The 72,089-nt window shown below is 42.9% G+C and overlaps 2 protein-coding genes, 2 long non-coding RNA genes and 1 pseudogene across 6 annotated transcripts in view; 2 read left to right on the forward strand and 3 right to left on the reverse strand.

Annotated features, from left to right (window-relative positions):
• Syde1 (synapse defective 1, Rho GTPase, homolog 1 (C. elegans)) overlaps positions 1–3,905 on the reverse strand; it is a 7,463-nt gene extending 3,558 nt beyond the window's left edge. The window contains exons 1-4 of one of the 3 annotated variants that reach the window (NM_027875.1): positions 3,743–3,905; positions 1,843–2,184; positions 1,042–1,686; positions 648–862 (exon numbers count right to left, since the gene is read on the reverse strand). In NM_027875.1, coding sequence (NP_082151.1) covers positions 648–862; positions 1,042–1,686; positions 1,843–2,184; positions 3,743–3,830 — 1,290 coding nt within the window. In that variant the 5' untranslated portion in view covers positions 3,831–3,905. The remainder of the gene's footprint in view (positions 1–647; positions 863–1,041; positions 1,687–1,842; positions 2,185–3,742) is intronic. The other 2 variants (XM_006514148.1, XR_001779604.2) reach the window with 2 other exon arrangements.
• Positions 3,906–3,981: 76 nt separating this feature from the next.
• Positions 3,982–9,223, forward strand: Gm30346. The gene is made up of 3 exons (XR_380602.2): positions 3,982–4,421; positions 6,179–6,382; positions 8,365–9,223. It is a non-coding gene; the product is annotated as a predicted gene, 30346 (long non-coding RNA).
• Positions 9,224–23,609: 14,386 nt separating this feature from the next.
• Positions 23,610–30,015, reverse strand: Olfr1357 (olfactory receptor 1357). Its single transcript, NM_001011737.2, has 2 exons — positions 29,841–30,015; positions 23,610–24,594 (listed from the first exon to the last, which is right to left on the reverse strand). Exon 2 carries the CDS (start codon positions 24,578–24,580, stop codon positions 23,639–23,641), a length of 942 nt encoding a protein of 313 aa, NP_001011737.1. The 5' UTR covers positions 24,581–24,594; positions 29,841–30,015; the 3' UTR covers positions 23,610–23,638.
• On the reverse strand, positions 40,860–42,169 carry Gm7842 (predicted gene 7842; annotated as a pseudogene).
• Gm47459 lies at positions 42,279–44,944 on the forward strand. The gene is made up of 2 exons (XR_003948917.1): positions 42,279–42,547; positions 44,366–44,944. It is a non-coding gene; the product is annotated as a predicted gene, 47459 (long non-coding RNA).
• Positions 44,945–72,089: the final 27,145 nt, after the last annotated feature.

Consider the following 72,089-nt stretch of genomic DNA (forward strand, 5'->3'; position numbering starts at 1 on the left):
TTCCTTTCCTTTCCTTTCCTTTCCTTTCCTTTCCTTTCCTTCTCTCTCTCTCTCCCCTTCCTTCCTTCCTTCCTTCCTTCCTTCCTTCCTTCCTTCCTTCCTTCCTTTCTTTTTTTCGACAGGTGCCACCACACTAGGCTACCTCCTTTCTTTCTTTCTTTCTTTCTTTCTTTCTTTCTTTCTTTCTTTCTTTCTTTCTTTCTTTCTTTCTTTTTTTAGAGGCTAAGGGCATTTTTGCCACTAGCTGGACAACCTGAGTTTGATCCTTAGGACCCACATGATGGAAGGAGAGAACCAACTATTTTATCTCCATATCTGCACTGTGGTGTGGTACACACAGATGCACACATATTCCATACCAAGCAAATAATATGTTTTTAAAAACTAAAGAGAGTTAGTGATAGGCTACCTCCTTTCTTAACTCCCCCTGGCTACCTCCTTTCTTAACCCCCCCTGCCAGCTAGTTTGACATTTATGAAAGTCCAATCATCTTTCTCACTCCAAAGACTGAGCTCCATGAGGGCTAAGCTCTTGTAATAAAAAGGACAGATGATCCGTGGGTCCTGATGCTGGGGAGGGAGTGTTGTTTAAGGGGTTCCAAGGAGTATGTATGTCTAAGGCAGCAGGAGTGGGGGCAGCCAGCTCACCCGCAGCCCTCGGCATTCGATCTGCCCCACACACTTTCGGATGATGAGAGGCACCTGGCCTGGGGACTGCTCACGTTCTACCAGAAGCTGCAGAGGGAGCCCGAAAACACGGGGCTCTGCTGTGGCAGGGGCTTCTTGCTGTTCCGACAATGTTAGCTTGGCGTAAAGAAGTCCCTGGGGTTCAAGTCGAACGGCCAGTTGTTGCGCTTGGCACCCTAAAGATGCAAGGAGGACTGAGGCAATTTTATCCTAAAAGTTTCTGTGTCCTGACTCCCCTCATCTAGAACACCCCTCAATCATGAAGCCCAGCCACCATGGGCACCATGGGAGAACAGGAGGCCCTTAGGTGGGTCTTTGTTTCTTGCTCTTACTTCCTGGAAGTCCCACGTCTTACCTCGAAAGATGGTTGGCAATAGCACAGTGCCCTGGGCACAGGGCCGGTGCCGCCTCACACCAGGGTCCCATGCAAGTACCAAGGCCCGCAGCAGACGAGCAGCCTCCAGCTCTAGGTGGAAGGTGTGGTCCAGCCTCAGGAAGTCTGGTCCGCTTCGAAGTGGCCCTGTGCGGGCCCGAGCTACCCCATCCACTTGGAGAAGGCAGCAGAGATCTCGTGGAGTAGCCCCGGGACTTGGTCGCAGACCCCCTAGCCCATACAGGTGCAGGCTGAGACGCCCCCAGAGGGCAGCTGGAGGAGTCCGGGCCGATGGACCCACTTCATAGGGCCGGAAGGCAGTGGGTGATGGTGGTCCTCCAGGACGCTCAGGCGAATCACCATCGCTGAGGTACCCACCCCTTGGGCTCCTAGACCCTCCAGCCACTGATGCCTGCCCAGGAGTCCCCACACTGCTGTCCAGGTGATAGCGGCTGATGACAGAGCCTGCTGGGGCGGTCCTCTCTCTATCCCGGCCTGTGCGAGTACTTCTTAGGCTTAGGCGGCGCCGGAGCTCTGGCAGCTTTTTCATCTTCATTGAGAGGCGCCTGGCAGGGCCTGGGGACTTGGTACGGGAGGTTTTGGTAGGGGGGCTGGTAGGGGCTGCACCTGTAGGGAGAGCAAACTTCAGAGTCCAGGGCCTGGGATTGGAGTATGAATCTTATGGTCCTTGCGGGGCTGAGGATAATAAGGCTTAGGAACACCTGGAGTATAGGGTTTGAGGCTTGTGCATGCTTGTAGGTGAATATAACACTTTGTGCTTACCTTGGATGTTGGGGCCTTCTGGCTCAGAGGAAGCTAGCTGTGATCCCAAGGGCTCAGGTGCGGGTGGTCTGGGGTCTTCTTCAGGGATGGGGTTGTACCAAATCTCACCAGCAGGCTCCCCACTGCTAGGTGTCCTAGGCCCCAAAGAGATCTCCTCTGGTGGTTTAGCCCCTCCTAGCACCCATCGGCGGCTACTGGGCTCCAGGCTTTGCAGGTAGGCCCCCCGAGTGGGGCTTCGAGGTGTCTCGGGGCTGGGTGGTACCTCTGCTCCAGCCTGAGACCCTTCAAGGACACGAGGTTCTGGTTCTGGGGGTTTGGGCTCTGAGCGCTGGGCTGGGTGGCCTGGTGGAGAATGAAGATGGTAAGACCCAACTCTCAAGTTCCCAGAGGTCCAGGGAGGCAGTCTAGCTAATTGGCTTCAGCCCTCACTTCACATAACCAATCGACAGCAAGGAAGCTCTTTGCTAGCCTGGAGCCACTGCCTCCTTTGGAACCAGCTGTTTTGTTTGGTCCTAGCAGCTAGCTAATACTTTTGCAGTCCTAGCTTCAAGGTCCCCTGCCCTAGCCCCTAGTAATGCAAAAGGGACTGTGAATCAGCCTCAAGAGTCCAGGTCAAATGTCCTTGGAACCTCAGGACATTTCGGCTCTGTCACCCCTCTCCCAGACATTCCATTAATCCTAGAATCTTACGCCTGCCCCTTCTCATTGAGTGGCCTTGAGCAAGGCATTTTTCCTGATGCTCCATGTCTTGTTTATGAGGAGATTCAGTATTATCATATTCTCTTCTCGACCCCCTTCCAGCTTGGAGCTCAGTGTGAGAAGCAACTTTAGACAATAGGATCTGTAGCCCTGCTCAAGGCCCTAGTAGCTGCTGCTGGGAAGGCAGGGCAGGGAACGCTGGTTTCTTTTTCATTCAGCACCCTTTTCCCATTTCCCAAATCCTGCCCACAAGTTCTCTTGGATCTTGCCCCTCAGCCCAAGCCAGATTTCTACAGTCAGTGCCCCGTTACCCCGCCCCCCTTATCTTGGCTCTACTTTCTCTGACATCATGGTCGATTTCCTGTGTGTGTTTATGTGTGGGCACCCGGATCCCTTCTCTGGCCCTGGGACCCTTGGGATGCCCTGGGAACGGCCCGGGAGGAAGAGTCAGGTCCTTGGTATAGTGGCCTCCCTCCTTTAACTGCTTCCTTCCGAAGCCCCCTACCCATACAGCTTTCGTTCCTTTCCATTTCATTCTTGCTGTCTGTGGACCCCCAGATTTAAGGATCTTCTATTTCCACCCTTTGGCCCTCTGTTTCAGGTCTCTGTCATCAGTAGCATAGTCCAGAGGATTGTTTAAAGTCAGTTCACAGGCCCGGGACAAATCACCCAACAACCACGTGCCTCAGTTTCTCTGTCTTAATAAACAGGACGGTTTCTTGGGGCTGGCCACAGTAGGTGCGGCTGCAGCCTCTGGAGCGATGGTGGCATGGAATTGGGGAAAAGACTGCAATAATAAATATAACCCCGCACGACCTCTCTTTAGTACAGGAGTGTGTACCCAGGAGAGGTGCCCACCACCCAGCCATGTCGATGCCACACAGCTGTCCTCACCTCCCGCCCCTGCCCCGCCACTCTCTGGGCGCCCCTTCGAGGCCCCATTTCCTGTCAGGGGTGAGGCCCCCCTGCGGGGCCTTGCAAGGATCCCTGGGGCTGGCATCTCAGGCCAGCTGCACATAACGGTCCGTGCCCCCCGCCCCAGCCCCCCAGCCTTACAAAGATCCGGTGCATATTCCTCTCTTGCATCAGGGCTCGCTCCCGGCTTACCCACTAGGTCCCGCTGCGTACCCTACCGGGGACCTGGGGATCTGAGGCTGAGTGGGGCTCCCTTCTCTTACTTTCCGAGAGTCCCCGCACTCACCGCGGTCCTTGGCTTCTGACTTTTTTCGAGGAAGTTTCTCACGACCCCGCAGGCGGGAGAAGGTCTTCCTGAGCAGCGGCTCGGCCATGCTTGGGCCGCGGCCGGCCGAGTGCGCGCCCCGGGGCTGCGGCCGCCCGCCCCGCCCGCCTACCCCCCCCCCCCCACCGGCCCGCTCCAGCAGGAAGCGCATTCCGGGAATGCTTGGCCTTAACTTTTTTTTTTTTTTTTTCTTTTCCTTTCCCGCGGCCCGAGCAGGCGATGCTGGGAGATGTAGTCGCCTGGGGCCGGGAGGGGACATGATGGGGTGCTGGGCTGATCTAACTCTTCAACTATGAATGTCATGGCATAGGCTGGGCCCCCCATAACCATCCTCCTTGTGTGATGGCATGCAGCACATTCTGTCGGCTCCCCCAAACCGCATCCAAGGCACACATCAGCTCATGTCTTTCCTCCTGTCCGTCCATCCATCCCCACATCACCCAGTACCTCGACCACGATCTTTCCTTGGGAACCCCAAATGCCCCCAACTCAAGTTACTATTGCTGCTTATTGACCCTCAAGCTTAGTGGTTTCAGACAGCCGGGATGCTCACTGTCAGGAACATGGACGCGATATAGACGATGCAGTCTGCTGATCTCTACTCAGTCGAGAACACAGCAAGGATAGGTGTATCTCGAAAGTAAGTGGTGAAATCGGAGGTTGTATTATTATTTTTTATTTAGTACTGAAATACCGGAGGCTGGACAACTTTCTAAAGTAGACTGAGTTCATGTTGATGTCCTAGCAGCACTCCTTAAGACAGGAAGAGAAAAAAAAATCTTAGGTTTGGGCTGATTCTTACAACTTAAGTTTACTTTTTATTATGAATATGTGTGTGCTTCTGTGTGTATGGCACATGGATCGGGGTGTGTGTGTGGGTGCCCAGAAACGGCTGGGAAACAAGCACTTTTAACTGCTAATTTGGTCTCACAGAACCGTCTTCTGAAGGCCAACTCCCGCCGATAGGCTCCTTTCACCATGACTAGCCTATTAACAGGGCCACATAGAGGACTAAACTTTCAACACATGAACTGTGGCACAACTAAAGTTCAGGTCTCTTAACTGGTGCCAGACACAGGCTGGACCTCCACTGGGATAGTGGACTAAGCACCTATGTGGACACCTCTGTGTCCTTGGCTTCCTCCCAGTTCAGTAGTTTTGTGGTAATTGGTGGGTATGCAGGCGTCTAAAAGTTAAGAGTGCAGATGAGTAGAAGGAAGACCTGCCCAGCTTTGCTTATCCAGGCACATGTGGGAGGAGAAACTGTGGTGCTGCAATAGTTTGAAAAGATCTAGTACATTCTAAGAGACTGGAACTTTTGCTAGACCTTACAGCCAGAGATAATACCACACCTGGAAGTCACCCACGACTGCTAGCCTCCTATGTACTCATTGAGTAAGAGAACAATGTAGCAATCAACTCTACTTGTTTTGGATTTCCCATGCAATCAACTTCTTACAACCTATAATGTAATGCATACCTGGACTCTTAGATTAGGTACTCTTCCCGGCCCCTCACTCAGATAATGCACACGAAAGCAACACTTGCAGAAGCAGAAGCAACTTTCTACCAAAAAAACGTCGAAAGTATCCATTTACAGAAATTAGTTGATAAACAGTGATGCTTGTTATCTGTGTCAATTAGAGACAGATGGAGCTAGCAATTTAATCCCTTGTAAAACTCTGTTAAAGACTTCTGTAAAGTATCCCATTATGTGCTGTTCAATCCATATAGAGTAAAACACTTCCCCCCCCCTCTCTCTCCCCCCCCCCACACACATACAGAGCTCATACCAAACAGGTGGACAGACAGGAACAGATACAGATGCAGGCATACATTTAGACTCATGCAACAGATAGAGGACAGAAACAAAGGAAGTATGAAGTAAAGAATTCAAATCTGTATTCTTGGTTAAATGACTCCAAGAAGAGCATTTGTTTTTAATGTAACGTGGATGCATCATTGGTAACTCAGAGTTAATCACTGATTAACCCAGGCAGGATATAGTGTTGTGTCCTCCTTAAGAAATAAAACCTGCTTCACACTTGCGTTCGATGCTACATTCAGTGCCCAGGGTGGACTTGGAACTAAGATCACATTCCTGAACAAAGTCTTTTCACCACCGTTCACCCCACCCACCCGGAAGGTGTAGATCATCACCACAACCTGCATGAATTCTTGGGTCCCATTGAAGTGTTGGCAGAGACTTTTCCTCATTTCCAGTGAAGTTCTTGTCCCACACACCACTAAGAGTACAGGTGGGAGGAGGTACTTTATTGTCCATTTGGGATTACCAACTTCAATGAGGTTAAACTTTAAGCACTCGGGATTTGAATGAAACAGGGTTGAACTCTCAGTAGCACCAATGAAGAGCAGCCTTTTTTTTTTTTTTTTGAGATAATCTGGAGTCATGGATCTCAGGTCTTGAGGCTGGAAGCAGCTGCAGGAAAGAATTCCCTTCTGCCGCCTATGAGTGAGCCGTCTTGACGTCTTGACAGCTGAGTCAGGAACAAATCTCCCTGCAGCTGGCACTGGTTGAGTCATTGAGGTTGGCTTGGGGCAGAAGCCTCAGGCATTAGAGTTGCTGACTAGTCTGTCCAGGTAAGTCTAACCTTGAAGTCTTCAGGCTTCTTCCTCTGCAAAGAGCCAGAATATCTGGGGCTGGGTTCCCAGCTCAAGCTAGGAGCTGGGCGCGAAGTCTTTCTTCTTTCCTGTCTCTACTGGATTCTGCAGCTGCTCTGGCTTTGCAATTCCAAATATCCAAATTTCTAGAGATGTCAGCTAGGTACAAATGTGGGTATACAAATAAGATGAAAGAAATGGGACTAATCTATCCTGGTTGGTGAGGGGAGGAACCCTGAACTAGCTAAAAGTTGTCAGAAGTTCATGATCACATCTGCAGATCTTTATCTCTGCAGAGGCAGAGAAACTACAAAGAAAGTTTCTGCCCATCCCTGGTTAGTACTTTGATCTCTGAAGGCAGCCTACAGCTTCCTTTAGCCAGATATTTCCTTCTATAAGGTTAGGTGTGTGTGTGTGTGTGTGTGTGTGTGTGTGTGTGTGTGTGTGTGAGTGTGTGTTAGAATGGGGGGGTGTTGGGGTAGTGTTACTGCAGATAGCAGCTCCTCAGCTCTATATCAGGGAACCCTACCTATCTCTCTGGCCATGGGATTTACTTACTATGGTTTTAGTTTGGGTCTTCCTGTTGTGTCCCTGTTTTTTTTTGTTCCAAATTAAAGTTTTCCTGGAGTCAGGCTAGATAAGATTTAGGAGGTAAACACACGTCTCAGGAAGTTCTTGAAATTTACAAAATTCACCAGGCCTCCTCAGGATTATATAAGTAGTGGCAATCACTAGAAAGGGGCTTCACTAGCAAGTTTTTCACTGGAGTTTTTCCTCCAGGGTACAACAGATGTAGCTCAATGGCAGAGTGCTTGCCTAGTATAGACAGGACCCTTGGTTTGATCCTTGCACTGTGAAAAAAATAAATTGTGACTCCCTCTATTGTGTCATCAAATAAGTCTTGTGGGACTTCTAAATACAGGTTCACATAGATGAAAATATTTGTCCCATTCTGTGGAGTTCACAGAGAAGCGGACATTTGGCAGTTAGAACTTCCGTCCGTGAGACCCTCCACCCCCTCCAGATGAAGCTTTAGTTCTCAGAGTGTGCCGGAAGTGACTTTCTGCCCACTCTCATCAGGTTAGGTCTCTCCCTCCACGGGACAGCCCTGAGCTATCAGGTAGAGATGTAGCCCACATAAATGGCTACCAACTTCATGATGAATAGGGTGTTGTGTGTGTGTTCACAGCAACTTGAATTGGAATCCTTCATGTCTTTGTTCTGGCACACAGTCTTGGGACAGTAAGTATATTTGAGTTCACAGTTTTGGGTTTTGTTTGTTTGTTGTTTCATTTGGCTGAAAGCTCATGTTTGAGTGATCTTGCTGTTCAGGCTATCTATGGTTAAGGCTTACTTGGCTGGGTCACAGTCATGATGTGTGTGTGTGTGTGTGTGTGTGTGTGTGTGTACGTGAGATGGGGGAGGTAGAAAGAGAGAGGGAGGGAGGGAGGGAGGAAAAAAGGGAGAGGGAGAGAGAGAGAGAGAGAGAGAGAGAGAGAGAGAGAGAGAGAGAGAGAGAGAAAGCCAGAGACTGCCAAGGATCCAGACTCCTTTGTCTGTAACAACTGTGAAGTAATTTTCTCTAGTAGGCTAGCATTACTTACAAGAGTGTTGTCTCTGCAACTTAATTCTCTCCTAATAGGCTATGCCTCTTAAAGATCTCACTATATCCCAACACAGCCTGAAGTGGAAACTTATGGTTTCTTTGGAAAGTCAGTGTGCTGGATGGTATTTTGCTGGGGCAAACACATGAAGGAGTGTTTTCCTGAAGCAGACACAGGTGAAAGAATGTTTTGCTAAAGCAGGCATGTGAGCATGATAAAGGATTCTTTGCTACTGACACACATGTATTGGCTCACTTTATATTGCATAATGGAGCTCTGTTTGACATGACTCCATAGAGAGAAACACACCAAAAAAACTTCTGGTGGTGAGGTGGCGGCTTCTTGCTGTTTCTGCAGACTCCAGCCAATCGGCAGAATGATGTCAGCTGATACAGACTCACATGGAGTTTTGCTAAGGCAGTCATGTGCTGAGTCAAGACCTGTGGAGGACACATGGTGTTTGGAGGGAGTATAAATAGGACTCAAATGGACAGTGATGGAGACTTGCGTGCATAGCTAGTTTTGCAAGGCTTCTTGGTCTTGAGTCTTCGCTGATCTTCACTTTGTTGAGAGAGGCATGGCAGAGAACTTCTCCTGGTGTCCCTGGTGGTCCTGGTTCCTTCTGCTGACTTGTGTTGAGCTGATTCGGCTGAGGTCTGGCTGTTTCTGCTAGGTTGTACCACTGCTGCTGATTCCTGTTTGCTATCCCAACACTACTGAAGTTGACTGCTGATAGATTCTCACAGTGTTTGTGAGCAGACTGGGCAGCCACTGCTGATTTCTGTGAACTGAACTGCTGATTTTCTGACAGTACAGATGTGATTTGCTCCAAAGAACAATTTCTAAACAGGTCCACACCCTACGTGCCCTGTAGCCTAATAACCTTTCTTTTTCACTACCTCTGGAGGGTGGGTGGTACGCTAGAAGGCTGGTTAAAGTATCTAAAAACCCATATTAAAAGTAGGGTTGAGAAAAAAATCAAAGCTACAATGGCCACACTAGGATCAAGCTTTGTAGCACATAAGCAGATGATGGACATAGTCGATCCATATCCAAACCATACCCACCACAGACATCTCTGTTCCAAAGTAGCCTATGTGGCATCTGGGGCTTATTGTTATCACATTGCTTCATTCCTTCAATCCATCACCACACACACAGGCACGCAGACTCTGTCTCTGTCTCTGCCTCTGTCTTTGTCTCTGTCTCTGCCTCTGTCTCTCGCGCTGTCTCTCTCTGTCTCTCTGTCTCTCTCTCTCTGGGTTCAGGGTCTCACTGTGTAATCTAAGCTGGCCATAAACTCACAGAGATCCACCTCCTCTGTCTTCTGAGTGCTGGGATTAAAGGTGTGAACCACCATGCCCAGCATTCTACACCTATATTTCGAGTGAGTAGCTATTGTACTAAGCATAGAGGTACTGGTTTGGACCTGATAAGATAACACATAAGGGCATTCACCTCAGCTACATTGGTCTGGAGAGAAAGAGAGATACCCTCTTGCCTATTGCTGCCTGTGGCAGGTAGGAGAGCTGGCCCTTGTGGCAAATGTATAGTTGAACTGTCTCAAGGACAGGAGAAAAGGAGAGATGATTCTGACCCTTGCTGGCTGCAGCATTGGGTGAATTAGCTGGGGTAGTGCGGGAGAGCTTGCCCTGGTATAGAAGTTTGGCCTGATTCTACCTCTAAGCCCCATGTTCCCAAACTAAGACTCAGACTGAAAATATATTTACAAGTACCTTGGCCATATTGCTAGGCTCTTCTCTGACTAGAATCATAGCTTAAGATAACTCACTTATTTTAATCTATGTTTTGCCATGTGGCTGGTTACTTGTGCTCAGGTACCATGTGTATATCTTTCTGGTAAATCTCCTGCCTGGCTATTTCCAGAATCCTTTCTCTCTCCAGAATGTCCCACCTTTATTTCCTTCCTAAGCCATAGGTCATAGGCCATAGGCTTTTTTCTTGACAGGTGATATATCCATACAATACACAAGATATTCTCTCTATACCCTGGTGGTGTGGGCACAGGAGAGTTGGTGGGCTGACCAAGTCAGCTACCTCCCAGTCCCAGATCTAGGGCTTTGAGTTGTCCCACCCCAACATCTACCCCCATCTGTGATCTGCTGGAACTTGTGAAATGACCAGTCCTTCAGATGCAACTCAGACTGATGTGACCGGAGTACTAGATGCAGGTTACAGGAAGCAGTATCTGTGCTAAGATCTTAAATTCAAGAGGGTATTAAATCTGGCAAGCAGTGGGAGGTGGAAACAGCACATATAGATGTCCTTGCATGTCCTGTGTTTGTTCCTGCCTGCTGTACTGCTGGTCTTTCCTCTACAGGTTTCTCATCTTTGGTCCTCTTTGATTTCTGCTTCTTGTCACTTCTTTCTGTTTCTTATGTACCTATTCCTCTGAATAGAAACATTTATAGAGCCCAGGAAGTAACTGAAACATACAGGCCCAGGAGGTAAACACAGGACTCTGGAAGCTCGATAGTTAGAAGGTTTAGGGAACCATGCCTCTTGGTGCAACAGAGGCACTTGTTGCAGGTAGAGGGATTCTGATCAGCATTGGCACAGTTTCCTGCAACCTGTGCTGGGAGCAGTAACAGGGATACCAATTTTGTGAGCTGTCACCAAGTTAGAATGGGTTTTTGAGTGATGTAACTGCCTTTGAGTCACCATGCTTTTGTGAGTAACCCTCAGGAACTTATTGGTTCACTAAGCTAGACTTAGGTAGAATTGTTTCTTTGGTCTGTGGTTATGCCCTGTCTATGGTGAAGAGATGCTTATGTCTCTCCGAGAGAAGTCATACATCTACCCCATGACTGACAAATGGTAGCTTTCCAGATTGTCACAGCTGTTACGTTGACAGCTAACTTTATGTTAAAAATTATAAAAATTACCGTTGCTTGAGAGAAATGCAAGGCAAAATCGGACCTCCACATGTTAAAGGTTATTGTAATTGGTGTTGTATAATTTGAGCAATACTGTGGTTTGTACAAGATAATAGGTCACAAGGTTAACTGCTGTTACTGCTTCTGTAAACAAAAGCTTGTTTTACTAGAAATAACCAGGACCTGCAAGACATCTCTGTGCAAAAAAGAACGCAGCCTTCAGATTGCAGGATGTGTGTTTGCAAGTAAACAGGTTTTAATGCTGTCCTTTGCTTATATAAACTCCTGACGGATGTGACTTGGCATTACATTTGGGAATCCGGAGTTTGGGGTGTAGCCCTAGTGCCAACACGTGAATAACAGCCTCTTCTTTGTTGAAATACATTCATGATCAGATTGGTGAATCTCTGAATGACCCAAGACCCTTTACAAGATAAATCCAGCCCTTGAGTTAGAACAGCTTAATTAAAAAACAAACAACCCACAAACGTTTTTGGACAGGTGGTGGCGGCACATGCCTTTAATCCTAGCACTTGGGAGGCAGAGGAAGGTTGACCTACGACCTTGAGGCCAGCCTTGTCTACAGAGCAAGTTCTAGGACATCCAAGGCTACACAGGAAAACTTGGTCTCCAAAACCAAAGCCAAAACCAAAACCAAAACTAAAAAACAAATAAAAGTTTGTAACCAGATGATTACATTGTTGTGACTACAATTGAATAAGTTGAATAAGTCACATTTTCCTGTTGCTGTGATAAAGTACCTGGCAAGAAGCAACTTAAAAAAAGGAAGGAAGCCTTCTTTTGGATCACAGTTCAAGGGTACGGCCCATCATGGTGAGAAAGTCATGACCACAGGAGCTACTGGGAGGCAGCTGGTCACAGTGCATCTGCAATCAGGAAGCAAAACGTAATGAACTGGTACTCAGCTTGCTTGCTCCTTTTGTTGGAGATTGGTTGCAAAATCTGCGTGTCCAGATGCTGAAGGTCCTTGTACCAGTTGGTTTTTCATCAATTAATAAAGATGTCAACGGCCAATGGCTGGGCATGGGGTGGGACGCTTAAGAGTTACATAGGCAAGAATGTAGAGAGGAACCAGACAGAATCACAATGACTCAGGGAAGTAGCGGCAGGACTTAAAACCAACCAGCCATGTGAGATTTCAGGAACTGGCCACTCACCACTTTCCCAATTGGGCTTGGGGTAGCAGGGGAAGGTTTAGGAGTGACCAGCCTTTGAGGTAGCCAAGGCATTAAAAAAAAACAAAACAAAAACAAAAACACCCCACAAAAACCTAATGTGTGTGTGTCTTTCATTCGAAGATCCAAAGATAGTTCTGGGCAGGTACACACGTGTGATCTACTGGTAGCCAAAGTGGTGTAGCCAAAATGCACCACTACATCTTTTTTGTTCAGTCCGGGACCCCAGTCCATGGAATGCATTTACCCACACTTAGTGTGAATCTCCCCACTTTGATTAATCTAATCAAGAAAATCAGTCGCTCACAGGCCTTGGCAATATCTCCTCTTTATCTAGATAGTCTCTCGTGGGCGTGCCCAGAGACTCTTTTTCCTAGGTGATTCTAGATCCTATCAAATTGGCAATTAATATAATCCATCCCAAGTGATACGAAATTCAGGTTTCAGTGTCCATAATTCTCACTAACCAATTCCCGGATGTATGGTTTATTCCTGCCTTAATGGTTCAGTTGCAGGGCAGGATCATTGTACCAGGAACCGTGTGGTCTGTAAGGAGACTATAATGGCCATTTAGTTTTTGGCAGAGAAATCTGCTGAGGTCTAAGCTATGATGTGGCTCACCAGTGGGTTTGTTCTGAAGCCTAAGACTGCCTGTGAGTGCTGAAATCTTGTTACAATCCTCTCTGCTCTGGAGCAATCTCAGGGACAAGGGATACTACATTACAGTGCCCAGCAAACCCAGCGCCCATGTCATGTGCCACCCAATTCTCTATTACTTCTCTGCATACCTTACACTCTTTATCTACAAGGTAATGTTACTTGTGTCCCCTCCCAAAGATACATTGCAGCCAGGCAAATCAGGATTGGCCAGTGTCACTTCAAATATGGTTTGTAAATTACATCACTGCTACCTGGTAGCCACTCTGTCCAACTGCAGCTTCAGATGAACCTAGTCTGATGAGATCAGTGGTTCTCAGCCCATGGGTCAACTAGTTTGAAGGTAGTGGGGTTGGACAACCCTTTCACAGGGGTCACCTAACTTCATTAGAAAATACAGATATTTACAGTACAATTCATAATAGTATCAAGATTGCAGTTATGAAGTAGTAACAAAAATACTTTTTAGGTTGGGGGGGGGCAAAGTTACCACAACACGAGGAGCTGTATTAAAGAGTCGAAACGTTAGGAAGGTTGAGAACCACTGTACTAGGTGGCTCTGTGGCAGAGGGTGCTTGCTGCCAACTCTGAGGATCTGAACTTGATACCTGAGAACCACACGGTGGAAGGAGAGAACAGCTTCCTACAAGTGGTCCTCTGACTTCCACATCAGTTCCTGCTCCTGTAAACACAGAGTCATGAGTGCAAGCACACATACATAATAAATAAATGGAATTTTAAGGTGTAAAAAATGCCTTGAAACAAACAAACAAACAAACAAACAAACACTATTCCTGAATAGGACACAATGGTGGCTTTGTATCCCTATTACCTAGGAGTCAGAGATAAGGTTGAGCCATGGAGTTCCAGGTTATTTTGGGCAACATAGTGATATCTTGTCTCAAAACAAAAATAAAATCAGAAAACAAAATCAAAACCTAAGTGAGGCTTGGTAGTACATTAGCATTTGGGAGGGCAAGGTAGGAGGGCCTGGAGTTTCAGGTCAGCCTGTGCTATATAGCTGGGTCCTAATTCAAAGAAAAAAAGAACCTCAAACCAAAAAAGCAATGAACCAACCAACCAAAAGAGCAACAAACCAACCAACCAATCCCAATCCATATCCCCACTCACAAAATATGCTTTCCAATTTTCTACAGGAACCTCAGCAAGTCCAGTGGTACCCAAACTGTCAGGATTATTTGAATCCCTCACGGGATGTTGAAATTACGATCCAGGGGTCTGGGCTGGAGGCTGAGCCTTTCGTCTTGACAAGCTGCCTTGATGATGCCTAGCTTGATGGACACTTTGGATTCAGGCGCTACTTTTTCTGTTACTTTCTTTTTTCTTTCAGCATTGGGATTAAGCCCAGGGGTTTGTGTGTGCTAAGAGGGGTGTTGTAGAAACAGTAATCTCAGTGTCAAACAAAGGATGATTTCTTTTTGCAAAAAAGAGTTCACTAGAACACAAACTGGGCTGAAATGGCTCTTTTATCACTGGTGTAGATGGTGACTGCATCCCATTGTCCTGATTGGAGCTCAGTTTCACAAGCTGATGAGATTGGCTAAATGATAAAGGGGAAAAGTTAAGAAATACGGGCTCTTATTGGGTTTAATATTTCTAAGAGGAAAAAAGAACTTTCTTATAGGAAAGTGCTTTATTTCTGAACTGTATCCAAATTCTCTACTTTTTTGTAGAATTGGCAGACTGTTCTGTGAGGCATTTCCTGGGGAGAAACACCAACACACACCAACACACCAACATACACACACACACACCAAAACACACACACCAACACACACACCAACACACACACCAACACACACACCAAAACACACACACACACACACACACACACACACACACACACACACACACACACACTCAACAAAGATAGAGAACCCACAATAGACCAAAGTAATATTGCAGCAACTTGGAGAGCTGAAGAGTTTGTTAACAGGAATATAGGTGAGGAGTTACTAAGATGAGCAGGGATGACTTAAAAGCAGCTGCATTACTGAAAAGTCCACCACTTAATGAAACCACAACCCTGGGGCTTTCTGCATGATTTGCAGGCAGCTGGAGAAGGTTCCAGGCCTTCCTTGAGCAGCTCTTCTGGTAAGCATCTCCTCCCCCAGCAGCTGTCCATAACCTGGGTGGAGGAGTCCTGGTAAATCTTGTAAACTTCAGCTTTTTAGTTCTGTGAGGTTTGTTTACTTCCAGAGTTTCAGGAGTTGAAGGCAATGTTTCAGTGCCAAGGAAACTGCTGTACAACACAGAGTCCTAGGTAATCCCCAAATCATCATAACCAATTTAATTAAAGCAAGGTTTTAAATTTGTGTATATGGGCTGCCTCCCTCTAAGGTGGAGTTTGAGAGGCAGCATTGGCTATGGGGAAGACAGCACTTTTGTAGGTCAGGAGTATGGAATTTTCAAGTGGGGCATTTAGTAGGCAAAACAGGCAGTTTTACTGGAGCATAACAAGTTAGTTCTAATGACCTTCTAAGACAAAGACATGGTTACAAGATGGACCTAACAAGGTGTCATAGGTCATCAGATAACCTTTTGAAACAAAGGTAGGGTTGCAAGATAGTTATAAGCAACTTTTTAAAACAAAGACATGATTGCCATTTGTGTTAGTTAGGGTTCTCTAGAGTCACAGAACTTCTGGAACGTATCTCTTTCCCTTTTAGTATATGAATATTATACATAGAAAGGATATATAGAACATATCGAATATATATAGAATATATACATATATGGAATACTGGAATGACTTACAGACTACAGTCCAAATAATCTAACAATGACTAGTTGTGAATGAAAGCCCGAGAATCTAGTAGTTGCTCAGTCCCACAAGGTTGGGTGTCTCAGCTGCTCTTCTGTATAAGCTGGAATCCTGAAGAAATAGGCTCCAATGCCAGTGAAGGAATGGATGTACTGGCAAAGTGAGGGCAAGGAGGTGTAGAATGGAGGAATCCTTATATAGACTTCCAGCAGAAGGTATGGCCCAAATTAAAGGTGTGCCTCAAGCTCGGTATTAAGGGCACGTGCCATCCCACTTCAAGATCCAAATCAAAATCCTGAGTCTTCCAGCCTCAAGATCCAGATCAAAGGCATGTTGTTCACTTGCCTCAACATCCTGATCATGGTGTGCCCTCCATTTCTAGATTAGTTCATTCCAGATGCAGGCAAGTTGACAACTGAGAATGGCCAATCCTTGAGAAACAGAGGTTTAATCATAAGCAGGAATGAACCTAACTTGTCTTTACTATAAGTAAGATGGAGGAAGGCTCATTCTTCAGTCACTAGCAAACATTTCAGACTTTGTATTTAAGATCTCTGAGACCGCTCAGTTTTGTGCTAGAAGGCTGAAGGAGGGCATGTGTAAACAAGCGGGTATGGTTGTATTTGGGTGAAACTCTGTGGGCTTCAGATTTAGACTTTTATATAATTAGAGCAAAAAATTCTTGTTTTGATTTTTTCCTCATGATTAAAACAAAGCAAAGCAGAGAAAATCAAAATATAAGAACCAGGACACAAGGCAGTGGAACACACCTGTTACCATAGCCCTTAAAAGGCAGAAGCAGGAAGATTGCAAATTTGAGAACTGCCTAGTCTATATAGTGAGAGGTTTTTTTTTTTTTAAAGTCAGTCTTAAGTTTAATTCAAAGAAAATTACATGTGATCTGTTCTTAATCATTACAAATTCCACATGATTTATGATTCAATTCTTAAAAAGTTATTTCTTTGGAGCAACATACAGTTCTAATGCTAATCTCTGGGAACACGGAATAAGTATTGATGAGCTATCCAGGCCGTGCATCCAGGTCATCATAAGAGAAATGGTGTACAGTTGGGTTGTATCCATGGATTTCTGCATTAGCGAAGTTAACCCTCCAACGGGAGATGAGAGTAAAGCTGCATCTGTATTGAACACAAGCAGAACGAATCTTGTCTTTAGTCTTTAACAGTAGAATATAGAAATTGTGCACGTAACACTTTAATTGTGTTAGGCATTGTTTTTAAATTAGATCTATTTTATTGATTATTTGAGAAATCGGAACATGCATTCAGTGTGTTTTGAGCAATCACACCTCCCCACACCCATGCTATTCCTTATCTTTGCTCAGATCCAATTCACACCTTTCTATTTCTATTCTAAATCCATGGCTTCTTTCTTTCTTATTTTATCTCTTTTCTCTCCTCCTCCTCCTCCTCCTCCTCCTCCTCCTCTTCCTCTTCCTCTTCCTCCTCCTCCTCCTCCTCCTCCTCCTCCTCCTCCTCCTCCTTCTTCTTCTTCTTTTTTCTTCTATTGGATATTTTCTTTAAAACAAAACAAAACAAAACAAAACAAAACAAAACAAAACAAAACTCAGAGGTTAAATGTACGCTTGAGGCTCTTGCAAAGGCCCAGGTTCCCTGTCATCTTCTACATGGTGATTTATAACTCCAGGTCTGGGATTGGAGCACCCTCTTTGGGCTGCTGTAGATACTGCATGCATCCTGGCAAAACATTCGTACAAATAAAAATCTAAAAAAAAAAAAAAAAAAGAAGAAGAAAGAAAGAAAGAAAGAAAGAAAGAAAGAAAGAAAGAAAGAAAAAATCCCACTCAGGCTTTTAATCTCAGCACTCGGGAGGCAGAGGCAAGCAGATCTCTGTGAGTTCAAATTCAGCCTGGCCTACATAGCAAGTTCCAGGGTGACCAGGGCTATATAGTGAGACCCTGTCTTTAAAAGAAAATAAATAAGTAAACAAACACATAAATACTAAAAAGTATTTTTATGAGAGAAGAATAAAGTTTAAAAACAAACAAACACCCCCTGGCAATGGGCGAAGAGACACTGTGGTGGTGGTGTTCTTAGTTAAGGGCAGAGCAGATGTCAGTCAAGAGCCAGAACTCGATGCCTGGTTTGATGTCTAAAGCTGTCTCATGCCTAGGAGTCATAAAGATCAAATAAAATCAAATCATGTCTAGCATAGGAGGAGGAAGACAGAGAGAGACCTGCAGGCTGCCAAGCCACTCATAGACCTGCTCTCTGGACATAGCACAGGTGGGCCATAGATACCTGCTTGCTGCCACACAGCATGAATGGAGGATGCCACCCAGGGGCCTGCTAGCCTTGTGACCAGCCTGCAGAAGGAGTGACCAAAATTTGTGAGTATATAGTGGTCAGATGGGAGAGAAACAGAAATGGGATAGCTTGAGCATTATGAAGAGAGATAGAACTGGAGATTCTAGTATGGAGAGGAGTAGCCTGCTGTGAGTGGCCAGGCCCCCTACCAGGGACCATGGTGAGGTCCCAGACCAAGCTGCCATTGAGGGCCATGTCTGAGTTGCAGCTACACAGTGGCAGGAGTTGGTGTCGATATCCACGGCTCATACAACCACTAGAGAACATGTGAATGTCCCTGGTCAGAGAAGCTACCAGGGACCATATGGATGACCAGGGGCTGTGTATATTGTCCCTGCTGGGGACACTGGTGAGCAGGCCCTGCGCCTTACCTGAGCAGCAGAGTAGAACTGGCCCTTGTAATGGAGGCAAGGGTGAGCCATCCCTGAAGGGTAAGAGCACTTGAGAGCTGACCCTGCCACTCATGTGCAACCAATGCAAAGCACAGGCAGGTCAAAGCAGGTTAGTGGGCCAGTGAAAAGGCAGATATACCCAGGACAGTGTGGGGTTAGCAGTCAACACCTTGTGTGCCTTTTTATATGTGCCTCTTTATAAGTGGCCAGAACTTCAGCCCAATTTTAGTTTGGATAGAGATGGGGTGTAAGTACTGGCCGAGTGCCTTGAGGCATACATATGAAAACCAGGTTTTCATGGTAGGCAAGGCAGTGTTTATATATCAAGGGGGTAGGAATAGGTCTGTGTCCTGCATAATGAGTCTCTGGGAAATAGAGCAAGGCTTCTGAGAAGACAAGGGATGGAGCCTGGCTGAGTGTGTCTCCTGTTGTATCAAAAGAGGGAGGACCCAAATGCTAGCTCCTGATGAGAGTGAAAGTAGAACTTAAAATCCATCCAAACCCTGGGAGTGTGGCACCTAAGTAGTAGAGATAGGAGAATTTGGAGTTCAAAGCAGGTCTTGTGTACAGCAAGTGTGAGACCAGCCTGAACTACAGGAAGCAGTGTCTCAAAAATTTTATGTCGTCATCCAAAGAGCTAACTTTGGACCCTGCTGGGGAAGCCTGGAGTGCTCCGGCAGACCTTCTGAGACTTCCCCTTAGCAAATCCTGTCCTGGGGCCCAAGTGGAGTGCTTTTGATCCCACCTAGTATGCACTTTCTAGGGCAATGCTTATTAAAGTTTTGCTGTCTTTGAAGTCTGAGACATTGCTCTCTGACACACTGATCCACGGCCCTGGTCAGTGCGTGTCGGTGTGACTGGAGATTTTAAGCACCTCTAGCTCCAGGGGATCCAGCACCCTCTTCTGGATTGCAGGCACCCGCACACACTTACATTCCTGCCATCGTACACACAATTAAAAACAAATCGTTGTTCTTGTTTGAGGTAGGGTCTGAATATGTAGCTCTGGACATCCTGGAGCTCACTATGTAAAACAAGCTGAATTTGCACTATCAGAAATCTGCATGCCTCTGCCGTCTGAATGTTAGTACTAAAGGTGTGTGCACCACCAGTGCCTGGCAAAAAAATAAAATAAATCTTAAATAAAACAAAACCTGAAATAACAAAACATAAAACCAAACTAAGCACAGAGAAATGGAAAAGTCAGCCCCAGCTTGCCAGTTATACAAAACCAGGATGTGGACTGGATTTACCCTGTAAGCTGCGGCTTGTAGCCCCTGCTCTATAATACATTTAGAGCAAAAACGTGTCCTTGTCAAGACTAGGGGTCCAGCGTTTTGATCTCAGCTGCCCTAATAGTAGCTTCAACTTTCAATTCCCACTTTCCCCAGCACAAGGGCAACATTATTTATCTTGTAGGATGATGTGGTAACTTTCCTGGCATGGTGGTTTGTACCTTTAACCTTAGCACTTGGCAGGCAGAGGCAGCTAGATTTCTATGACTCAAGGCTAGCCTACTCAGCATACTGTGTTTAAATCCAGCCAGTGCTACATAGAAAGACACTGTCTCAAAACAAGCAAACAATAAATGTAATGGCTGCCAGATACAGTGGGCTTCATACTTAGCTGATGCTAAATCCTAGCTTCTACCATAGTGTTTTCTTTTCTTTTCTTTCTTCTTCTTTTTTTAATTAGGTATTTTCTTTATTTACATTTCAAATGTTATCCCCTTTCCGGGTTTTCCCCTCTGAAAACCCTCTATCCTCTCCCCTCTCCTTCTGCTCACCAACCCACCCACTCCTGCTTCCTGGCCCTGGCATTCTACACTGGGGTGTAGAACCTTCACAGGACCAAGGGCCTCACCTCCCATTGATGACCTACAAGGCCATCCTCCACTACATATGTGGCTAGAGCCATGGGTCCCTCCATGTGTGCTCTTTCGTTGGTGGTTTAGTCCCTGGGAGCTCTGGGGGTACTGGTTGGTTCATATTATTGTTCCTTTTATGGGGCTGCAAACCCCTTCAGCTCCTTAGGACCTTTCTCTAGTTCCTCTATTTGGGACCCTGTGCTAAATGTAATGTTTGGCTGAGAGCCTCCACCTCTGTATTTGTCAGGTACTGATAGAGTCTCTCAGGTTCCTGTCATCAAGCACTTGTTGGCATCCATAATAGTGTCTGGGTTTGGTGACTATATGTGGGATTGATCCCCTGGTGGGGCAGTCTCTGGATGGCTTTTCCTTCAGTCTCTGCTCCACATATTGTCTCTGTAACTAATCTCATGGGCATTTTGATCCATCTTCTAAGGAGGACCAAAGTATCCACACTTTGGTCTTCCTTCTTCTTGAGCTTCATGTGGTCTGTGAATTGTATCTTGGTTATTCTGAGCTTCTGGGCTAATATCTACTTATCAGTGAGTGAATACCATGTGTGTTCTTTTATGACTGGGTTTCCTCACTCAGGATGATATTTTCTAGTTCTATCCATTTGCCTAAGAATTTCATGTATTCATTGTTTTTAATAGCTGAGTAAAGTACGTTGTGTAAATGTACCACATTTTCTGTATCCATTCCTCTATTGAGGGACACGTGGGTTGTTTCTAGCTTCTGGCTATTATAAATAAGGCTGCTATGAACATAGTGGAGCATGTGTCCTTATTATATGTTGGAGCATCTTCTGGGTATATGCCCAGGAGTGGTATTGCTGGGTTCTCAAGAAGTACTTTGATCAATTTTTGAGGAATCACCAAACTGATTTCCAGAGTGGTTGCAATCCCACCAGCAGTGGAGGAGTGTTCCTCTTTCTCTACATCTTTGCCAGCATCTGCTCACAATTGAGGTTTTGATCTTAGCCATTCTGACTGGTATGAGGTGGAATCTCAGGGTCGTTTTGATTTGCATTTCCCTGATGACAAGGATGTTGAACATTTCTTTAAGTGCTTCTCTACCTTTCAGTATTCCTCAATTGAGAATTCTTTGTTTAGCTCTGTACCTCATTTAAAAATAGGGTTATTGGTTCTCAGGAGTCCAATTTGTTAGCATATGTCTTTTTATTGGGGAATTGAGTCCATCTCTTAAGAGATATTAAGGAATAGTGATTGTTGCTCCCTGTTATTATTGATGCTATTTTTATGTTTGTGTAGTTATCTTCTTTTGGGTTTGTCGAAAGAAGATTACATTCTTTCTTTTTCTAGAGTGTAGTTTCCCTCCTTGTGTTGGTGTTTTCCATCTATTATCCTTTGTAGGGCTGGATTTGTGGAAAGATATTGTGTAAATTTGGTTTTGTTATGGAATATATTGGTTTCTTCATCTATGGTGATTGAGAGTTTTGCTGGGTATAGTAATCTGGGCTGGCATTTGTCTTAGGGTCTGTATGACATCTGCCCAGGATCTTCTACCTTTCATAGTCTCTGGTGAGAAGTCTGGTGCAATTCTGATAGGTCTGCCTTTAAATGTTACTTGACCTTTTCCCCTTACTGCTTTTAATATTCTTTATTTGTTTAGTGTGTTTGGTGTTTTGATTATTACGTGATGGGAGGAATTTCTTTTCTGGTCCAATCTATTTGGAGTTCTGTAAGCTTCTAGTATGTTCATGGACATCTCTCTTTCTTTCTCTTTTTTAGGTTAGGGAAGTTTTTTTTCTAAAATTTGTTGAAGATATTTACTGGTCCTTTAAGTTGGGAATCTCCACTCTCTTCTATATCTATTATGCTTAGTTTTGGTCTTCTCATTGTGTTCTGGATTTCCTGGATGTTTTGGGTTAGGAGCTTTTTGCTTTTTGCATTTTCTTTCACTGTTGTGTCAATGTTTTCTATGGTATCTTCTGCACCTGAGATTCTCTCTTCTATCTCTTGTAATCTGTTGGTGATGCTTGCTTCTATGACTCCTGATCTCTTTTCTAGGTTTTTTTATCTCCAGGGTTGTTTTCCTTTGTGATATCTTTATTGTTTCTAGTTCCATTTTTAGATCCTGGATGGTTTTGTTCAGTTCCTTCACCTGTTGGTTGTGTTTTCCTGTAATTCTATAAGGGATTTTTTTTTGTGTTTCCTCCTTAAGGACTTCTACCTGTTTATCTGTGTTCTCTTTTATTTCTTTAAGGGAGTTATTTATGTCCTTCTTAAAGTCCTCTATCATCATTATGAGATGTGATTTTAAATCAGAGTCTTGCTTTTCTGGTGCGTTGAGGTAACCAGGGTTCACTGTGGTGAGTGAACTGGGTTCTTATTATGCCAAGTAGTGTTATTTTCTATTACTTATGTTCTTGTGCTTGCCTTTTGACATATGGTTATCTCTGTTGTTAACTAGTCTTGCTGTCTCTGACTTTGGCTTGTCTCTCCTGCAAGCCTATGCTCACAGGTGTGTAGGCACTCCTGGGAGACCAGCTCTCTCCTGGCAGTATTTGTGTATGTAGCTCTGTGGTACACGATCAGCTCTGGGTGCAGACGGAGACCAGAAGGCTCCTGTCCCAGGCAGCTCCTCAGTTCCTGTGTCCTGAGGGTTCTGAGCGTATTCCTCTGAGCAGCAGTGGTGGTCCTGCCTGCACTCACAGGCGTGCCCGGCATCTTGGGAGGCTTGTTCCCTCCTGGCACTATTTGGATATCATGTTTTCTTGTTATTTGTTTGTTTTTATGCGGATACCCAGCAATCATATTGGTGAAAAATTTTAAAATAATTTATTCTTTTATCTTAAATACATCCTGACTGCATTTCTTGTTCCCTCCACTCCTCCTCCTTCATTCTTCCCCCAGATCCATTGCTTCTTAGTTTTCCTTAAGAAAAGAACAGGCCTCCCAGGGATATCAACCAAACATAGCATAACAAGATACATTAAGACTAGGTACAAACCCCCATATCAGGGTGGGTGAGGCCTCCCATAGGAGGAAAGCAGTTCCAAGAGCAGGCAAAAGAATTTCTAATCCTTCGTGTGTTTTTCTGGATACAGGAAGGGTCACTAACCTGACATATTTAAGCATGGTATTTGCAAGTCATTAACTCTTCCCAAATGACCCACAGGGGCTTTTCTAGTACTGCCACAGTAAACAACCAACCAACCAACCAACCAACCAACCAACCAATCATAAACTTTCCCAACCAGGTGGTGCACAACTGTCATCCTAGCACTCAGGAGGCTGAAACACCAAACTCAGCTCCTCTGTAAGATCACCAAGTACTTTTAAACCCAGCTACAGAAATCATCTATTCCTTTGTGACACATTTACCACACTCTACTGTATGGTGAATTAGGTTTTATTAGGTTGTTCTATTCCTTGCTAGACTTTGTACAACTTGGGGTTCACCTCTGTATCCCAAGCACCTAGCAGTAGTCTTAAAAATCAGTGGCCACACAGCTCCTGCTCTGCACTAGGACTGGAATGAGACTGCTTTGCTGCCAAGCTTCCTCAGGGCTGCCTTCATGTCCTTGTTCCTTAGGCTGTAGATAAAGGGGTTTAATGTAGGGATAACCACCCCAAACATTAACGCAGCTGCCTTGTCTTTCTGGGAGGAGCTGGGGGATGCTGGCAGTAAATATCCAGTAAAGATGGTCCCGTAGAACAGTGACACCACAGTGAGGTGTGAGCCACAAGTAGAGAAGGCTTTCCACTTGCCCTGAGCAGAAGGGATCCTGAAAACTGCCCTGAAAATGCAGATGTAGGAGACAAGGATGCAGGACAGTGGGCTGAGGCCCATGACAATGCCAAAAGCAAAGATCACCAGCTCATTGATGTGTGTATCTGAGCAGGAGAGTTTCAGGAGGGGCATAAGGTCACAGAAGAAGTGAGGGATTTCTGATCTTGCACAGAAGGTTAGTTGAGCCATGAGACAAGTGTGTACCAAGGACTGGAGATTAGTAATAACCCATGTCCCACCCACCAGTAGTGCGCAGACATGTGGGCTCATGAGCACTGAGTAGCGGAGTGGGTAGGCAATGGCCACCAGCCTGTCAATGGCCATCACTGCCAGAAGGAAGCTGTCTATAGTCCCAAAGAGGTGAAAGGCATACATTTGGACAAGACAGCCTGTGAAAGAGATAGCTCTGCTCTGGGTCTGGATGTTCACTAGCATCTTGGGAACAGTAGTGGAGCAAAAAAAGATGTCAACCAGGGACAGGTTGCAGAGGAAGAAGTACATGGGTGTGTGCAGGTGAGAGTCTGATATGATGGCTAGGATGATGAGCAGGTTTCCGAAGACAGTGACCAGATACATGGACAGGAACAGTCCAAAGAGGATGGTCTGTAAGTCTGGATCCTCTGAGAGTCCCATGAGATGGAATTCCAAGACTGTTGTTTGGTTTTCTGGTGCCATAGAAGAGTTTGTGTCTATTGAAACAGAAGGAGATGGAAGCAACATAGAGCTGGAGTCAGAGACAGAGCTCTAGTCCTGTAGAAGCCTTTAAGATTATGTGAAAATCCATTTACTCCTTTGAATAAATTTCTTTAAGCTATCTCCAGTGGTTTTCATGTTCTCCAAGCTATCTAAGTCTGATTATCAAATTCCTAACTTAGGTACCTGTTCATCTTGGATGTTGACCTTTGCCTATGGTTCAGATCTGGAAAGTTCCACAAATACCCATGTGGTAAAAGCTCAGACAGGCAGCCTGTTGGAGGTGGTAGAAGGTGGTTTCTGGGGGCTGGAGAGATGGCTTAGCAGTTGAGAAGACTTGCTGTTCTTGCAGCAGACCTGTATTTGACTTCTAGCACTCACATTAGGTGGCTGTCTGATCACTGAACAGACCTCTACCATGCTATTTTGCTATGATGGAACAGAGCCAATGGACCACAGCCTGAGACCTTTGAAACCTTGAACCAGAATAAACCTTTTCTCCTTTTAAATTGACTATATTCAGTCAGATGTTTTGGGCTAGTGACTGAAAACTGATATATATCAAATCTCAATTCTAAACATCTACAGTAAAAGGAACCTGGCATCTTTTTTTGTTTTTGTTCCCCCCCCCCCCCCAGAACTCTCACCCTCTTCCTTCATCCTCATCTTTGAACTTTGCACCAACAAGAAATAATTTGAAAGCTGGAGAAGTGTCTGTTAAGAGTACTTGTTATTTAGTCAGGTGTGGTTGCACATACCTTTAATCACAGCACTTGGGATGCAGAGTAAGATAGATAGATCTCTGAGTTCAAGGCCATGTGGTCTATAGAACAAGTTATCAGACAGCCAAATCTACACTGAGAAACCTTGTCTGGAAAAACAAAACAAAACAAAACAAGAAACTAGGGGAAAGTGCTGTGGTGGTTTCAATAGAAATAAGAACCCTTAGGTTCATACATTAGAATGCTTGGTCATTAGGGAGTAGGAATACTTGACCTGGATTAGGAGGTGTGCCATTTTTGGAGTAGGTGTGGAGATTGGCCTTATTGGAGGAAGTGTGTCACAGGGTGTGGGCTTTGAGGTTTCAAATGTTCAAGCTAGGTCCAGTGTCTCTCTCTTCCTGATCCCTGCAGGTCCAGCATGTAGAATTCTCAGCTCCTTCTCAGAACCATATCTACAATGCTTTCCATCATGTTATAATGGACTAGACCCCTGAAACTGCAAACAAGCCCCAATTAAATGCTTTCCTTTCTAAGAGTTGCTGTGGTCAAGGTATCTCTTCATAACACTACAACACTGACTAAGACAAGGTCTAGCTATTCTTGTAGAGAACATGAGTTAGGTTCCTAGCCACCCACACTGAGGAAGCTAACAACTGTCAATAATTCTAGCTCCAGAGGGATCTGACCCTCCTTTTTGGCCTCTGTATTCACATGTACAAACACATAGACACACACACACACACACACACACACACACACACACATACACACACACCACATAAAAAGTGAAATAAAATCTTTAAAGAGGAACAATTTGATTATCAATTTTAGGTTTAGAATACCAAAATGAATAGAGAATTGACTACATATAGAGGACTGAGGGTGTAGTTCAGTGGTATAGTGTGTGTCTCTTATGCAAGAAGTCCTGGATTTGACCTTCAGCATCACAAAAATGTGTGCATAAAAATTGTGTGTATGCAGGTATGTGGTGGAACACTATTCAACTGTTAAAACGAAGGAAATTTTGTCATTAACCACAATATATGCAAACCTAGAAAAGGTTATGCTCATGAAACAGAAATGCCACATAATCTTAATTATATATGGTGTTCAATAGAAGCAGACAGTAGAATAGTGATTAACAGAGTTTGGCAAAAGGGTATAGGTTGCAAGTGGTCAAAAGATTTAAATTTTGAGTCAGATCCATAAATTCAAGAGATCTATTATATAACATGGTAACTGCAGTTACTGGCACAAATCTTATTCTTAAAAGTTGCTGGGGCTAGAGAGATGGCTTGATGGTTAAGAACATCTGCTACTTTTGCAGAGGAGCAGAGTTTAGTTCCCTCAACCATGTGAGGTGGCTTACAACTGTAATTCCATCTCCAGGAATTTTGATGCCCTCTTCCGGCCTCTGCTGGTACCTGCATTCACACACACACACACACACCCCAAGAAATAAAAGCAAATTTTAAAAGGAAAAAATGCATAGAAAGTATTGATGTTGTGTATTAGTTACTTAGCTTAGTCACTCTAAAGAATGCGTAGACTTAAAAATATCATGTGCATAATTTTAAGAATTGTGTTCAGGGCTGGAGGAATAGCTCAGTGGTGGAGCCCCTGTTTACCTTATATCTGACTCTGGGTTTCATCCTTATTACTGTGAAAGAGAACTACTGTTTGCTTGCAAATAATATTTAATTAAACAATACAAACACAGTCACAAGTATGATCAGCAAAATCAGGTTTGAGAATAATTAAAGTGACGCCATTCAGTTGATGAAAGCAGAACCAGGTAGGCAAGCATAGGAGACCATTTAGCTTGGGTTCTCCATCTGATTTTGGGTTATGTACCCCATCAACCAAGCACTCAACAGCTGAATCCCTTCCCCTGCATGCATTATGCACACACATCCCTCTCCAAACTGCACCAAACAACCTCAGCATCTCCTCAAGCCCCCACCCACACCAGTACACATATCCTCCCATCTTTGAACAATACTGTAAGTTTCCAAGCTCCTGCTAACAAGGTTATTCCCACCATTTCTGGCTTTGAGTGATAGAAGGGCCAATCCATACTGAACTGGCTTTGGGCACATTCACATTAAGGCAAAACCATATCCTCAAGTAAAGTTTAAGAGACTCTGTGTTTACCATGTAATGCATATGCATACTTGGACACACATTAAAATCAAATGTAGTATAGGGTGGGACATGTGCACCAGAGGCGTGACTCTATAACCTGATCTGTCAATCAAAATAGAGAACTGCCCAAACTACTCCCCTTATTAAACAGACTCCCCTTGAAGCCCATAGAAGGAAACCCCTGACACAGTATTCTCACTAGTGTGGCTCACTGTCAGTGTTCCCTCTGAATAGTTTTCTTGATTCTTCTGCAAGTCTGTGTGAACCCTTATTATCAACTCTTGTGAAAGAAGCCAAGAATATGCAAGCATCTGATTCTAACCCAGACCACCAATAACCACCTTATCTTTGTTGGTAGAGCACTTGGCAAGTATGCCTCGAATCCTGCATTCGCTCCTGAGCCACGTAGAGACTGCCCATGCTGGTGCAATCCTGTAATCACAGAACTCAGGAGGTGGAGGCAGGAAGTTAAGGAACTCAAGATCATGCTTGGCTACATGAGAGTTCCAGGCTAGTCTCAGGAAGACTGCCTCTGTACAAAGCAAAGCAAGACAAACAAGTAAACAACTAAGCAACAAGCAATTCTTTCTTGCAGCTGTACACTACCAATAAATTCTGACTGTTATTTGCTTCTTTTTTTTCCAGTGGCCAAATTCAAGGTTTTTAATAAACATTTACCCAGAATGTTAGGTGTCACATTCCTGCTACTTCTCTTGCAGTAAGTATATAAAACCCAGAGTGATGGTAAACACTCATAATTCCACAACTAGAGGCCAGTGCAGGAGCATCATGAGTTGGTGGTCAATTTGGGCTACAAAGAAGGACCATACCTCAAAACAAGACACCCTTTACCATGCTCTTTCAAAACTTCAATATCATCTCTTTCCAATGAGGATAGACATTTTGCTGTACCCTCTTCTACTCAGTTAGGTAGGCATCTTTTTGTCTCATTTATAATTCTTATTTTCCCTCCTTCAAAGAACATTATTTTTAGAAAGATGTAGGGATTGCTGAAGTGGGGTTAGGATGTAAATGATAGAAGACAAGATGGGAGGAAATGTGGAAAATTGAGGAAAGTAGAAAGCTGCCCATATGGGCAGGCAGGCAGGCAGGCTCAGTGGGTAAAGGTGTTTGGTGCCAAGTCTGGGGACCTGAGTTTAATTCATATCTTTGAGGGAGAGAACTGATTCTCACAGGTTGTCCTCTACTGCCCCCCCCCCAATAAATATGTAAATGAAGGGAACCACTGTGACTGAGGAAAAAGGCTCTAAGGGAGGAGGGGTGGGAATAACAATAAAACAGGGTGGAAGGGGGAGGGGAAGCAAAGGTGGGGGAAAGTAGTCTGGGAAAGAGGGAGCGAAATGAGGGAAGAGGAGGAGGTGGAGAAGGAGAGGGAGGGGTAGCAGGAGGGGAAGGAGGAGGAGGAGGAGGAGGGGGAGGGGAAGGAGGAGGAGGAGGAGGGGAAGAAGGAGGAGGAGGAGGAGGAGGAAGAGGAGGAGGAGGAGGAGGAGGAGGAGGAGAAGACTAACCACAATGAAATATGTAAGAAAAATACCATATAGAAACCTATTATAAGTTAACTTTAAAAATTAAAATTAAAAATGAAAAAGGAAGTGTTTGGTTAGGAGTATGGTTCAGTGGCAGCATGTACACTATCTGCAGGCCCTGGGGAAGCTCAAGGCCTTCCTAGGCTACATGAGACACTGCCTCTAGAAGGAGAAAGAAAAGCAAACAAGGGCCCAAACCCAATTGCCCAAACAAAGAAACAACAGAGAGGAGGAAGAACATGAACAGATGAAACCTAACATCCCAAGGTATAGTGAGAGCAATGGAGAGGTTAAGGTAGCTGCTACAAGAGCAAGCTCCTTGGAGGTGGAAGAGATGCTGAAAGGAAGTTCAGGAAGGTTATCAGAATTCCTAGGTTCCCCAAGCCCAAGACAGGTCCAGCTGTCTTGTTACTCTGCTGTCTTTCAGAGTCTGAATTTGGGTTGGAGGTTTTTTTGCAGTGCAATATAAGATTCCTCTGGGCTGCCGGGTGAAACCCAATTCTCTGTCACACAACTGTCTTAAGTTGGTGACTTTCGTTTGTCCTATACTAGTTCCTGGAACATCACCTGTCACTTAGAGGGCTTCTGAAAGCACAGAGAGCTGGCCTGGGGACATGTTTGGAGCACCCTTTTCTGTGACTCTGCCATTTGCACAAGTGTCCTCCAACTGTAGACCCTAAATATTGTACATATGTCCTGACATAGAGTTTGATCCTCTTCACCCATCCAATCTACAGTTGGTCTCCCCCTCCCATTCACCATTCAGGAAGGAAATATGTTTTCTTTTTCCAGCCTCTTCCAACATAGTATTCTTTGTCTCTCACTCACCAGAATGGCACCAACAATGAGGGGTTCTCAGAAACCTTCCTATTCCATTATCCAGAACAACCAGAAGTCAGTGCTTAGTCCCCAGGAAGGGTACAGGAGGTCATTTACTGTGAAAGATGTGATACCTGCTGTCCTTGAGAGAAACTCATATGTCCCCAAGCCAGGGCAGATAAACAGACTGCCAAAGGCTCTAGCAGATATTTGCAGTTGGGAGCCCTGGGGACTCCATTCCCAGGTTCCCTGTTAAGAAAGAGAATGCTAATTATTTTGTTCCTGTTCTTTCCCCATGTGACCTGTTCTCTGAAGGAGCAGGTGGTTTGCAATCATCAGATTTGTGAGAAGCTAGAGTAAGTATTAGCAATTTACCCCCTTGTGATCCTTTTTAGCGCAGACTGAGTCTCATGGAGGCTCCTAAACAAGGTGGTCCTGGGAGGAGCCAAGTCCTCAACAAGGTGTCCAGATGAACCTGAGATGGGCCTTTTGCCCAGCACAGTGCAGACTCTGTGGGCATTTGTGGCATTTGGGTGACCAAGGAAAATTCCTGGAAAATAATAAGCAACTGATCAATACACATTGAATAAATAAACTATCAGTTATTCAATTTAGTGGTGCTGGAGTCACAGGGACAGATCTGAGTTGGGAGGTCAGGTGCTAGAGTTCCCATGTTATTGTTCCTTTTCACAAGGAATTATACAGTGATACATGGATAATGTGGGGATCAACCCTCTGTATTATTCTGTAATAAGCACAAGAGAATAGCAAAAGCAAGGCAGGTTTGAATACACCATTCTGCAGAGGGGGTGCAGGCAGAGAGAACAGACAAAATGACTGGTATAAGCCTGTGTTTTGTTTTTTGTTTAAATTTATTTTTATTTTACTTTATTATTATTATTATTATTATTATTATTATTATTTTTGGTTTTTCGAGACAGGGTTTCTCTGTGTAGCCCTGGCTGTCCTGTAACTCACTTTGTAGACCAGGCTGGCCTCGAATTCAGAAATCCACCTGCCTCTGCCTCCCGAGTGCTGGGATTAAAGGTGTGTGACACCACGTCTGGCTTTAAATTTATTTTTAATGTGTATGGATATTTTGTCAGCATGTTTGTCTATGCACCACTTGCATGTCTGGTGCTCAGAGGCCAGGAAAGGGCATCGACCTCCTGGAACTGGAGTTACAGCTGTTATGACTCACCCTCTGGGTGCTGGGAATTGAATCTCTGTCCCTTGGAAAAGCAGCCAGTGTTAATAACCACTTAACTAGAGCTCTTAACTGGATGCTCTTAACCATCTCTCCAGCTCCCAAGAGAGTGGTTCTTGAAGTTCCTGCTCTTGAGAAATCCCTGTGCTCTTTCTAAAACAGGCTAGTGTCTTACGGTCTGAGCCAGTTCCCAGAGCAGACCTTGGGCTCTAGCTCCTTACCTAGTCCCATGATACTGGGAGGAAGCTCAACTCCCAGGAACTCTGATACACCCAGGATCTCAGGATCATAGGACCGCAGAACCACAGAATAACAGAGAGCTGGACTCTGACGAGTTCTGACACAACCAGGATCACAGGTGAGACAGGTTCCAGTCAGAGAAAGAGAGGGCAGGTAGCACTAGAGATAACAAGATGGTAAGAGGCAAGCATAAGAACACAAGCAACAGATGCAAGGTTGCTTTGCATCATCAGAACCCAGTTCTCCCACCATAGCAAGTCTTGGATACCACAACACATCAGAAAAGCAAGATTTGGATTTAAAATCACTTCTCATGATGATGATAGAGGACTTTAAGAAGGACATAAGTAACTTCCTTAAAGAAATACAGGAGAGCACAGATAAACAGCTAGAAGCCCTTAAAGAGGAAACACAAAAATCCCTTAAAGAATTACAGGAAAACACAACCAAACAGGTGAAGGAATTGAACAAAACCATTCAGGATCTAAAAATGGAAGTAGAAACAGTAAAGATATCACAAAGGGAGACAACCCTGGAGATAAAAAACCTAGGAAAGAGATCAGGAGTCATAGAAGCAAGCATCACCAACACAATACAAGAGATAGGCGAGAGAATCTCAGGTGCAGAAGATACCATAGAAAACATTGACACAACAGTGAAAGAAAATGCAAAAAGCAAAAAGCTCCTAACCCAAAACATCCAGGAAATCTAGGACACAATGAGAAGACCAAACCTAAGAACAATACATATAAAAGAGAGTGAAGATTCCCAACTTTAAGGGCCAGTAAATATCTTCAACAAAATTATAGAAGAAAACTTTCCTAACCTAAGGAAAGAGACACCCATGAACATACAAGAAGCCTACAGAACTTCAAATAGACTAGACCAAATGAACTAAACAAAGAAAGAATATTAAAAGCAGTAAGTGAAAAAGGTCAAGTAACATGTAAAGGCAGACCTATCAAAATTACACCGACTTCTCACTAGAGGCTATAAAAGCCAGAACATCCTGGGCAGATGTCATACAGACCCTAAGAGAACTCAGATGTCAGCCCAGGCTACTATACCCAGCAAAACTCTCAATTACCATACATGGAGAAACCAAGATATTCCATGACAAAACCAAATTTACACAATATCTTTCTACAAATCCAGCCTACAAAGAATAATAGGTGGAAAACAGCACAGCAAGGAGGGAAACTGTATACTAGAAAAAGAAAGAAAGTAATCTTTTATCAAGAAACCCAAAAGAAGGTAGCCACACAAACATAGTTCCACCTCTAACAACAAAAATAACAGGATGCAGCAAACACTTTTCCTTAATATCTCTTAACATCAATGGACTCAATTCCTCAATAAAAAAGACATAGACTAACAGTCTAGATACCTAAACAGGACTCAGCATTTTGCTGCATACAGGAAACACACCTCAGTGACAAAGACACTCAGAGTCAAAGGCTGGAAAACAATTTTCCAAGCAAATGGTCCCAAGAAACAAGCTGGAGTAGCCATTCTAATATTGAATAAAATCGACTTTCAACCAAAAGTTATCAAAAAAGATAAGGAAGGACACTTCATACTCATTAAATGAAAAATCTACCAAGATGAACGCTCGATTCTGAACATCTATGCTCCAAATGCAAGGGGACCCACATTCATAAAAGAAACTTTACTAAAGGTCAAAGCACACATTGCACCTCACATAGTATAATTGGTCACAAAACAGGCCTCAACAGGTACAAGAGTATTGAAATAATCTCATGCATCCTACTAGATCACCACAGACTAAGGCTGGTCTTTAATACCAACAAAAATAGAGGAAAGCCCACATACACATGGAAGCTGAACAACACTCTACTCAATGATAACTTGGTCAAGGAAGAAATAAAGAAAGAAATTAAAGACTTTCTAGAATTTAATGAACATGAAGGCACATCATGCCAAAATTTATGGGGCACAATGAAAGCAGTGCCAAGAGGAAAACTCATAGCTCTAAGTGCCTCCAAGAAACTGGAGAGAGCATATAACAGCAGCTTGACAGCACACCTGGAAGCTCTAGAGCAAAAAGAAGCAAATATACCCAAGAGGAGTAGATCTAGAAAATAATCAAACTCAGGGCTAAAATAAACCAAGTAGAAACAAAAAGAACTATATAAAGAATCGACCAAACCAGGAGCTGCTTCTTAGAGAAAATCAACAAGATAGACAAACCCTTAGCCAGAGTTAATAGAGGGCACAGAGACAGCATTCAAATTAATAAAATCAGAAATGAAAAGGGAGACATAACAAGGGAAACTGAAGAAATTTAAAAAAATCATCAGATGCTACAACAAAAGCCTATACTCAACAAAATTGGAAAATCTGGATTAAATGGCCAATTTTCTAGACACATACAAGGTGCCAAAGTTAAATCAGGATCAGATAAACCATCTAACCAGTCCCATAATCCCTAAAATGTAGAAGCAGTCATTAAAAGTCTCCCAACCAAAAAAAAACAAAACAAAACAAAAACAAAAACAAACAGAAACAAACAAACACCTCAGGACCACATGGATTTAGTGCAGAATTCTATCAGACCTTCAAAGAAGACCTAATACCAATACTCTTCAAACTATTCCCAAAATAGAAACAGCAAGGACCTCTACCCAATTCGTTCTATGAAGCCACAGTTACAATGATACCAAAACACACAAAGACCCAACAATGAAAGAGAATTTCAGACCAATTTCCCTTATGAAAATCAATGTGAAAGTACTCAATAAAATTCTCACAAACAGAATCCAAGAACACATCAAAATGATCATTCACCACGATCAAGTAGGCTTCATCGCAGGAATGTAGGGATGGTTAAACATATGAAAATTTATCAATGTAATCCACTACATTAAAAAAAAACCTCAAAGAACAAAACCAACATGATCATTTTATTAGATGCTGAAAAAGCATTTGACAAAATTTAATATCCCTTTATGCTAAAAGTCTTAGAAAGATCAGGAATTCAATGTCCATACCTAAATGTAGTAAAAGCAATATACAGCAAACCAGTAGCCAACATCAGACTAAATGGAGAGAAACTTGAAGCAATCCCACTAAAATCAAGGACTAGACTAGGATGTCCCCTCTCTCTATCTATTCAATAAGTACTTGAAGTTCTAGCTAGAGTAATTAGATAACAAAAGGAGGTAAAAGGGATACAAATTGGAAAGGAAGAAGTCAAAATATCACTATTTGCAGATGATATAATAGTATACTTAACTTACCCCCAAAATTTCACCAGAGAACACCTAAACCTGATAAACAACTTCAGCAAAGTGGCTGGATATAAAATTAACTAAAGGAAATCAGTAGCCTTCCTATACCCAAAGGATAAACGGGCTGAGAAAGAAATTGGGAAATGACACCCTTCACAATAGTCACAAACAATATAAAATATCTTGGTGTGACCCTAGCCAAACAAGTAAAAGATCTGTACGACAAGAACTCCAAGTCTCTGAAGTAAGAAATTGAAGATCTCAGAAGATGGAAAGATCTCCCATCTTCTTTGCATCATCTTGCTTTGAATCTATAATTGCTTGCCGAAAACAACTACAGATTCAATGCAATCCCCATCAAAATTCCAACTTAATTCTTCTTGGAGTTAGAAAGAGCAATTTGCAAATTCATTTGGAATAAGAAAAAACCTAGGTTAGCAAAAACTCTTCTCAACAATAAAAGAACTTCTGGGGGAATCACCATCCCTGACCTCAAGCTTTATTACAGAACAATAGTGATAAAAACTGTATGGTATTGGTACAGCGACAGACAGGTAGATCAATGGAATAGAATTGAAGACCCAGAAATGAACCCACACACCTATGGTCACTTAATCTTTGACAAAGGAGCTAAAGTCATTCAGTGGAAAAAATACAGCATTTTCAACAAATGGTGCTGGTTAAACTGGCAGTCAGCATGTAGAAGAATGCAAATCGACCCATTCTTATCTCCTTGTACAAAGTTCAAGTCTAAGTGGATCAAGGCTATCTACATAAAACCAGATACTCTGAAACTAATAGAGGAAAAGGTAGGGAAGAACCTCGAACACATGGGCGCAGGGGAAATTTTCCTGAACAGAACACCAATGGCTTATGCTCTAAGGTCAAGAATTGGCAAATGGAATCTTAATAAAATTACAAAGCTTCTGTAAGGCAAAGGACACTGTCAATAGGACAAAACATCAACCAACAGATTGGGAAAAGATCTTTATCAATCCTACATCCAATAGATGGCTAATATCCAATATACACAAAGAATTCAAGAAGTTAGACTCCAGAGAATCAAATAACACTATTAAAAGTGGGGTATAGAGCTAAGCAAAGAATTTTCAACTGAGGAATATCGAATGGCAGAGAAGCAGCTAAAGAAATGTTCAACATCCTTAGTTATCAGGGAAATGCAAATCAAAACAACCCTGAGATTCTAGCTCACACCAGTCAGAATGGCTAAGATCAAAAACTCAAGTGACAGCAGATTCTGGTGAGGATGTGGAGAAAGAGGAATACTCTTCCATTGCTGGTGGAATTGCAAGCTGGTACAACCACTCTTGAAATCAGTCTGGCGGTTCCTCAGAAAATTGGACATAGTACTACCTGAAGACCCAGCTATATTACTCCTGGGCATATACCCAAAAGATTCTCCAACATATAACAAGGACACATGCTCCATTATGTTCATAGTAGCCTTATTTATAATAGCCAGAAGCTGGAAAGAACCCAGATGTCCCTCAACAGAAGAATGGATACAGAAAATGTGGTACATTTACACAATGGAGTACTACTCAACTATTAAAAATAATGAATGCATGAAGTTCTTAGGCAAATGGATGGAACTAGAAAATATTATCCTGAGTGAGGTAACCCAATCCAAAAAGAACACACATGGTATGCACTCACTGATAAGAGGATATTAGCACAGAAGCTCAGAATACACAAGATAAAATTCACAGACTACATGAAGCTCAAGAAGAAGGAATACCAACGTGTGGGTGCTTCGGTTCTTCTTAGAAAGTGGAAGAAAATATTCACAGGAGCAAATATGGAGACAATGAGACAGACGAAGAGTGGAGACTGAAGGAAAGGCCATCCAGAGACTGTCCCACCTGGGGATCCATTGTATACACTCACCAAACTCAGACACTATTGTGGATGCCAAGAAGTGCATGCTGAAAGGAGCCCGATATGGCTGTTTCCCGAGAGGCTCTGTCAGAGTCTGACAGATACAGAGGCGGATGCAGCCAACCATTGGTTTGAGCACAGTGTCCCCAATGAAGGAGTTGAAGAAAGGACTGAAGGAGCTTGAAGGGGTTTACAACCCTATAGGAAGAACAACAATATCAACCAACCAGGACCCCCAGAGCTCCCAGGGACTAAGCCACCAGCCAAGGAGTGGCTGGAGCAGCCCATGGCTCTAGCTGCATATGTAGGAGAGGAATGCCTTGTCAGTCATCAATGCGAGGAGAGGCCCTTGATCCTGTGAATGCTGGAGTCTCCAGTGTAGGGGAATTCAAGGGCAGGGAGTTGAGAGTGGGTGGGTGGGTGGGGGAACATCCTCATAGAAGCAGGGGGTATGTGTGATAGGGAGTCTCTGGGGGTGGGGAGAACCTGGAAAGAGGATAACATTTGAAATGTAAATAAAATATTTACATAAAGTAATAAAAAACAAAAAACAGGCTGGTATCAGAGACAGACAGCCATCACACTGTTTCTAGCATAATCCCATCTCAAACTCCCCATCGTACAGGCACAGGACTAAGGAATAGGGGGCCTGAGCCTGCCCCTTTCTCTGTCGCTTTCCAGCTCTTAGAGTTTTTATCAACAGGTGCCATCTGCTCTGTGAGGGAAGAATGAGTATCTCGTCCTCACCTGTGACTCTTTGATGCACTTCACGCCGAAAATGGACTGTGTAATTTAGCTCTTACAACTCTGTATTATTTAATTACTTAATCTGCTGAAGAATGTGGATTAAAGTTTTCTGAGAGTCTCTACCGGGCTGGATGATGGCAGACACGGCACTGGCAAGTTTTGCGTTTTGCCCTTCTCCTCCTTGCTAAAAACTATTAGATTACTTGCCTAAAGCTAGCCATCAAGCTCCATTCCCTTATTTGGCCAGTGACTCATTCCTGAGGCTGATCACCAAGGTCCATCTATCACAACACCAAGGTCCAGTAATCCAAAATCATTATTTCCACTAACCTAATTAAAATACCCAACAGGACCTTTCCAGCATATCTTAGCTCATTTTAACACAGACCTCTAATAACGAGCCACTTTATATTTGGTTTGTGCTTGACAGTTGGGGTTCAGGTGTGACCTGTGCTTAATCTGTGGTCCAGAGAAGAGGATCCTTCAGTTCAAGGTTCCCCTCCCCTTTGTTCTATGCTTAGGGGCTACTTAGGTTCTCCACTTCCTACCATCCCTAGCTGTATCTCAAGCTCTCATGGCTCCCTCTTCTCTCTCTCCCACAAATTTTCTCCCACCCCTTTCTATCTATGCCTCTCTGCATCTTCCTCTCTCTCTCTTTTACCCCCTCTCCCTCTTTTTTAAAATTAGGTATTTTCTTCATTTACATTTAGAATGCTATCCCAAAAGTCCCCCAGACCCTCCCCCCACTCCCCTACCCACCCACTCCCACTTCTTGGCCCTGGTGTTCCTCCGTACTGAGGCATATAAAGTTTGCAAGACCAAGGGGCCTCTCTTTCCAATGATGGCCGACTAGGCCATCTTCTGATACATATGCAGCTAGAGACACGAGCTCCAGGGAGTACTGGTTAGTTCATATTGTTGTTCTACCTATAGGGTTGCAGACTCCTTTAGCTCCTTGAGTACTTTCTCTAGCTCCTCCATTGGGGGCCCTGTGTTCCATCCAATAGCTGACTGTGAGCATCCACTTCTGTATTTGTCAGGCCCTGGCATAGCCTCACAAGAGACAGCTATATCTGGATCCTTTCAGCAAAATCTTGCTGCTGTATGCAATGGTGTCGGCATTTGGAGGCTGATTATGGGATGGATCCCCGGGTATGGCAGTCTCTAAATGGTCCATCCTTTCGTCTCAGCTCCAAACTTTGTTTCTGTAACTCCTTCTATGGGTGATTTGTTCCCAATTCTAAGAAGGGGCAAAGTGTCCACACTTTGGTCTTCGTTCTTTTTGAGTTTCATGTGTTTTGCAAATTGTATCTTGTATCTTGGGTATTCTAAGTTCCTGGGCTAATATCCACTTGTCAGTGAATACATATCATGTGAGTTCTTTTGTGATTGGGTTACCTCACTCAGGATGATGCCCTCCAGGTCCATCCATTTGCCTAGGAATTTCATAAATTCATTCTTTTTAATAGCTGAGTAGTACACCATTGTGTAAATGTACCACATTTTCTGTATCCATTCCTCTGTTGAGGGGCATCTGGGTTCTTTCCAGCTTCTGGCTATTATAAATAAGGCTGCTATGAACATAATGGAGCATGTGTCCTTGTTATATGTTGGATAATCATTTGGGTATATGCCCAGGAGTAATATAGCTGGGTCTTCAGGTAGTATTATGTCCAATTTTCTGAGGAACCGCCAGACTGATTTCCAGAGTGGTTGTACAAGCTTGCAATCCCACCAACAATGGAGGAGTGTTTCTCTTTCTCCACATCCTCGCCAGCATCTGCTGTCACCTGAATTTTTGATCTTAGCCATTCTGACTGGTGTGAGGTGGAATCTCAGGGTTGTTTTGATTTGCGTTTCCCTGATGATTAAGGATGTTGAACATTTTTTCAGGTGCTTCTCAGCCATTTGGTATTCCTCAGGTGAGAATTCTTTGTTTAGCTTTGAGCCCCATTTTTAAAATACTAATATACATTTTTATTTTCTCAGAAAGACACAAACATTCTTATATATCAGTATTTAACAAAAAATTCCTATTGACATAAGTATCAAATATTTTACAAGCAGATTAACTGGCATATTTCAACAAATTTTCACTATTACTCTGGGATATACAATACAGACCCAAATGGAGTAAGGATTGCTTCTATCATGATAGTTATTTTGTAACTTTATTTTTTTCACAGCTTAGTGTATGTGCACAGGTCTCACAGCTGATGAAACAGAACATGCACACTTCTCTCACCACATCTAAAAGGAGAAGACTCTCATCTTATTCATAAAGTAACACAACCTTACTATGACGCTTGTGTCACTGATGTCTTAGAACAGAGACGTGCTCTGCAGTGCTTCTTCTGGAATCAGCTGCTATGGAGGACCACTAGGGCTTGGTTTTTCTGTAAATGATTTCTGAGTGTTTCAATATGCCCAGCCCAAGGGTTGAGTATTTAACCTGGGATATGCTGCCTCTCCAACTGAGGCCCACAATATGTATCCCTTTAAATTAATGGATTAGATAGCTTAATAAATGTAACCAGTAAGGACTGAAGTGAAGAGAAACAAGTGGCAGGAAAAGGGTTTCCTATCAACATGAACACCCCTCTCATACATCCATCACAGTGTTGGCGAGGAAAACCAAGATCAACCTGAGAGAACGCTCGGGAGGACAGACGAAGGGTCTCCTGAAGTGCTGCCTGTTTCCATGGCCAGGCTGCCAGTTCTTCACTTATATTTCTATTTTCTAACTTTCTGAGTTGTAAGACACACTTCACTAGCTAAGACACACATGCGAGCACACGCATACACACACATACATACACGTACACAGTAATATAATATGGTACTTCACACACACACACACACACACACACACACACACACACACACACACACGAACACACACATATAGTATACACAGTAACAATATGGCACTACCCACACATGCGCATGTGCACACACAGTATGGCACTTGGCACCGACTCACCACATTAATGAAGTAAATATGAAGGATATAAGGCACTTTCGAGGTTTACAAAAGTGAATGCCTCCAAGTTAGATATTAACCAAAAATGGAGAAATGTCCTCACAAAGCTTATAGGAATTCTGAAAACCCAAATAGATAGGGATCACTAGTAATCCTGGCCAACATCTTGGGAACCTTAGTGTGACCAAGGGACTGAGGTGTGAGACACATAAAATTACACAGTGACGCACCCAGGGTCAGGATTTTAAACTGCACTTATAAAATCAGTCCTTTTAGGGACTTTCATTTCTCGGCTTAGAAAACTGTAGTGTAGGCAGCAAGCACACAGGCGCACTGCTAGTCACGTGGAGTGATGGTGCCACACTGCGGGGCTGCAGTAAAAGACTGACTTTCTTCTATGCTACTTAGAAATGTGAAATTTCATTTATTTTCTTGAAATCAAGCATTTTCATTTTCTAAATAAGCAGCTATTTAGAAAAAGGAAAAATATTATAAATTGTTTCTTTGTTCACAAGAATATGGACTGAATTTTTAAAAAATTATCATATCTACTATATCCTGTTAATAAGTCAACGTTTATTTTAGCCTTAAAGGCATGGTTTTCAAATTGTTTTCTTAAATTCTAATTTTAAAACGCAGCCGGTAGACCCTTGTTGCTGACGTGGGGACTGTAACGTAAGCACAGTTCCCTCCGCCACTCACAACTTAAACCTTTGCTGTGCTTCCTCTGCTATCGTTCTAGAAATTGCCAGGGAGGAAGTGGCGGCAGGCGAAGGCGCATTTCTCACATGAAGGACGCGGTCTCCAGTCTCGCCAGTCCCTCCGTCAAACACAAAATCACCAGATTTCCATCTCTGTCCAGGGCCTGGGCCCGTACTCCAGCAGGACCTCGAAGGACATCGCTGATGGTGATTTCAGGAATGAACTTTTGAAGATGCTTCACTGTTTCACTGAGAAAACAGGCTTTATACATTTCATTAACTCCATAAGAGAAATGCTGGAACATCAGGTTAATGAAGCCGCTTTTGAGAATTACTTCCACAACATCTCTGGCATCGAAGTCAAAGGGTCTGTAACCTTCCCATTTAAAGGTAAGCACTGCATTAGGCCCTAGCCAAATAGTGCCTTCCAACTTGGGCGTAAAGTGAACTCCAAGGAAAGGAAACCGGCTGTCTGGGACCGGATAAATATTTCCTTTTACAAGATAGCCTTTTTCTGGCTTTAAGACCAGGTAATCTCCTCGGAATGGGACAATTTGAGGGTCAGGATTGCAGCCACTCAACTCTGAAATATGGTCTGAGTAAAGACCAGCACACGTGACAACATATCGACACCGAATCTCCTTTCCCTTGCTGTTCTTGACAGCGATTGGATAGTTCATGCTATCCTTACTTCTTGAAGGGCTTTCTTTAGCTATTTCAATACCTTTTACCTCAAAATCTTTCAAGATAGAGTCACCTGCTTCTTGGAAATCCTGGGCAAATGACAAAGCTACCTGTTGGTAGTTCACAATGCCAGTGTATGGACAACCAATAGCCATTAGACCCCTGCAATACGGCTTCTTCTTTTTTATATCCTCCTGCTGGATCAGCCTCAGGCGTTGGACTCCATTCTGCAGGCCTCTCTCATACAAGGCCTGAAGTCTGGGAATTTCTTCTTGTTCAACAGCTACTATTAGCTTGCCACATTACCTGTAGGGAATTCCCTTGAGGTTGCAGTACTCATAGATGAGGGCTGCGCCTTCTACACACAATGTAGCTTTCAGAGATTCTGGTTTATAGTAAATCCCACTGTGTATGATGCCGCTGTTGTGTCCAGTCTGGTGAAGAGCTAAATCTTTCTCCTTTTCCACCACACCAATCGAAAGTCCGGGATGTTTCAGGATGAGCGTTCTGGCAGAGGCAAGGCCCACAATTCCACCTCCAATGATGACTATATCAAAAGAGCTGGTGCTGGAGCTCCTGCGGCCACCACCGCACAGTAGCCCAGGCACCCCAGACCCCGGCATAGTCTCACAAGAGACAGCTATATCAGGGTCCTTTCAGCAAAATCTTGCTAGTGTATGCAATGGTGTCAGCGTTTGGAGGCTGATTATGGGATGCATCTAACTCAGAGCATCAGGCTTGGCAGCAAGCATCCTGGGCACGGAGCCATCTCACCAGACCATGTGTAGACAGTTCTGGCTGTCAGAACTCTGAGAACTACCAACCTGTTCAAGGATGCCACCTAATGTGGCTTGGAACACAGCACTATCCTCTGCCCCCAGCAGACACTCAGTATGAATCAACAATGCCAATGCTGACACAAACGGAAAGATTTGAGAGGTGACTTGACCTTCTGCTTACCTCTGGCATCTTATTGTGAAGGTGAACTCAGTGGTATTCTTCAGGTAAATATGAACTCTTCCAGATAGTTAAACTTAATAAATCATCTGTAAAATCTCCAGATGAGAAGATGAAATAAAGGACCTGTATATGAGAGGCAAGCTCTGTACTACAGAGTTACTCCTCAGCTTGCTCTCCCTCCCTCCCTCCCTCCCTCCCTCCCTCCCTCCCTCCCTCCCTCCCTCCCTCCCTCCCTCCCTCCCTCCCTCCCTCCCTCCCCTCCCCTCCCCTCCCCTCCCCTCCCCTCTCTTCTTCTTCTTCTTCTTCTTCTTCTTCTTCTTCTTCTTCTTCTTCTTCTTCTTCTTCTTCTTCCTCTCTCTCTCTCTCTCTCTCTCTCTCTCTCTCTCTCTCTCTCTCTCTCTCTCTCTCTCTCTTTTGCCTTTGATACAGGGTTTTCTATAATCCCAGAATGGACTTGAACTTGATATGTAGCTGTGAATGACTTTAAACTTCTGATTCTCCTGACTGTATTTCCTAAAGTGCTGGGATTAGAGGTGTATATCACCATGCCCAGTTTGAAATTTCTTTTTTACATTTATTAATTTAATTTAATTTAATGTGTGTGTGTGTGTGGTGCAGATGGGCCAAGGCACATGAGAGCCACTGCCTGAGCATGAAGGTAAGAGAAGGGAGTTAGTTACTTCCTTTCCTTCTGGGGATCCTGAGAATCAGACTCAGGCTGTCAGTTTTTGTGGTAAGTACCTTTGCCTACTGAGCCTCCTTGCTGGTCCTTCTGTCTTGGTTGTTTTGCTTGTCAACTTGACACAGTTAGTTATGTGAGTAGAGAAAACTCAGTTGGGAAAATGTATCCATCAGATTGGCCTGTAGACAACCGGGTAGGCATTTCTCTTGATGAATGGTTGATGTGGGAGGGCTTAGCCAATAGTGGGTGGTGGTAGTTAGGGGTTGTGAGGGTAGGTGAACACTGCTGTCCCTCAGCATGTGTTTCTGAGTTATCTGAGAAAGCAGACTGAATCAGTCATGAGAAGTAAAGCAGTAAATAGCATTCCTCTCTGGCTTTTGCTTCAGGTCCTGCATCCAAGTTCCTGCCCCACTGAGTTCCTGCCCTTGCTTCCCTCAGGGGTGAACTGTTACCTGGAAGTATAAACAAAATGAATGTTTTCCACCTCAAGTTGCTTTTGGTCACTGTGTTTTATCATAGCAATATAAACCCTAATTAAGTGTTTTAACTCTACCCGGTGTTTTAAGATGCTGGGCATCAGACCTACAGTTTTGTTATACCAGACAAATATTTTTCCAATTGGATTGCATCCCCAGACTCCTAACTTGTATCCTTTAAAGATAGGTGAGGTAGCACGATAGCACTGTTTGACAATCATGCTTGTCCTGCATGCACTGTGCTACCATTTAAGTGGCAAAGCATGGATTCTGCATGAGCAGGTGTTGGCAAAGTGACAGATAAGTGACTTAAGAGCAGACGGGAGCTTGACTCACTATGAAGAATGCCAAAGAGAGAATAAAAGCAGCAAGCATGGGATAGGTATTGTCACTGTGACCCAGTGTTGATGCTGACATCACCTAAGTTGTCTTCACAGTAATCCCAGGGGACTGACAGATAGAACATGGAGCACCATGTAGCCTCATGGTTGCTTTTAAGTCGTGAGAAAAAGATTGTGGCTTAAAAATCCACAAGAAGACTGTTTAACTATGAAAGGCCAACTAAGGATTAATTATTGTATCATAAAAGATGCTTTGAAATGGTTCCTCAGTGGTCTGGGCTTACTTATATAGTAATTACTTTATTATGAATAATATCCCTAGTAGTAAAAATCCATGATGTGATTTGTTCACAATCTCTCCAGAAGGTGGTGGATATCGTCGTCGTCGTCATCGTCATCATCATCATCATCACACATGTCTGTGCAGGTGTCTGAAGTGGCCAGAAGAGGGCACTGGATCCCTTGGAGTGGAGTTGTGAGGTGCAGGATGAGCATGCATGGACCCAAACTCAGATCTTCCAGAGCAGCCTCACTCACTCTTCAACCCCTGAAATAACGTTTATTTCTCTCTCTCTCCTCATCTCTGTACCTGTTCATTATTGTCATATTAAGGAAGAGAGAGAGAGAGAGAGAGAGAGAGAGAGAGAGAGAGAGAGAGAGAGAGAGAGAGAGAGAGAAATCTCTTTGGTGCAGATTGAACAAGAATCTGCCCAAATTTGAATTGTCCACTTCTCTCTATCTATAGTCTGTGATTAATTGCTTGTGCCTCTCTATTGTGTGTATTTGATCTGTCTCTACTGTTTTTCTGTTGTGCTGGCACGTTATTTGTGTTTGACATGTGCCTGTCCCTAAGAAAGGGCTTTGTCTTGTATTTATTGACTAGCAGAGAAAGCATGATGTGGGAAAGGAATAATTTTTTTAAAAAATTTATTTAAAAATTTATTTTAGGATTTATTTATTTATTAACTTTAGATCATGGTCACTGCTCTCCCTTTCCCCTCACAGAATATCTCCCCCATTTTCCTCTGAGAGGGTGGAGACTCCCCTGGATATCCCCCCCCCCCAGCCACATCAAGTCTTTGCAGGGCTAGGCACATCCCCTCCCACTGAGGTCAGACAAGACAGCCCAGCCAGAAGAACAGATACAGATAACAGATACAGGCAACAGTTTTAGGAACAGCCCCTGGCTCAGTTGCTGGGGTGCCCACCTTGCTGTACATCTGCTACACATAGGTCCATCTCAATGTATGCTCTTTGGTTGGTGGTTCTTGAGAACCCCCAAGGGTCCAGGGTAGTTGACTCTGTTGGTTTTCCTGTGGAGTTCCTTTCCCCTTTGGGAACCTTAACCTTCCCCCAACTCGTCCATAAGAGCTCCTAAGATCCATCCAATGTTTGGCTGTGGGTCTCTGAATCTGTTTTAGTCAGTTGCTGCGTAGATCCTCTAGGAGAACAGCCATGCTGGGCTCATGTCTGCAAGTACAACAGAGTGTAATAGTGTCTGGTACTTGTCCATGGGATAGGTCTAAAGTTAGCTAGCTATTTGTTAGCCACCCCCTCAGTCTCTGCTCCATCTTAGTTGAAGGTTGCCCTGGTGATGCTTGCATTCTGGTGTTAATTCTGCTTCCTTAGGAGGGGCAGCCCTCTGGGACAGGAGTGGACTGCACTCACTCGATTTCATGTGAACTTTCTTCCCATTTTAACTGGTCTAATAAAGGCCAGAGCCTGTGATAGGGAAGTGTAAGGGAAAAGTGGGGCTGGACGTTTTTGAGAATGGGGAAGAGAGAGAGAGGGAGAGTGGGAGAGAGAAAGAGAGAGAGAGAGAGAGAGAGAGAGAGAAGGAGGAGGAGGAGGAGGAGGAGGAGGAGGAGGAGGAGGAGGAGGAGGAGGTCAGAGGAAGAGGAGGTGGAAAGAAAATGGAGCAGAACCACATGGCCCGAGAAGCCACAAGTAGCAAGGGATCTCATAGTTGGGGAATAGAGTAGTGCAGTGGTAAATCTGCCCAAGCTAGGCATGCAGCTTCGAAATATTGTAACTAAGTTGTGTGTTTTTGCATAGGCTTATTGGGGTTGGAGATTTATTGCAACATAAAACAATGAATTCTTTAGAGAGAACTTTAACAGAGAGACACAAAGGAAGACATTTCATTATTGACCCCAAATGACCCCGAATAGCACTTGAAACTGCACACAGACCTTATCAACCTGTATCCATACATTGTCTCCAACATTTAAGAGATGTTTGTTGTTTAAGGTTATTTTCAGTCTGTTGGCTGCTCCCAGTAGATGATTATAACACACACACACACACACACACACACACACACACACACACACACACACACTTTACTATTCGGGTCAGAGGCATGGAAGTATATATATGTAACTTGAGGTTAAAGCTATGACTTTAGCTTAAGTTGTAAAAGCATGGGAAATCTAGAACATAGGTTGGCTATATTGTTCTTTTAAAAGCAGGTTAAACTCAAATTCGTGAGTTTGACACACAGTAGGGTACCAGGCTATGTCTTAAATGATCTCAAGACATGTTATTAATCTTCCTGAAAGGTCTGGAAAAAGTTCAGCATCTTTGAAAGGACATTTAATATGTATATATCACTACAGTCTGCATCTACCACAATGTGAAGGTCACTTGAGGACTGGATTCTCCCTTCCACCTTGCTGAGGCAAGGTCTGTCTTGTTCCTGATGCTGTGGTTTGTAGTTCCATCAAACTGGCCTGCCAGCATTTCTCACATCCTCCAGTCTCTGGCTCTCATTTCCCCATAGGAATTTTGTACACACCATAGTATCCTACTACAAATAATTGTGTTCATTCTCTGAGAATTTCATACAATGCATTTTATTCACATTCACCCATCTCATTTCCCGACTCCTCTCAGATCACCTGTATGCCCTACTTTAGACCTCCCTATGCCCACAACTTCTATTTGAGATGTCCACACACCTCTAGGTGAGTGTGATGCTAACTACTAGATTGTGGTTTACTTACCAGAGACCTCATTCTTAAAGAAAACTGGCTTTCCCTTCCCCAAGAGCCATCAATTGTCAATAGGACTCAAGTAGGATGGGGCCTCATGAACACCCCCCCCCCCACCTACCACCCACCCCTGGCCGGCTCCATGTTAGATCAAGCTAGTATCCAGTTTTTGACATGGGTCCTGGAAATTGAACTCAGGTTATCAGGTTTACGAGATGTTTGCTCTGGGAGGCAGCTCCCCAACCCTATTTTATGGTACAAAGTCTTGCTATATTGCTTAGTCTGGTCTTGAACTCAAGTGAACATCTTGCTCCAACTTCCTGAGTTGCTGGGACTCTGAGAACACACTACTCAGCTGTAAGCATTTTCTGCTTTTCTGCTTCTCATTTTCACTTTCTTTATACATTTTTATTTATTATTATTGTTACTGTCTGTGTGCACATATGCCATTTGCACATGGGGAGACCAGAGGACAACCTCTCTCCTTCCACCTTTATATGGGTCTCTAGATCAAATTCAGGTTCCCAATCTTGTTTGGTGTGCTGGATATTTTTATGTCAACTTGATACAAGCTGAAGTCATCTGAGAGGAGGAAACATCAACTGAGAAAATGCCTCCATAAGATCAAGGTGCATATGCAGCTAGAGTCAAGAGCTGAAGAGAGGCCCATTGGTCAGGCAAACTTTATATGCCCCAGTACAGGGGAACGCCAGGGCCAAAAAAAATGGGAATGGGTGGGTAGGGGAGTGGGGGAGGAGGGTGTGGGGGACTTTTGGGATAGCATTGGAAATGTAATTGAGGAAAATACGTAATAAAAAAAAGATCAAGGTGCAAGCAAGCCTATAAGGCATTTCTTTAATTAGTGGTTGATGGGGAAAAGCTCAGCCCATTGTTGATAGGACCACCCTTGACGGGTGGTCCAGGGTTCTATCAGAAAGCATGCTAAGCAAGCCATGAGGAACAAGCCAGTAAACAATACTTCATGGCTTCTGCAACAGGTCCTGCCTCCCGGCTCCTGTCCTGACTTCCTCCAGGGATGAATAGTAATGTGAAGTGTAAGCCAAATAGTCTCTATTTTCTCTCCACATTGCTTTTGATCATAGTGTTTCATCATAGCAATAGTAATCCTAAGACACTCAGTAGGCATTTTGCCCACTGAATCCTATAACTCATGGGTCCCGTCTCCTTTCATTAGGTAGTTAATATATATTTTCAGATAATTAATATTGTCACGATGGTCTTTGTGTCCAAATCTTTCTTCATATCTGAGAGCATAGTGTCAATGTTTTTGCAATGCTTGCTTATTTGTTTATTTGTATGTGTGTGGGTCATGGTAAGCAGATATCTAGATATCTAACTCATTAATTTTAATAGCAGAATAATACCCTATGAGAAGTTTTTCCACCTTGTATGTCATGCAGGGTATTTCCAGTTTATTTTTGTTGCCTCTATAATCAGTTCTTCAGTAAACATTTGTATAGGATGGATTCTCAGATGTGGGATTTCCTTTTTTACATCTTTATGTATTCATTTATTTTATGTGTATGGGTGTTTCGCCTGCATGCTTGTCTGTGCACTACGTGCATGCCTTGTGCCTCCTGGAAGCATCAGGTCCCTCCATGGGTCTGGAATTACAAACAGTTGTGACCTGCCCTATATGCTTGGAATGTAATCCTGGTCCTCTGGAAGAGAAGCTCTTGAGTGCTATGCCACCTCTTCGGTCAATGTGGATTTTCAAATAGATATTGTCATCTTAATTTTCCCAGTATGCAATAACAAGCCATATTTCCACTAATAATAGGAGCACCCTTTGTGTATATCTGTATGTACTGGGTACTGTTCTTTTTTTCTGTTATTGCTCTCTCCCTCCTTTTCCTTCACCCTTCCCCGCTTAGTCCCTGATTAGCCTTCTCTTCCTCTTCAGCTTTCTATTCTTCCTCTCTTCTTCTCTCTTCGCCCCTCCTCTCCCCTCTCCTTCCCTCTTTTTTTTTTTTATATTTTTTATTAGGTATTTTCCTCATTTACATTTCCAATGCTATCCCAAAAGTCCCCCATACCCTCTCTCCACTACCCACCCACTCCCACTTTTTGGCCCTGGCGTTCCCCTGTACTGGGGTATATAAAGTTTGCAAGTCCAATGGGCCTCTCTTTGCAGTGATGGCTGATTAGGCCATCTTTTGATACATATGCAGCTAGAGTCAAGAGCTCCGGGGTACTGGTTAGTTCATAATGTTGTTCCACCTATAGGGTTGTAGATCCCTTTAGCTCCTTGGGTACTTTCTCTAGCTTCTCCATTGGGGGCCCTGTGATATATCCAATAGCTGACTGTGAGCATCCACTTCTGTGTTTGCTAGGCCCCAGCATAGTCTCACAAGAGACAGCTCTACCTGGGTCCTTTCAGCAAAATCTTGCTAGTGTACGCAATGGTGTCAGCGTTTGGAAGCTGATTATGGGATGGATCCCTAGATAAGGCAGTCTCTAGATGGTCCATCCTTTCGTCACAGCTCCAAATTTTGTCTCTGTAACTCCTTCGATGGGTGTTTTGTTCCCAATTCTAAGAAGGGGCAAAGTGTCCACACTCTGGTCTTCGTTCTTCTTGAGTTTCATGCATTTAGCAAATTGTATCTTATATCTTGGGTATCCTAAGTTTCTGGGCTAATATCCACTTATCAGTGAGTATATATTGTGTGAGTTCCTTTGTGATTGGGTTACCTCACTCAGGATAATGCCCTCCAGGTCCATCCATTTGCCTAGGAATTTCATAAATTCATTCTTTTAAATAGCTGAGTAGTACTCCGTTGTGCAAATGTACCACATTTTCTGTATCCCTTCCTCTGTTGAGGGGCATCTGGGTTCTTTCCAGCTTCTGGCTATTATAAATGAGGCTGCTATGAACATACTGGAGCATGTGTCCTTCTTACCGGTTGGACCATCTTCTGGATATATGCCCAGGAGAGGTATTGCTGGATCCTCCGGTAGTACTATGTCCAATTTTCTGAGGAACCGCCAGACTGATTTCCAGAGTGGTTGTACAAGCTTGCAATCCCACCAACAATGGAGGAGTGTTCCTCTTTCTCCACATCCTCGCCAGCATCTGCTGTCACCTGAATTTTTGATCTTAGCCATTCTGACTGGTGTGAGATGGAATCTCAGGGTTGTTTTGATTTGCATTTCCCTGATGATTAAGGATGCTGAGCATTTTTTCAGGTGCTTCTCAGCCATTCGGTATTCCTCAGGTGAGAATTCTTTGCTTAGCTCTGAGCCCCATTTTTTAATGGGGTTATTTGATTTTCTGGAGTCTACCTTCTGGAGTTCTTTATATGTATTGGATATTAGTCCCCTATCTGATTTAGGATAGGTAAAGATCCTTTCCCACTCTGTTGGTGGTCTTTTTGTCTTATTGACAGTGTCTTTTGCCTTGCAGAAGCTTTGTAATTTTATGAAGTCCCATTTGTTGATTCTTGATCTTACAGCACAAGCCATTGCTGTTCTATTCAGGAATTTTTTCCCCTGTACTCATATCTTCGAGGCTTTTCCCTACTTTCTCCTCTATAAGTTTCAGTGTCTCTGGTTTGATGTGGAGTTCCTTAATCCACTTAGATTTGATCTTAGTACAAGGAGATAGGAATGGATTAATTCGCATTCTTCTACATGATAACCGCCAGTTGTGCCAGCACCATTTGTTGAAAATGCTGTCTTTTTTTCACTGGATGGTTTTAGCTCCCTTGTCAAAAATCAAGTGACCCTAGGTGTGTGGGTTCATCTCTGGGTCTTCAATTCTATTCCATTGGTTTACTTGTCTGTCGATATACCAGTACCATGCAGTTTTTTATCACAATTGCTCTGTAGTACAATTTAGGTCAGGCATGGTGATTCCACCAGAGGTTCTTTTATCCTTGAGAAGAGTTTTTGCTATCCTAGGTTTTTTGTTATTCCAGATGAATTTGCAGATTGCCCTTTCTAATTCGTTGAAGAATTGAGTTGGAGTTTTGATGGGGATTGCATTGAATCTGTAGATTGCTTTTGGCAAGATAGCCATTTTTTACTATATTGATCCTGCCAATCCATGAGCATGGGAGATCTTTCCATCTTCTGAGATCTTTAATTTCTTTCTTCAGAGACTTTAAGTTTTTATCATACAGATATTTCACTTCCTTAGTTAGAGTCATGCCAAGGTATTTTATATTATTTGTGACTATTGAGAAGGGTGTTGTTTCCCTAATTTCTTTCTCAGCCTGTTTATCCTTTGTGTACAGAAAGGCCATTGACTTGTTTGAGTTAATTTTATATCTACCTACTTCATTGAAGCTGTTTATCAGGTTTAGGAGTTCTCTGGTGGAATTTTTTGGGTCACTTATATACACTATCATATCAGCTGCATATAGTGATGTTTTGACTTCTTCCTTTCCAATTTGTATCCCCTTGATCTCCTTTTGTTGTCTAATTGCTCTGGCTAGGACTTCAAGTACAATGTTGAATAGGTAGGGAGAGAGTGGGCAGCCTTCTCTAGTCCCTTATTTTAGTGGGATTGCTTCCAGCTTCTCACCATTTACTTTGTTGTTGGCTACTGGTTTGCTGTTGATTGCTTTTATCATGGTTAGGTATGGGACTTGAATTGCTGATATTTCTAAGACTTTTATCATGAATGGGTGTTGGATTTTGTCAAATGCTTTCTCAGCATCTAACGAGATAATCATGTGGTTTTTGTCTTTGAGTTTGTTTATATACTGGATTATGTTGATGGATTTCCATATATTGAACCATCCCTGCATCCCTGGGATGAAACCTACTTGGTCAGGATGGATGATTGTTTTGATGTGTTCTTGGATTCGGTTAGCACGAACTTTATTGAGGATTTTTGCATCGATATTCATAAGGGAAATTGGTCTGAAGTTCTCTATCTTTGTTGGGTCTTTTTGTGGTTTAGGTATCAGAGTAATTGTGGCTTCATAGAATGAGTTGGGTAGAGTACTTTCTGTTTCTATTTTGTGGAATAGTTTGTGAAGAACTGGGGTTAGATCTTCTTTGAAGGTCTGATAGAACTCTGCACTAAACCCATCTGGTCCTGGGCTTTTTTTGGCTGGGAGACTATTAATGACTGCTTCTATTTCTTTAGGGGATATAGGACTGTTTAGATCATTAACCTGATCTTAATTTAACTTTGGTACCTGGTATTTGTCTAGAAACTTGTCCATTTCATCTAGGTTTTCCAGTTTTGTTGAGTATAGCCTTTTGTAGAAGGATCTGATGGTGTTTTGGATTTCTTCAGGATCTGATCTGTTGTTATGTTTCCCTTTTAATTTCTGATTTTGTTAATTAGGATGCTTTCCCTGTGCCCTCTAGTGAGTCTGGCTAAGGGTTTATCTATCTTGTTGATTTTCTCAAAGAACCAGCTCCTCGTTTGGTTGATTCTTTGAATAGTTCTTGTTTCCACTTGGTTGATTTCACCCCTGAGTTTGATTATTTCCTGCCTTCTACTCCTCTTGGTTGAGTTTGCTTCCTTTTGTTCTAGAGATTTTAGGTGTGTTGTCAAGCTGCTAATGTGTGCTCTCTCTAGTTTCTTTTTGGAGGCACTCAGAGCTATGAGTTTTCCTCTTAGAAATGCTTTCATTGTGTCCCATAAGTTTGGGTATGTTGTGGCTTCATTTTCATTAAACTCCAAAAAGTCCTTAATTTCTTTCTTTATTTCTTCCTTGACCAAGGTATCATTGAAAAGAATGTTGTTCAGTTTCTACGTGAATGTTGGCTTTCTATTATTTATTTTGTTATTGAAGATCAGCCTTAGTCCATGGTGATCTGATAGGATGCATGGGACAATTTCAATATTTTTGTATCTGTTGAGGCCTGTTTTGTGACCAATTATGTGGTCAATTTTGTAGAAAGTACCATGAGGTGCTGAGAAGAAGGTATATCCTTTTTTTTTAGGATAAAATGTTCTGTAGATATCTGTTAGATCCTTTTGTTTCATAACTTCTGTTAGTTTCACTGTGTCCCTGTTTAGTTTCTGTTTCCATGATCTGTTCATTGGTGAAAGTGGTGTGTTGAAGTCTCCCACTATAATTGTGTGAGGTGCAATGTGTGCTTTGAGCTTTACTAAAGTGTCTTTAATGAACGTGGCTGCCCTCGTATTTGGAGCATAGATATTCAGAATTGATAGTTCCTCTTGGAGGATTTTATCTTTGATGAGTATGAAGTGCCCCTCTTTGCCTTTTTTGATGACTTTGGGTTGGAAGTCGATTTTATTAGATATTAGAATGGCTACTCCAGCTTGTTTCTTCAGACCATTTGCTTGGAAAATTGTTTTCCAGTCTTTCATTCTTAGGTATCGTCTATCTTTTTCTCTGAGATGAGTTTCTTGTAAGCAGCAAAATGTTGGGTCCTGTTTGTGTAGCCAGTCTGTTAGTCTATGTCTTTTTATTGGGGAGTTGAGTCCATTGATATTAAGAGATATTAAGGAAAAGTAATTGTTGCTTCCTATTATTTTTGTTGTTAGAGTTTGCATTCTGTTCTTGTGGCTGTCTTCTTTTAGGTTTGTTGAGGGATTACCCTTTTGCTTTTTCTAGGACGTGGTTTCTATCCTTGTATTGTTTTTTTTTTTTTTTTTTTTTTTTCTGTTATTATCCTTTGAAGGGCTGGATTCGTGGAAAGATAATGTGTGAATTTGGTTTTGTCATGGAAACTTTGGTTTCTCCATCTATGGTAATTGAGAGTTTGCCTGGGTATAGTAGCCTGGGCTGGAATTTGTGTTCTCTTAGTGTCTGTGTAACATCTGTCCAGGCTCTTCTGGCTTTCATAGTCTCTGGTGAAAAATGTGGTGTAATTCTGATAGGCTTGCCTTTATATGTTACTTGACATTTCCCCCTTACTGCTTTTAATATTCTATCTTTATTTAGTGCATTTGTTGTTCTGATTATTATGTGCCGGGAGGAATTTCTTTTCTGGTCCAGTCTATTTCAAGTTCTGTAGGCTTTTTGTATGTTCATGGGCATCCCTTTCTTTAGGTTTGGGAAGTTTTCTTCTATAATTTTGTTGAAGTTATTTGCCGGTCCTTTGAGTTGAAAATCTTCATTCTCATCTACTCCTATTATCTCTAGGTTTGGTCTTATTATTGTGTTCTGGATTTCTGGATGTTTTGAGTTAGGATCTTTTTGCATTTTGTATTTTCTTTGATTGTTGTGCAGATGTTCTCTATGGAATCTTCTGCACCTGAGATTCTCTGTTCCATCTCTTGTATTATATTGCTGATGTTCACATCTATGGTTCCAGATTTCTTTCCTATGGTTTCTATCTCCAGCATTGCCTCACTTTGTTTTTTTTTTTTTTTTTTTTTTTTTTTTTTTTTTTTAATTGTGTCTACTTCCCTTTTTAGGTCTTGGATGGTTTTATTCAATTCCATCACCTGTTTGGTTGTGTTTTCCTGCAATTCTTTAAGGGATTTTTGTGCTTCTTCTTTAAGGTCTTCTACCTGTTTAGCAGTGTTCTCTTGTATTTCTTTAAGTGAGTTATTAAAGTCCTTCTTGATGTCCTCTACCATCATCATGAGATATGCTTTTAAATCTGGGTCTAGCTTTTCGGGTGTGTTGGGGTGCCCTGGACTGGGTGAAGTGGGAGTGCTGGGTTCTGATGATGGTGAGTGGTCTTGCTTTCTGTTAGTAAGATTCTTATGTTTACCTTTCGCCATCTGGTAATCTCTGGAGTTAGTTTTTATAGTTGTCTCTGTTTAGAGATTGTTCCTCTGGTGATTCTGTTAGCCTCTGTCAGCAGTCCTGGGAGACTAGCTCTGTCCTCTGAGTTTCAGTGGTCAGAGCACTCTCTGCAGGCAAGATCTCCTCTTACAGGGAAGGTGCATAGATATCTGGCCTTTGGACCTCCCTTCTGGCCGAAGATGAAGGCCCAAAACAGGACCTTTTCCAGAAGTTGTGTTGCTTTGGCCTGTCACAGAAGCTGTTAGCTTCTGTAGTCCACACTCTCACTTGTGCAGACTACTTTTGGCGGAGTTCTGGAACCAAGATGGCTCCCACCGATGCTGAGGCAAAGTCCTCCCTGGCCTGGGTGGACACCTGTCCTCTGGTTGGGAAGGTGGCCGGATGTTTGGAGCACAAAAATGGGGCTGTCTCAGAAGCTCTGTGGCTCCTGCCTGTCCCAGAAGCTGTTAGCTTCTGTAGTGTACACTCTCACCTGTGCAGACTACTTTTGGCGGAGTCCCGGACTCTCCTTCCCTCTTTATCCTTTCTTTCCTTCTTCTTTTAAATTACACCGGTGGATCTGTTAAATGGAAAGCTAGAAGCCATTGCTACTTCTGTTTTTGTTTTGTTTTGTTTTGTTTTGTTTTTTGGTCTCCTTGCCCAATATGAAGTCAAGCCTCTCCTCATTTGTTTGTTTAATAATTTAAGCCTCTCTTCTTTGTGATCACTCACTTTACATATTTGTTTTTGTGAGACAGGATCTTACTCTATAGCCTACCTTGGCTTTGAACCTGTAATCCTCCATCCTTACCCTCTTGGGTGCTGGGATGACAGGTGTGTACCACTGCACTTGGTTGTCCTGCCTTCAACTAAGATCAATGCTTTCAAGTTTCTTCTGTTGTAATGTGGATCTGTGCTCCATTCATTTTATGGTCTCATAACAGTCCATTGAATGGTTAATGGTATTTTGTTTACCTTATTTTATGTTTCCATTCCTTGTCTATTGTGAATAATGTTCCAATGAAACAGCACGTACAACAGCATGTTCGCTTAAACATCAGTGTTTTGATTCTTTTGGGTATATGGCTAGGAACAGAATTGCTCTGTTATATGGCAATTCTACTAATAATCTAATCAATTATGTTCATTAATTTAGTGTACTTCTATTGCATGTACATATGCATGTTGAGGTTAGGTCAGTGGAGGTTTGGGTATTGTGTTTCTTCTACCACACAAGTCAGGGATCAAACTCAGGTCACTAAGCTTGACAGCAAGGGACATTACTGCTGAGCCATCTTGTTGGCCCCCCAGGTAAATTCTGTTATAATGTATTGAAACGAACCATTAAAAAACTTTAGATAAACATTTTTTTTTAGGATTTATTTATTCTATATGATAGTACAGTGTCTCTGTCTTCAGACACACCAGAAGAGGGCATTGGATCCCATTACAGATGGTTGTGAGCCACCATGTGGTTGCTGGGAATTGAACTCTGGACTTCTGGGAGGGTAGTCAATGTTCTTTTTTTTTTTTTTTAAAGATTTATTTATTTATTACATGTAGCTGTTTTCAGACACACCAGAAGAGGACATCAGATGTCATTGTGGATGGTTGTGAACCAACCTGTGGTTGCTGGGATTTGAACTCAGGACCTCGGAAGAGCAGTTAGTGCTCTTAACTGCCGAGCCATCTCTTCAGCCCCAAGAACCAATTTTTTAAACAATTGAAGCTGTGCTATTTTACATTTCTGTGGTATCAACAGTTTCCTTTTTCTATTTTCCCTTTGCTTTTTTTTTTTTTTTAATTTTAAGACAGGATCTCATTAGGTAGCCTTTGCTAGCCCAGTGCATAATATGAACCAGGATGGCTTCAAACTCATAGCAAGATGTTTGCTTTTGCCTTCTAAGTTCTGGAACTAAAGGCACACTCCGTTATGCTGAGCCCTCAGCAGCTTACAGACTTCCTCAGATAAATTTAATGTCAAGTCAAGATTAAACACTTCTGTCTTAGTAGTAATGCTTTGTTTATATGTGTATGTGTTCTGGGGGCTGCTAGGGATGAAACTTGACCTTGTTCATGGTAGACAAGAACTCTTCTACTGAGATACACCCCCAGTCTTCTCTTAGACAATCTTTCATGACATTTCCTAACCACAACCACCACATTGGGCCAGCTTTCCACTCATTCTTGAGTCAATGTGTTTTCTTATAGGGCTGGCAGTTTAGCTCAGTTGGTAGAGTGCTCGCTCAGCATGTTCCAAGTCCTGGATCAGATCCTGAGCAGCACAGAAAATTTCTTTGACTTGCATGCCCATGATTCCAGAATTTTGGATGTGGAGGCAGCAGGCTCAAGAGTTCACTGTCATTTGTACAACAAGCTGGAGGCCCCACCATGGCAGTGCCTTAAGAGGATTTTCTTAATCTGGAAAGGCAAAAAACCCAGAATAATGAAAACTATTCTTAACAATAGAAGAACAGCTGGGAAAATCACCATCCCTGACCTCAAGCTTTACTACAGAGCAATAGTTATAAAAACTGCATGGTATTGGTACAGAGACAAACACATTGGTCAATGAAATAGAATTGAAGAACCAGAAATAAAACCACACATTTATGGACACTTGATCTTTGACAAAGAAGCCAAAAATATACAATGAGAAAAAGAAAGCACCTTCAATAAATGGTGCTGGTCTTACTGGTTGTCTTTATGTAGAAGAATGAAAATAGACCCAGCCTTGCACAAAGCTCAAGTCCAGGTGTATTAAGAACCTCAACATAAAACCAGATACACTGAATCCAATAGAAGAGAAAGTGGGAAAGAGCCTTGAACTCATTGGCACAGGAGGAAATTTCCTAAACAGAACTCCAATGGCTCATACTCTAAGATCAAGAATTGATAAATGGGACCTCATAAAACTGGAAAGCTTCTGTAAGGCAAAGGACATAGTCAATAAGACAAATCAACAACAGACTGGGGAAAAAAACTTCACTAACCTCACATCCAATAGAAGCCTAATATCCAAAATATATAAGGAACTCAAGAAGTTAATCACCAACAAAACCAAACAACCCAATCAAAAATGGGATATAGAATTAAACCAAGAATTTACAACAATGGAATCTCGAATGGCTGAGAATCACCTAAAGAAATGTTCAAAGTTCTTAGTGATCAGCGAAATACAAATCAAAGTGACCCTGAGATTCCATCTTACACCAGTCAGAATGGCTAAGATCAAAAACTCAGGTGACATCACATGTTGACAAGGAATACTCCTCCATTGCTGGTGGGATTGCAAACTGGTACAGCCACTCTGGAAATGAACCTGGAGGTTCCTCAGAAAATTGGAAATTGATGACCTGAAGACCCAGCAATACCACTCTTGGGAATGTATCCAAAAGATGCCCCACTATGTCACAGGGGCATATGTTCCACTATGTTCATAGTGGCCTTATTTGTGATAGTCAGAAGCTGGAAACAATCTAGATGTCCCATGACAGAAGAATGGATACAGAAAATGTGGTTCATTTACACAGTGGAATACTACTCAGCTATTATGAATGAGGACATCCTGAGTTTTGTAGGGAAATGGATGGATCTAGAAAATATCATCCTGAGTGAACTAACTCAGACCCAAATGGACATGCATGGTATGTACTCACTAAAAAGTGGAAATTAGCCAAAAAAAAGAAAGAAAAGACAGAATACACAAGATACAGTCCACAGAACTCAAAAAAGTCAACAAGCAGAAGGGCCCAAGTGAGGATGCCTCAGTCCTACTAGAGAGGGAGAAGAAAGCAATCACAAGGGGGGGGGAGGGAGGGAGGGATCTTGGAGGGAAAGTGGATGGGGGTAGAGAGAGGAACATGATCTGGTATTGGGTGAGGGAAAAGGACTGAAGCCTGGCGGGGCAGCAGAAAGAATGGAAACAGGCAACCTCAGGAGGTAGGAGGTTGGGGGACCCCCAGAATGTACCAGAGATCTGTGAGGTGAGAGACTCTCAGGACTCAAGGAGAGGGACTTTAGATGAAACACCTTACAGTGGGGAGTGGGAACTTGTGGAACCCACCTCCAGCAGAAAGACAGGGCATCAAGTGAGAAATGGGATTCCTATCCCACAGTCAAAACTGACTCATAATTGTTTCTGTCTGAAAGAACTGCAGGGATGGAAATGGAGAGGAACCTGAGGAAAAGAAGGTCCAGTGACAGGCCCAAAGTGGGAGGCCCCAAGGCCTGACACTATTATTGAGGCTATGGAGCACTCACAAAAAGGGACCTAGCATGACTGCCTTCTAAAAGACCCAACAAGCAGCTGAAAGAGTCATATGCAGATATTTGTACCCATCCAATTGACAGAAGCTGTTGACCTCTGTGGTTCAATTAGGGAAAGGCTAGAAGAAGCTGAAGAGGAGCTCCCTGTAGGAAGACCAGCAGTCTCAATTAACCTGGACCCACAAGATCTCTCAAACACTGGATCACCAACCTGGCAGCATAAACCAGCTGATACGAGGTCCCCAACACATATATAGTAGAGGACTACTAGGTCTGGGTTCAGTCAGAGAAGATGTATCTAACCCTTAAGAGACTGGAGGCCCCAGGGAGTTTAGAGGTCTGGTGGGGTAGGAATGGGGAGGTAGGGACATTTTAGTGGAGACAGCGGGGCAGGGAGGAGATATGGGATGTGGAACAGTTGGTGGGTGGACCACGAGGGGAATAAAATCTGAGTGTAAGATAAATAAATAAGTGATTAAACAAACAAACAAACAAACAAACAAACAAACAAACAACCCTGATGTGTACAAAACAAAACAATAAAGAGAACTATCTTACAATTTATTTTATTATTATTATTATTATTATTATTATTATTATTATTATTATTATTGGTTTTTTGAGACAGGGTTTCTCTGTGTAGCCCTGGCTGCCCTGGAACTTATTCTGTAGACCAGGCTGGCCTCGAACTCAGAAATCTGCCTGCCTCTGCCTCCCAAGTGCTGAGATTAAAGGCATGCGCCACCAATGCCCTGTGTCTTACAGTTTAATAACAATAGAATTACCTATTGAGAAGGTTTTCATTGGTGCATAAGAGCTTTTCAATGCTGTCATGAAAATATTACTAATAAAGAGTATACCTCTTAAAAGAAGAGAGGATTCATTCAGTGTTCACTCAATTGTCACAGCAGGAAACTTACATTTCCTGGTGCTAAGGTGAGTAGTGAAATTGTTGATCTGGTAGACTTTTCTGCAGTGAAGTGACTCCCACCTCTGTGAGCCTCTTCTCCATTCCAGCAGGAAGAGACTCCAGTTTGAAGCCTGGAAGGACCGGTTTAAGGGGTTCATCTCATTAATTACTAATGAGCTCCCAATCACCTTACCTGTCTGAGCATCCTGATCTCACTTGTATTTGAACCTGGACTCCCACCAACTCTCATTTGGCAACATTGAGCACGAAGCCAAGGTTGGCATCCTGACCTTGTTACAGCAATAGAAGCCATCTTTAAAGTGATTGACTCATGATAATCGTGAATAGTTATGAGATATGATGTGATCTTTCAATATAGGTATGCATTGTGAAATGCTGGGGCAATTAGCACTTTAAACATCTGTCATCTCTGTCGTGACAATATTTTAAATATCTTCTATTTACTTGCAGTATATGATAAATTGCTCTCATGGATGGCCACCAAACTGTAGCACTGTATGTCAGAACACATTCCTTCTTCCCTTCTCTTCCCCATGTTCCCAACCTTTCCTAGGTAGTCCAGGGTGGCCTTGAACCTCGAGATTCTCCTGCATTAGGCTGTCAAGTGCTGGCATGGCAGTTGTATAGCACCACACCCAGCTTATTTCTCCATCTAACAATGCTGTTATCCCTGCTCACTTACTTGTCCCCATCTTTCTTACTCAGCTCAAGAGGCAGCCATTATTTTACACTCAGCTTCTGTGACATCGACTACTTTAGATTCCACATCAGCGAGAATAGACAGTATTTGTCTTTCTGTGGCTCACTATAGGCACATTATGTATAATAATAACATAATGTCCTCCCACCTCATATACCATGGGATCACATTATTTTCATATCTGAATAGAATTTGATGAGTGTATAGATCACATTTTGTAAACCCAAACTTTATTCTAAGTATAATAATAGAGTTTACCTATTGAATAGCAGTATAATAGAATGTTTCAATATAGTGATAGATGTATTCAGTGGCTAGTCAGATCTAGCCTTGATTGAGATAAATTGATTGAGGCCAGGGAAGTCATCGTGGGGAGAGAGAAAGGGGTTAGGGGAGAGAAAGAGAGAAAGGCATGTCAGTAGAGAGGAGAAGAAGAGAGAGAAGGGGAAAGAGACCAAACTGTTTGGATTATATAGGGAAGAGCCTCTAGAGAAGGGCAGCCCAGCCCCTGTGCTAGAAAGTTAGTGTTGGGAGCAGGTTATGCCAGGTTGGGACTGAGAGATGCTGGGAGAACCTGGAGGCCAGGTCTGCCTTGATATGTAAAATATACACCTCAGTCCCTTGTCCTGGGGTCCCAAACCAAATAGATTTTACTGATGGTCAACGAAATTAAAGGCAAGCCTTAGTTTCACAATCATGGACTTATGTTGTGTTCTTTAGGAATGCAGAAATGTTTCTTGATACTTCAATACACAGAATGTTGAACTCACATATGTACTTGGGAAAACCAGTACCAAAAAATACCATCTTTCATTACTCAAGTGTCTTTTCCCCTGTACAGTTCTTTTAAAAATATTATCTGTGTTTACGTGCCATAGCACACATATATATGTCAGAGGACAATTTGCAGGGCTCAGTTCATTCCTTCTGTGATGTGGGTCTCAGGGATTGAACTCAGTTCACTAGGCTTGGCAGCAAGTGCTTATCCCACTTATTCATCTTGTCAGCCCCTATACCACATTTTCTTTATCCATTAATGGAAATGAGGATTAATTCTATATTCTATATTCTGTGTAATTTTGGTTAACCAGGTCTCCTTTTGACTGAGGACATAGATGTACTGTTATCTAGTCTCACAGAAAACTAACATTTCATTTGTCACCTCATTTAAAAATTGTTGCAGTTGGATTTTGTTGAATTAATACACATATTTTGTATGTATGATGTTAGGGATAAAACCTAATGCCCTAAACATACCAGGCAAATTCTCTTCTGGTGAACTTCACTCCTTGTCTCTGATGGCAGGGTTTTAGAGAGAATATCAATATCTCAATTTATTTGGTCTGAGTCTTCTTTTGGGAGGCTAGGGAGAAAAGATTAGTTTTTGTAGTGTTTCCTGTGATACCCTACATGCTCTGCATTAAATACCTGTGAAAGGACAACATAAATCCCATTTGTCCCCATTTAAGCACCAGGCCTAATTTTGAAAAGAAGGCCATAAGGCACCAGTGTTGGGGATTGGTTCCAATGTTTTGAATTAATCCAGCCCTCCAAACCAGGAGTCTATGTGTCCAAATGCTGAAGGTCCTTGTCTCCAATTGTTTTTGTTGTTGTTGTTTTTTTGTTTTTGTTTTTGTTTTTGTTTTCGAGACAGGGTTTCTCTGTATAGCCCTGGCTGTCCTGGCACTCACTTTGTAGACCAGGCTGGACTCGAACTCAGAAATCTGCCTGCCTCTGCCTCCCAAGTGCTGGGATTAAAGGCGTGTGCCACCACTGCCCGGCTCCAATTGGTTTTTGAGAGATCAATAATAAGCCAACAGCCAATGGCTGGGCAGATATATTGAGGTGGAACCTTTAGATTTGTGTTGGGTAGGAACTGGGAGAAAGGAAGACGAGATCTTCATGACTTGAGTGAGAAGGATGGGACATAAGAACTACAGGAGAGGCGGCGACATCTTCAGCTCCAGACAACCGGTCACCTTCCTGGTGAGTGCACAGGGGTCCGCCAGCCTGAGAGGTTTGTGCCTCAGGCCCCGGCGGGAGCCTCCTTGGCTCCGGGACCCCGCGGAGGGCAGGCTGCACGGGTGACGGTGTGGAATACAGAGGCCAGCCGTTTCTGGGACAGGTGAGAGCCACAGAGCTTCTGAGGTGGCGCCATCTTCGGCTCCAGACAACCGGCCACCTTCCTGGCCAAAGCAACACAGCTTCTGGGAAAGATCCTGTTTTGGGCCTTCATCTTCAGCCAGGAGGAGGTCCAAACACCAGATAACTGTGCACCTTCCCTGAAAGAGGAGAGCTTGCCTGCAGAGACTGCTCTGACCACTGAAACTCAGAGGAGAGAGCTAGTCTCCCACGTCTGCTGATAGAGGGCAACAAAATCAACAGAGGAACAATCTCTAAACAAAGACAACTATAACAACTAACTCCAGAGATTGCCAAATGGCGAAAGGTAAACATAAGAATCCTACTAACAGGAACCCAGACCACTCACCATCATCAGAACCCAGCACTCCCACTTCGCCCAGTCCAGGGCATCCTAACACACCTGAAAAGGTAGACCTGGATTTAAAAGCATTTCTCATGATGATGGTAGAGGACATAAAGAAGGAATTTAATAACTCACTTAAAGAAATACAGGAGAACACTGCTAAAGAGTTACAAGTCCTTAAAGAAAAACAGGAAAACACAACCAAACAGGTAGAAGTTCTTATAGAAAAACAGGAAAACACATCCAAACAGGTGATGGAAATGAACAAAACCATACTAGACCTAAAAAGGGAAGTAGACACAATAAAGAAAATCCAAAGTGAGGCAACGCTGGAGATAGAAACCCTAGGAAAGAAATCTGGAACCATAGATGCCAGCATCAGCAACAGAATACAAGAGATAGAAAAGAGAATCTCAGGTGCAGAAGATTCCATAGAGAACATCAGCACAACAATCAAAGAAAATGGAAAATGCAAAAAGATCCTAACTCAAAACATCCAGGAAATCCAGGACACAATGAGAAGACCAAACCTACGGATAATAGGAGTGGATGAGAATGAAGATTTTCAACTCAAAGGACCAGCAAACATCTTCAACAAAATTATTGAAGAAAACTTCCCAAATCTAAAGAAAGAGATGCCCATGAACATACAAGAAGCCTACAGAACTCCAAATAGACTGGACCAGAAAAGAAATTCCTCCCGACACATAATAATCAGAACATCAAATGCATTAAATAAAGATAGAATACTAAAAGCAGTAAGGGAAAAAGGTCAAGTAACATATAAAGGCAAGCCTATCAGAATTACACCAGATTTTTCACCAGAGACTATGAAAGCCAGAAGAGCCTGGACAGATGTTATAAAGACACTAAGAGAACACAAATTCCAGCCCAGACTACTATACCCAGCCAAACTCTCAATTACCATAGATGGAGAAACCAGAGTATTCCACGACAAAACTAAATTCACACATTATCTCTCCACGAATCCAGCCCTTCAAAGGATAATAACAGAAAAAAACCAATACAAGGACAGAAATCACGCCCTAGAAAAAACAAGAAAATAATCCCTCAACAAAACTAAAAGAAGACAGCCACAAGAACAGAATGCCAACTCTAACAACAAAAATAACAGGAAGCAACAATTACTTTTCCTTAATATCTCTTAATATCAATGGTCTCAACTCCCCAATAAAAAGACATAGACTAACAGACTGGCTACACAAACAGGACCCAACATTCTGCTGCTTACAGGAAACCCATCTCAGGGAAAAAGACAGACACTACCTCAGAGTGAAAGGCTGGAAAACAATTTTCCAAGCAAATGGTCTGAAGAAACAAGCTGGAGTAGCCATTTTAATATCGGATAAAATCGACTTCCAACCCAAAGTTATCAAAAAAGACAAGGAGGGACACTTCATACTCATCAAAGGTAAAATCCTCCAAGAGGAACTCACAATTCTGAATATCTACGCTCCAAATGCAAGGGCAGCCACATTCATTAAAGACACTTTAGTAAAGCTCAAAGCACACGTTGCACCTCACACAATAATAGTGGGAGACTTCAACACACCACTTTCATCAATGGACAGATCGTGGAAATAGAAACTAAACAGGGACACAGTGAAACTAACAGAAGTTATGAAACAAATGGACCTGACAGATATCTACAGAACATTTTATCCTAAAACGAAAGGATATACCTTCTTCTCAGCACCTCACGGGACCTTCTCCAAAATTGACCATATAATTGGTCACAAAACAGGCCTCAACAGATACAAAAATATTGAAATTGTCCCATGTATCCTATCAGACCACCATGGCCTAAGACTGATCTTCAATAACAACATAAATAATGGAAAGCTAACATTCACATGGAAACTGAACAACACTCTTCTCAATGATACCTTGGTCAAGGAAGGAATAAAGAAAGAAATTAAAGACTTTTTAGAGTTGAATGAAAATGAAGCCACAACGTACCCAAACCTATGGGACACAATGAAAGCATTTCTAAGAGGGAAACTCATAGCTCTGAGTGCCTCCAAGAAGAAACGGGAGAGAGCACATACTAGCAGCTTGACAACACATCTAAAAGCTCTAGAAAAAAAGGAAGCAAATTCACCCAAGAGGAGTAGATGGCAGGAAATAATCAAACTCAGGGGTGAAATCAACCAAGTGGAAACAAGAAGAACTATTCAAAGAATTAACCAAACGAGGAGTTGGTTCTTTGAGAAAAATCAACAAGATAGATAAACCCTTAGCTAGACTCACTAAAGGGCACAGGGACAAAATCCTAATTAACAAAATCAGAAATGAAAAGGGAGACATAACAACAGATCCTGAAGAAATCCAAAACACCATCAGATCCTTCTACAAAAAGCTATACTCAACAAAACTGGAAAACCTGGACGAAATGGACAAATTTCTGGACAGATACCAGGTACCAAAGTTGAGTCAGGATCAAGTTGACCATCTAAACAGTCCCATATCACCTAAAGAAATAGAAGCAGTTATTAATAGTCTCCCAGCCAAAAAAAAGCCCAGGACCAGACGGGTTTAGTGCAGAGTTCTATCAGACCTTCAAAGAAGATCTAATTCCAGTTCTGCACAAACTATTTCACAAAATAGAAGTAGAAGGTCCTCTACCCAACTCATTTTATGAAGCCACTATTACTCTGATACCTAAACCACAGAAAGACCCAACAAAGATAGAGAACTTCAGACCAATTTCTCTTATGAATATCGATGCAAAAATCCTCAATAAAATTCTCGCTACCCGAATCCAAGAACATATTAAAGCAATCATCCATCCTGACCAAGTTGGTTTTATTCCACGGATGCAGGGATGGTTTAATATACGGAAATCCATCAATGTAATCCATTACATAAACAAACTCAAAGACAAAAACCACATGATCATCTTGTTAAATGCAGAAAAAGCATTTGACAAGATCCAACACCCATTCATGATAAAAGTTTTGGAAAGATCAGGAATTCAAGGCCCATACCTAAACATGATAAAAGCAATCTACAGCAAACCAGTAGCCAACATCAAAGTAAATGGAGAGAAGCTGGAAGCAATCCCACTAAAATCTGGGACTAGACAAGGCTGCCCACTTTCTCCCTACCTTTTCAACATAGTACTTGAAGTATTAGCCAGAGCAATTCGACAACAAAAGGAGATCAAGGGGATACAAATTGGAAAAGAGGAAGTCAAAATATCACTATATGCAGATGATATGATAGTATATATAAGTGACCCTAAACATTCTACCAGAGAACTCCTAAACCTGATAAACAGCTTCGGTGAAGTAGCTGGATATAAAATAAACTCAAACAAGTCAATGGCCTTTCTCTATACAAAGAATAAACAGGCTGAAAAAGAAATTAGGGAAACAACACCCTTCTCAATAGTCACAAATAATATAAAATATCTTGGCGTGACTCTAACTAAGGAAGTGAAAGATCTGTATGATAAAAACTTCAAATCTCTGAGGAAAGAAATTAAAGAAGATCTCAGAAGATGGAAAGATCTCCCATGCTCATGGATTGGCAGGATCAACATTGTAAAAATGGCTATCTTGCCAAAAGCAATCTACAGATTCAATGCAATCCCCATCAAAATTCCAACTCAATTCTTCAACGAATTAGAAAGAGCAATCTGTAAATTCATCTGGAATAACAAAAAACCTAGGATAGCAAAAAGTCTTCTCAAGGATAAAAGAACCTCTGGTGGAATCACCATGCCTGACCTAAAGCTTTACTACAGAGCAATTGTGATAAAAACTGCATGGTACTGGTATAGAGACAGACAAGTAGACCAATGGAATAGAATTGAAGACCCAGAAATGAACCCACACACCTATGGTCACTTGATCTTCCACAAGGGAGCTAAAACCATCCAGTGGAAGAAAGACAGCATTTTCAACAATTGGTGCTGGCACAACTGGTTGTTATCGTGTAGAAGAATGCGAATCGATCCATACTTATCTCCTTGTACTAAGGTCCAATCTAAGTGGATCAAGGAACTTCACATAAAACCAGAGACACTGAAACTTATAGAGGAGTAAGTGGGGAAAAGCCTTGAAGATATGGGCACAGGGGAAAAATTCCTGAAGAGAACAGCAATGGCTTGTACTGTAAGATCGAGAATTGACAAATGGGACCTAATGAAACTCCAAAGTTTCTGCAAGGCAAAAGACACCGTCAATAAGACAAAAAGACCACCAACAGATTTACCTATTCTAAATCAGATAGGGGACTAATATCCAACATATATAAAGAACTCAAGAAGTCGGACTTCAGAAAATCAAATAACCCCATTAAAAAATGGGGCTCAGAACTGAACAAAGAATTCTCACCTGAGGAATACCGAATGGCAGAGAAGCACCTGAAAAAATGTTCAACATCCTTAATCATCAGGGAAATGCAAATCAAAATAACCCTGAGATTCCACCTCACACCAGTCAGAATGGCTAAGATCAAAAATTCAGGTGACAGCAGATGCTGGCGTGGATGTGGAGAAAGAGGAACACTCCTCCATTGTTGGTGGGATTGCAGGCTTGTACAACCACTCTGGAAATCAGTCTGGCGGTTCCTCAGAAAATTGGACATAGTACTACCGGAGGATCCAGCAATACCTCCCCTGGGCATATATCCAGAAGATGCCCCAACTGGTAAGAAGGACACATGCTCCACTATGTTCATAGCAGCCTTATTTATAATATCCAGAAGCTGGAAAGAACCCAGATGCCCCTCAACAGAGGAATGGATACAGAAAATGTGGTACATCTACACAATGGAGTACTACTCAGGTATTAAAAAGAATGAATTTATGAAATTCCTAGCCAAATGGATGGACCTGGAGGGCATCATCCTGAGTGAGGTAACACATTCACAAAGGAACTCACACAATATGTACTCACTGATATCGGATATTAGCCCCAAACCTAGGATACCCAAGATATAAGATACAATTTGCTAAACACATGAAACTCAAGAAGAATGAAGACTGAAGTGTGGACACTATGCCCTTCCTTAGAATTGGGAACAAAACACCCATGGAAGGAGTTACAGAGACAAAGTTTGGAGCTGAGATGAAAGGATGGACCATGTAGAGACTGCCATATCCAGGGATCCACCCCATAATCAGCATCCAAACGCTGACACCATTGCGTACACTAGCAAGATTTTGCTGAAAGGACCCAGATGTAGCTGTCTCTGGTGAGACTATGCCGAGGCCTAGCAAACACAGAAGTGGATGCTCACAGTCAGCTAATGGATGGATCACAGGGCTCCCAATGGAGGAGCTAGAGAAAGTACCCAAGGAGCTAAAGGGATCTGCAACCCTATAGGTGGAACAACATTATGGACTAACCAGTACCCCGGAGCTCTTGACTCTAGCTGCATATATATCAAAAGATGGCCTAGTCGGCCATCACTGGAAAGAGAGGCCCATTGGACTTGCAAACTTTATATGCCCCAGTACAGGGGAACACCAGGGCCAAAAAGGGGGAGTGGGTGGGTAGGGGAGTGGGTGTGGGTGGGTATGGGGGACTTTGGATATAGCATTGGAAATGTAAATGAGCTAAATACCTAATTAAAAAAAAAGAACTACAGGAGAGAAAGCCAACCAGCCATGTAAGTATTCCAGCAAGTGGCCACTTCCCTGATTGGGCCTGGATTAGCTGGGGAAGGTTTAGAAGTTTCAGGAGTACTGGAGGGAAGAGTTTGCTAACAGGGAAAGGTTTAGGAGTGCCCAGCCTTTAAGCTAGTCACAGAATGCCAAAAATTAACTGGTGTGTATGTGTGTGTGTGTGTGTGTTTCATTAGAGAATCCAAATAGCTCCTGGATGGGTGTTTGCGTGTGACCCACTGGGGGCCAATGTGGTATTAGTGAATTACTGCTATACACCAGCTCCAGGAACAAATCATAAAATCCAGGATTAAGGTCATAAAACCCCCTCCCGAAAAACAGCCTGGGTATTACCACAAAAATGGGAAAATACCTTATCTCAGGATGGGCCAGCTGTGCTGGGTGGCCTTATCTCATCCTATGGTTAAATGTCATAACATAGGAATGCAGATCACTGACCACCTGTGAGCCCTTAGCACCCACCAATGAAATCTTAGATTACTTAGTTCTTTTAGAGAGTTCCTCCTGTTCCCTCTAAGAAGGCCTTCGTGCCTGTCTGGGGTCACCATTTTGAAAAATGGTTGATCCTGCATGCTGGATGTTTCTGCAGAATAAATGCTCTTTGCCATTGCATTCTATCTGAGTCTAGGGTCTTCTTTTGTTGAATTTTGGACCCTTACACTCACTTCTGTGGTAAAGTGGCCTATAACATAAAAAACCCTTTGGTTTCTTTGGGGACATTGGTGGATGAGAAAGAAAAAAGAAATAAAAAAGCTGCTTAAGCAGCAGCTGGCTCCTTGCCGTGGCTTAGGTATGAAATGCCCAAGTAAAGGCGTTGAATGCCTGGGCCTCAACTTATTGGGGCTATTTTGGGAAGTTCTGGAAAACTAAAAAAGACAGGTAACAATGTAAGGCACAGATTACTACTTGGGGCACAGCCTCCATTTCCTTTCACAGATGACACAGGCACCCACTGAGACACTGAATCCCTAGCTTACACATTTCCAGATGCTAGCATAGCATCTTATATCTAGGTAAGTGGACTTACATCAAAGGGTGTAGATGTGGCCACTCAGCCTGCTCCCTACCCATTTTCCTGCTTCCTGTCTGGGAATTACAGAGTTTGGCTACAGGTGTCTGTGAAACCATCCCCATCCACACAGTTTTAAGACAGAACACCATTTCTGTTTCCTGATTCCTCTTTTTAGGACCCCTGGTGTGTTTTTAGTCTGTGGTGCTGGGGCCTGAGTTGTCTTCAGAGCCCCTGCCATGCTGTTGTCTGTCTACTTACCCATGTCATTAATAATTCTTCTAATAAATTCCATGATCTCAGCAATGTATCTCAGTGTCTCTCTTGAACCCACATCTCAGATCTTTCATGGCCTGGCTGAATGAAGAAAGTATGCCTTTGAAGGCTATGGTAGTTAGAGCTTCTTCTTCTTCTTCTTCTTCTTCTTCTTCTTCTTCTTCTTCTTCTTCTTCTTCTTCTTCTTCTTCTTCTTCTTCTTCTTCTTCTTCTTCTTCTTCTTTTTTGTCAGCTTCCTGCTATATGTTCTACTCAAGCATGTAGGGAGCCAAGAAACCATGGATGAAGCTGTCTAAATATGTGAGCCTAAATGCATCCTTCCTGTCAGGTTGTGCTTGTTAGTGAAGCCAACTAAAAAAATTCCCTTCTGGGATTTTGCCATCAGTATTTTATTTGGGAATGAATAAAGAAGCTTTTCATAGTAATTTCATGGTCCCTTGTTTATTTGTTTATATTCTTATTGGAGAATTGCAAAAAGAAAGAGGGATGGAGTAGGATATATATATATATACACAGACAGAGACAGACAGACAGACAGAGAGAGACCTTAGTTCCAGTATCCACTTCAAGGGATATCCTCAATAACACAATTTGCTCCCATTAGGTGCTACCTCCTAACAGTTCTTCACTTTCCACTAGGCTGATGACACAGATGTCAATATAAGTGCCTTTGAGGAATAGTTAAGACCAAAATCCAGGGTGAAATTTGACTCAGGTAAAGGTGCTTACTGTCAAGCCTATTCATGGAAGTTTGGAAGACACATGGTGAAGGGAGAAAACTGACAAATTGTCCTCTGATCTATACATGTATACACACACACACACACACACACACACACACACACACACACACACACACATTGTTATAAAAATAAAAATTATCCAAACCTGAGTATCTTCTCTTTGACTATAAGTAGATCATCACTATATAGATTATTTTTTGTTACAAAATATAATACCGTCTAAAAGAGCTTGGAAAGAAGATTAGAGACACCAAGAATAAAATTCAGGATCCTTTTAAGGAATGGGAGGAAAGACTTGTAAAAGGTGTCATGCTGTGCAAAGAGTGTAAGAGCAAGAGTCTAGGGAGGCAGAATTCTGTAGGAAAACAATATTTATGAAACTCAGCAGCATCATTGCACACACAAATGCATGGCAGTTGTGCCCAAATAAACAAGACTTGCCCAAGAACAAGCCAGCGACAACCCCAGACAGATGGGAGAGGGGCTCTCAAAGCTGTACTCTTACCTGGGAAGCTATTGTCAATCGATGGGTTGAGAATCAATTTACTTCAGGGATACTTCATGTGAAAGGCTATGCAGGCTCCAGTAGATGTTCCTACACCTATGCACTTACAGTCATCATGAGGTGTATTTGATGAGATAAAAACAAAACAAAACAAAACAAACAAACAAACAAACAGTTCATGAAGTTGGGAATAAAAAGTGGTGGAGGGGCATGGGAAAGAACTGAAGGAGAAGGAAGGGGATGGATTTGGTCAGGACAGATTATATGTGATGGAACTAGGCAGCAGGTTTCAACAAAATCACATCGTGCTACAGGTCTCATGTGGGGAGTTTATTAAAAAGGAGGGGCAAGGAGGATGCAGAGGCTGATTCTGGAGGAGAGAAAAGAAGGGGTGGGTGAAGTGGAAACTTAAGGGTTCTTTGGAGAGTCAGTTGTGTTGGATAGTGTTTTGTTGGGGCAAACATATTAAGGAACGTTTCATTAAGATACATGTGTGAAAGACTAAGGAAGATTCATGAAGGAATGTTTTGCTGAAGCAGACACAGGAGAGAGGATGTTCTGTTAAAGCAAGCATGTGAAAGGACAGGTGATTAAGGATTCTTTGTAAACAACCTGTATGTATTGGTCTGCCTTACATTGCGTAGTTGAACTCCATTTGTTGGGACTTCGAGGACTCAGGCTGATAGAATTCACAGCTGAGGCAAGGCAAGTCGAAGACACGTGATGTTTGGAGGGTTTAAATAGGACACGATGGAGTGACGGAGAGATAGAGCTTAGCTTGCTGGTACTGCTAGCTGTGCAACACTTGTTGGTCTCTCATCTTTGTTGATAT

The sequence above is a fragment of the Mus musculus genome, chromosome 10 (genome assembly GCF_000001635.26).
Source record: "Mus musculus strain C57BL/6J chromosome 10, GRCm38.p6 C57BL/6J".
Classification (NCBI taxonomy): domain Eukaryota; kingdom Metazoa; phylum Chordata; class Mammalia; order Rodentia; family Muridae; genus Mus; species Mus musculus.

Bases quoted from the DNA above. Each gene is read 5' to 3' on its own strand.
- Olfr1357 (NM_001011737.2), bottom strand. From the start codon at position 24,580: ATGGCACCAGAAAACCAAACAACAGTCTTGGAATTCCATCTCATGGGA.